Here is a 65,145-nt window from a genome sequence, read left to right as displayed (position 1 = left end):
TTAATTGAAGAACAGTTGATTTACAATGTTGTGAATATCCTTCCCTGGTGGCTCAGCAATAAAGAATCTGCCTGCAATGCAGGAGCTGCAGAAGATGTGGGTTCCATCCCTGGGTCGGGAAGTTCCCCTGGAGGAGGGCAGGGCAACCCACTCCAGTATCCTTACCTGCAGACTCCCATGGACAGAAGAGCTTGGCAGGCTACAGTCCATGGGGTCACTAAGAGTCAGACACTACTGAAGTGACTGAGTACATACACATATATCAGTTCAGTTCAGTTCAGTTGCTCAGTGGTGTCCGACTCTTTGTGACTCCATGGACTGCAGCACTCCAGGCTTCCCTGTCCATCACCAACTCTCGGAGCTTGCTCAAACTGATGTCCGTCGATTCGGTGATGCCATCCAACCATCTTATCCTCTGTCATCCCCTTCTCTTCCCACCTTCAATCTTTCCCAGCATCAGGGTCTTTTCCAGTGAGTCAGTTCTTTGCATCAGGTGGCCAAAGTATTGGAGTTTCAGCATCAGTCCTTTCAATGAATATTTAGGACTGATCTCCTTTAGGATGGACTGGTTGGATCTCCTTGCAAGGGACTCTCAAGAGTCTTCTCCAACATCACAGTTCAAAAGCATCAATTCTTCAGCGCTAAGATTTCTTTATCTGTGACTGTGACTGTGTGGATCACAATAAACTGTGGAAAATTCTGAAAGAGATGGGAATACCAGACCATCTGACCTGTCTCTTGAGAAACCTGTATGCCGATCAGGAAGCAGCAGTTAGAACTGGACATGGAACAACAGACTGGTTCCAAATAGGAAAAGGAGTACGTCAAGGCTGTGTATTGTCACCCTGCTTATTTAACTTATATGCAGAGTACATCATGAGAAACGCTGGGCTGGAAGAAACACAAGCTGGAATCAAGATTGCTGGGAGAAATATCGATAACCTCAGATATGCAGATGACACCACCCTTATGGCAGAAAGTGAAGAAGAACTAAAGAGCCTCTTGATGAAAGTGAAAGAGGAGAGTGAAAAAGTTGGCTTAAAGCTCAACGTTCAGAAAACTAAGATCATGGCATCTGGTCCCATCACTTCATGGGAAATAGATGGGGAAACAGTGGAAACAGTGTCAGACTTTATTTTTTTGGGCTCCAGAATCACTGCTGATGGTGATTGCAGCCATGAAATTAAAAGACGCTTACTTCTTGGAAGGAAGATTATGACCAACCTAGATAGCATATTTAAAAGCAGAGACATTACTTTGCCAACAAAAGTCCATCTAGTCAAGGCTATGGTTTTCCCAGTGGTCATGTATGGATGTGAGAGTTGGACGGTGAAGAAAGCTGAGCGCCACAGAATTGATGCTTTTGAACTGTGGTGTTGGAGAAGACTCTTGAGAGTCCCTTGGACAGCAAGGAGATCCAATCAATCCATCCTAAAAGAGATCGATCCTGGGTGTTCATTGGAAGGTCTGATGTTGAAGTTGAAACTCCAATACTTTGGCCACCTCATGCAAAGGGTTGACTCATTGGAAAAGACCCTAATGCTGGGTAGGATTGGGGGCGGGAGGAGAAGGGGATGACAGAGGATGAGATGGTTGGATGGCATCACCGACTCGATGGACATGGGTTTGGGTAGACTCTGGGAGTTGGTGATGGACAGAGAGGCCTGGCGTGCTGCAATTCATGGGGTCGCAAAGAGTCAGACACGGCTGAGCGACTGAACTGAACTGCAGATTTCTTTATAGTCAAACTCTCACATCCAACAGTTAGAACTGGACATGGAACAACAGACTGGTTCCAAATAGGAAAAGGAGTACATCAAGGCTGTATATTGTCACCCTGCTTATTTAACTTAGATGCAGAGTACATCATGAGAAATGCTGGGCTGGATGAAGCACAAGCTGGAATCAAGATTGCTGGGAGAAATACCAATAACCTCAGAGATGCAGATGACACCACCCTTATGGCAGAAAGCAAAGAAGAACTAAAGAGCCTCTTGATGAAGGTGAAAGAGGCGAGTGAAAAAGTTGGCTTAAAGCTCAACATTCAGAAAACCAAGATCATGGTACCCAGTCTCACCACTTCATGGCAAATAGATAGGGGAACAGTGGAAACTGTGAGAGACTTTATATTTTTGGTCTCCAAAATCACTGCAAATGGTGACTGCAGCCATGAAATTAAAAGATGCTTGCTCCTTGGAAGAAGAGCTATGACCAACCTAGACAGCATATTAAAAAGCAGAGACATTACTTTGTGAACAAAGGTCTGTCTAGTCAAAGCTATGGTGTTTCTAGTAGTCACGTTTGGATGTGAGTTCAGTTCAGTTCAGTTCAGTTGCTCAGTTGTGTCTGACTGTTTGTGACCACGTGGACTGCAGCACACTAGGCCTCCCTGTCCATCACCAACTCCTGGAGTTTACTCAAATTCATGTCCATTGAGTTGGTGATGCCATCCAACCATTTCATCCTCTGTCATCCCTTTCTCCTCCTGCCTTCAATCTTTCCCAGCATCAGGGTCTTTTCCAATGAGTCAGCTCTTCACATCAGGTGGCCAAAGTATTGAAGTTTCAGCTTCAGTATCAGTCCTGCCAATGAATATTCAGGACTGATTTCCTTTAGGATGGACTGGTTGGATCTCCTTGCATGAGACTCTCAAGAGTCTTCTCCAACATCACAGTTCAAAAGCATCAATTCTTCAGCACTCAGCTTTCTTTATAGTCCAACTCTCACATCCACACATGACTACTGGAAAAACCGTAACCTTAATAGATGGACTTTGTTGGCAAAGTAATGTCTCTGCTGTCTAGGTTGGTCATAACTTTTCTTTCAAGGGGCAAGTGTCTTTCAATTTCATGGCTGCAATCACCATCTGCATTGATTTTGAAGCTCCCCAAAATAAAGTCTGTCACTGTTTCCATTGTTTCCCCATCTATTTGCCATGAAGTGATGGGACCGGATGCCATGATCTTAGTTTTCTGAATGTTGAGCTTTAAGTCAACTTTTTCACAATACTGTTTTCCATTATAGTTTATTATAGAATATTGAATATAGTTCCCTGTGCTATATAGTGGGACCTTGCTTTTTATATCTACACTATATATAATAGTTTGGAATCTGCTAATCCCAAACTCCTCATTTATCCCTCCCACCCCTTCCCCCCTTCAGTAACCGTAAGCTTTTCTACCCAGAGATTAGTACTTTTTAAACTGAGGACAGGAGAGCTATCTTGGGGTGGCCATTGCCCCGGACGAGGTGTCTTACGAAAGCCATGGCCTAAGATTAAGAGTTCAGGGCGACTCTGGTCTGTTTGATGTGACACGTGGCTTTCAAGAATCCAGTTTGTTTGTTTTTTATCAGAAGCCAAAAGGGGTGTATATGTGGCTTGTCAAGAAAGGACTTCGATCTCCCACAGACCAAAAGGGCCAAATTCCACAGCTGACCTTAGACTGTATGAACACATGATGAAGTAACTAGAACGCTAATCAAAAGGTCTGAAGAACCAAAGGGGAGTTACAATAGGAAGCTTCTGGAAGGATCTTGTCCAATTAAGCAAGGAGAATAAAGCCGTTTATGTTACTTCTTAACTGTACACCTGCCAACTACCTTCCCGCCCTCCACCACCTGTCACTCCGTGTGCCATGGAGTTGACTGTGAACCCTGGACTACAGTGCTTTGGACAGGAGAAGGGAGAAACCTCTACAAAAAGAAAAGAATCACAAAATGTTAAGATTAAGAAATATGCCTGTGATGTAGACATTTTCCTTCTTTTAATAACTGGAGGAATAGAAAAAAAAAATAACCTGGAATCTGACAAATAACAGAGAAAAGAAGTCTATCTCTACCAGCAAGAGTCTTCAGTCTGTCTGGGTTCTGCCCTCACTGATTGGCCGAGATATTGGTGAAAATTTGCTTGTTGCTGCTGCCTCAGACAATAAGATGGATTGTTTTTCACATCATTAGCTGTATTATCAGATCATTTCCCTGGTGAGTGGCAGGGAAGGGTTCTAAGTGAGTCATCATCAGAGACTTTAGAGCTGGGAAGGGCTCCTTGCCAAGGCCTTAGGATGGGTAGAAAATTGTTCATTGTGGTTTGAATAAAAAAAATACAGCCTTGCAAGTCACTTGGGAACAACATTGTGCTTCATCTGAAACTCAAGAAAAGACAATTTTTCAAAAAGCTGGTGAACTGTCACATTTCTTTGGTCAGAAGAAAAAGGACTGGTGGGTCAGTGCCTCACACCTGGAAAAAAAGATGGTGGCCAGAGGCCAAGAGGACTCTCTGGGAAAGACTCTGGTTGAAACTGGATCAGAAGGAGCTGGTGGGATTTTGGGATTCTATAAATTGCTTTTACTTTGATTTCTATCAGAAAAATATTCTGTGAAAATGTGGCTTTTTAACTTTCTGCATATGCATTCGTGTTTTTTTTTTTTAGATTTAAAAATATGAGAAAACTTCTTTTCAGCTATTTTCAGTTGTAACTCACAAATAAATTGTAAGATAATTAAAGTGTACAAGGTGATGATTTGACCTGCATATATATTGTGAAAGGATATCTTCCATCCAGTTAATTCACCCACCTCTCACCTCTCACCTCACATGTGTGTATGTGTTACTTGCTCAGTTGTGTCTATTTCTTTGTGACCTCATGGACTATAGCCTGCCAGGCCCCTCTGTCCATGGGATTCTCCAGGCAAGAACACTGGAGTGGGTTGCCATTCCCTTCTCCAGGGGATCTTTCTGACCCAGGGATCAAATTTGCATCTTTTGCATTTCCTGCATTGGCGTGTTCTTTACTGTCTGAGCCACCAGAGAAGCCCTCACCTCACATATTTATCCTTAATTCTTTTTTTTTGTGGGAACATTGAAGTTCTACTCTCTTGGCAAATTTCAGTGATACAATATAGTGTTATCAATTATAGTCACCATGTTACACATTAGATCCTCAGACCTTATTTATCTTATAACTATAATTTATATCCTTGTACCGATCACTCTCTATTTCCCCTATGCCTCAACCCAGGGTGACAACTTTTTTACTTTCTCTTCCTATGAGTTTAACTTTTTCAAAAGATTTGACACATATGTGACATCATGCAGTATTGCCTTTCTCTGGTTTATTTCACTTAAAATAACCTCCTCCAGTTTCACCCATATTGTTGCAAATGACAGGATTTCCCTTTTTTTTTTTTAAGGCTGAATAATATTATATATATTGTGTATATACACACACACACACACACTCACACACTCTTTTTTCTTGATCCATCCATCTGTTGATTGACCTTTAGGTTATTTCCAAGTCTTGGCTATTGTGAATAATACTGCAATGAAAATGGAAATACAGATGTCTTTTTGGGATAATGGTTTCATTTCTTTTGGATAAACACCCAGAAATGGGATTGCTGGATCCCATGGTAGATCTATTTTTGATTTCTTGAGAAACCTTCATACTGTTTTAATAGCACCTGTATCAATTTACATTCTCAGAAACAACTACAAGGATTCCCTTTTCTCTATATCCTTGTCAGTATTTTATATCTCTTGTTTTTTTTGATAATAGCCATCCTAACAGATATGAAGTGATATCTCATTTTGTGTGTGTATACATTTTTTTTTTGGTGTGCTACGAGGCTTATGGGATCTTAGTTCTCTGACCAGGGATTGAACCCATGCCCTTGGCAGTGAAAGTGCAGAGTGCTAACCACTGGACCACCAAGGAGTTCCCTCACTGTGGCTTCAATTTGTATCTCCCTGATTATTAGTGATGCTGAGCATTTTTTCACGTACCCATTGGCCACTGCTGTACCGCTTCCTTGGGGAAGGTCTGTTCAGGTCCTTTGTTCATTTTTAAATTGGATTCTTTCCTCTTTTTTTTGGCTATTGAGTCATATGAGTTCCTTTTGTATTTTGGATATTGACCGATTGTCAGAGAGGCAGTTTCAGATTATTTTCTCCCATCATGTTGGTTGCCTTTTCATTTTGAAGATGTTTTCCTTCCTGAGCAGAAGCTTTTTAGTTTGATGTAGTCCCACTTGTTTATTTTTGCTTTTGTTGCCTAGTGGTCTTCTTTCCTGGGGGTGCAGCTTCTGTTTGAAAAGCCTCTTGTACTACAAAGAATACAAATGACATATAATACTAACAACAGCCAGCAAGGCACTGATTCTAATTTTAACCACTGTATTCTGTCTGACCTCCAAAAGGGTGTTTGCAATGTCTTCCTTTATGTTTAGCATGCAAGTAAATTATCTCTTTCGTTTTCTCTGCTTGGGACTGACTTTGATATATTTTTGGCACAGTATGCTTAGGTTTGTCTGGGTACTCTCTACTCATGGGTAAAATGAAAATGTTTCTTCATCTCTCATGCACAGGAAGCAAGAAGAACCTAAGGTTTCCAATGGGAAAAAAAGAGGTTGGTTAGAATAAAAATTCACAGAAGCCCGGGACAAAAGCAAAAAAAGTGCCTAAGTAAACAGTGGAGACAAACTCAGGATAAAAGAAATACAATTCTGGGATCACTGGAAGCAAAGAGAGAGAATCTGTTCTTTACATCGAACCAAGCAGAGGTATTGCAAGCAGAGGTATTCCAAGAGAATGGAAAAGAGCTGAACCCAAGAGGCTGGACAGAGGTATTCTGATCGAGATTTTGGAAAAATTAATCAACTGAGTTGGACCTGGGCTTCCCCGATGGCTCAGAGGTAAAATATCTGCCTGTAATGTGGGAGACGCAGGAAACACAGGTTCAGTCTCTGGGTTGGGAAGATCCCCTGGCAGAGGAAATGGCAACTACTCCATTATTCTTGCCTGAATGGACAAGAGGAGCCCCTGCATGGCTACAGTCTAAAGGGTTGCAAAGTGTTGGACACGACAGAGCAACTGAGCACACAGGTTGGACCTAGGTGAACTTTACATCTGCCTGGGCATGTGTGTGTGTGTGTGTGTGTGTGTGTGTATTAATACTTGTGACATAATTTAATGTAGAATTTCCCCCCAGAAATTTATGAAGGTGTCTCAGTGTGTCTTAGGTGGTCCTGACCCTTTCCAGTCTCCTTTCCTTGTACTTGGCTGCTTGCTTTGGCATCCTATGCTGTCCTCATTATCATCTTTTATCCTTCAGTATGAATAGATATGGTAACTCATCGTGATGAGCAGAGATGGAGAGATTACTTGAGAGTGGGGATGTAAATGCCTTCGGTTCAGTTCAGTCACTCAATTTGTGAGCGACTCTTTGTGACCCCATGGACTGCAGCACACCAGGCCTCCCTGTCCATAACCAACTCCCAGAACTTGCTCAAACTCATGTCCATCGAGTCGGTGATGCCATCCAACCATCTCATCCTGCATCATCCCTTCTCCTCCTGCCTTCAATCTTTCTCGGCATCAGGGTCTTTTTCAATGAGTCAATTCTTCCCATCAGGTGGCCAAAGTATTGGAGTTTCGGTTTCAACATCAGTTCTTCCAATGAATATTCAGGACTGATTTCCTTTAGAATGGACTGGTTGGACCTCCCTGCATCAAGAGTCTTCTCCAACATCACAGTTCAAAAGCATCAGTTCTTTGGTGCTCAGCTTTCTTTATGCTCCAACTCTCCAGAAATGCCTTTAATGATAGTAGTAATCTATGTTGCTTTCCACCAGACTGACTGAAAGGTGTGTTGCATTCCACCAGGCTGACTGAAAAAGTGTGATTCTAAGATTATAGTCACAAAGAAGGATCCTGCCTTCTGATTGTGTATATCAAGGCAGTAAGACACTATAGGACCCCTACACAGTACAGCTCACAGTGTGCCTGATGCTGCCTTAAGCCTGTCACTTGTATTATCTCATTTAACTCTTTAGCATTGATCAAAGAATTTATTGGCCTATGCTGTACAGCAAAGTGATTCAGTTATACATTTATATATTTTCTTTTTTCATATTCTTTTCCATTATAGTCTATCACAGGAGATTTAATATAGTTCCCTGTGATATATAGTAGGACCTTGTTGTTTACTGATCCTATATATATAATAGTTTGCATCTGCTAATCCCAAGCTCCCAGTCCTTCCCTCTCCTACATCCTGACCCCTTGGCAATCACAAGTCTGTTCTCTACAATTGTGAGTCTGTTTCTGTTTCGTCACTAAGTTCACTTGTGTCATATATTAGAGTCCACATATAAGTGATATCATGTGGTATTTGTCTTTTTCTGACTTATTTCACTGAGTATGACAATCTCTAAGTCCATTCATGTTGCTGCAAATGGCATTATTTCATTCTTTTTTATGCTTGTGATTCTTTAATGTTCATATGAGATTGCAAAAGATACTATTGTATAAGATTTGTATGAGTTACTTTTATTATTACCCCCATTTTATAGAAGAAACTTAGGCTCAGTTTGCCTTATGCCTGTGGAAAAACTTTAGCCAAAGAACAAGTTTAATCAGAGAAGTGAGAACATGCAGAAACAAAGGAAAACAGTTAAAGGAGGCCAAATAATAAGAGTTTAGACATTAAGCATGGTTAAAGGACCTCTAGTTCCTTCTCAAGGGCTGTGGATAATATTCTGAGCCACATCCTGTGAGCTGCCTTGTAGATACTGAAACTCCAGGTGGAGAAATTAACTACAGGATGACTAGACTGTAGCCATGATATAAACTGCCACAATTCAAAGAATTGGCCTTAAGGAAATGAAAACAAACCGACCCTGGAATTGAAAATTAAGTGTACTTAATCAAGGTGATGCTGCTCAGACCACCGATGACTAATTTCCAGATGACTGTCAGAGCTGACTGCTGTTTCTGCACGTTGCCCCCTCCCTCAGCCTGTAAAAGCTCTAGCCCACTGATTGCCAGTGAGGGGAGTTGACCTTTGGACAGGCCAACTCCTGTCCTTTGGACAATCCCCGCTGATTGTTCAGTCTCTAAGTCATGTCTGACTCTTTGCAACCGCATAGACTGCAGCACACCAGGCTTCCCTGTCCTTTAGCATCTCCCAGAGTTTGCTCAAACTCATGTCCATTGACTGGTGATGCCATCCAAGCATCTTATCCCCACTAGTTGCTGGTGTCCAAAATAAAGCAAACTTTCCTTTCCATCACCAACTTGGCCTCTTTATTGGCTTTTGAGCAGCCAGTTCCCTTTTTGGGTTACATTACCTACAAATACCATGATGTTAGAAGTTAAGATTTCAACATATAAATTTTGAGGGAGAGACACAGAGTCACTCCACAGCAGCTGCTATTTCTGAGCCTGCTTGGCTGATTTCTCCTATTCTCCCAGACTTTTGATGGTGTGTCTCAGGGCACACTCATTGATCTTGATCTTTTTCTCTTCTCTATCCACTTTCACTCCCTTGGTGGCCTCATCCACACTGTGGCTTTAAACACCCATCCATATACCTACCAATGACTCTGAAGTTTACATTTTTAGCTCAGACTTTTTGTGTCAACTCCAAATCTACACATCAGCCAACTTAACATCTCTCCTAGGGAGTCTCATAGACACGTTTGTAACTTTTTGACAGTTATAACCATATCATTAGAACAATCATTTTAATGGGTCTGCCAATTCTTACATCTGTACCAGTTCTGGCTTAGTTTTGGTGGATTTTTCTCCTTGTCATGGATCATACTTTCCTGCATTTTTGAATATTTCATATTCTTTGATTGGCTGTGAATTTTATCTTGTTGAGTGCTGGATATTTTTGTAATTCTATAAATACTTTTGAGCTTTGTTCTCGGACTCAGTTAAGTTACTTGGAAACATTTTGATCCTTTGAGTCTTGCTTTTAACATTTATTAGCTGGTACCAGAGCAGCATTTAATCTCTGGCCCATCGTTCCCCGCTACTGGGATAAGACCCTTCTACTAGAGGAAAACAACAGAATGGGAAAGACTAGAGGTCTCCTCAAGAAAATCAGAGATACCAAGGGAACATTTCATGCAAAGATGGGCACAATAAAGGACAGAAATGGCATGAACTTAACAGAAGCAGAAGACATTAAGAAGAGGTGGCAAGAATACACAGAAGAACTATACAAAAAAGATCTTCATGACCCAGATAACCACAATGGTGTGATCACTCACCTAGGGCCAGACATCCTGGAATGTGAAGTCAAGTGGGCCTTAGGAAGCATCACTATGAACAAAACTAGTGGAGGTAATGGAATTCCAGCTGAGCTCTTCCAAATCCTAAAAGATGATGCTGTGAAAGCGCTGAACTCAATATGCCAGCAAATTTGGAACTCAGCAGTGGCCACAAGACTGGAAAAAGTCAGTTTTCATTCCAATCCCAAAGAAAGGCAATGCCAAAGAATGCTCAAACTACTGCACACTTGCACTCATCTCACATGCTAGCAAAGTAATGCTCAAAATTCTCCAAACCAGGCTTCAACAGTATGTGAACCAAAAATGTCCAGATGTTCAAGCTGGATTTAAAAAAGGCAGAGGAACCAGAGATCAAATTGCTAACATCTGTTGGATCATCGAAAAAGCAAGAGAGTTCCAGAAAAACATCCAAATCTGCTTTATTGACTATGCCAAAGCCTTTGACTGTGTGGATCACAATAAACTGTGGAAAATTCTGAAAGAGATGAGAATACCAGACCACTTTACCTGTCTCCTGAGAAATCTGTAGGCAGGTCAAGAAGCAACAGTTAGAACTGGACATGGACTGGTTCCAAATTGGGAAAGGAGTATGTCAAGGCTGTATATTGTCACCCTGATTATTTAACTTATATGCAGAGTACATCATGAGAAACTCTGGGCTGGATGAAGCAAAAGCTGGAATCAAAATTGCTGGGAGAAATATCAGTAACCTCAGAGATGCAGATGACACCACCCTTATGGCAGAAAGCGAAGAGGAACTAAAGAGCCTGTTGATGAAAGTGAAGGAGAGGAGTGAAAAAGTTGGCTTAAAGCTCAACATTCAGAAAACTAAGATCATGGCATCTGGTCCCATCACGTCATGGCAAATAGATGGAGAAGCAATGGAAACAGTGTCAGACTTTATTTTTTTGGTCTCCAAAATCACTGCAGATGGTGACTGCAGCCATGAAATTAAAAGATGCTTGCTCCTTGGAAGAAAACCTATGACCAAACTAGACAGCATATTAAAAAGCAGAGCCATTACTTTGCTGACAAAGGTCCGTCTAGTCAAGGCTATGGTTTTCCCAGTAGTCAACTATGGATGTGAGAGTGGGACTATAAAGAAAACTGAGCACCAAAGAATTGATGCTTTTGAACTGTGGTGTTGGAAAAGACGCTTGAGAGTCCTTTGGACTGCAAGGAGATCAAACCAGTCAATCCTAAAGGAAATCAGTCCTGAATATTCATTGGAAGGACTGATACTGAAGCTGAAACTCCAATACTTTGGTCACCTGATGCGAAGAGCTGATTCATTAGAAAAGACCCTCCTGCTGGGAAAGATTGAAGGCAGGAGGAGAAGGGGATGACAGAGGATGAGATGGTTGGGTGGCATCACCGACTCAATGGGCATGAGTTTGAGCAAGCTCCAGGAGTTGGTGATGGACAGGGAAGCCTGGCATGGTGCAGTCCATGGGGTCGCAAAGAGTCGGACATGACTGAGTGACTGAACTGAACTGAACTGAACTGAGTACAGCTTTGTCTTTGCTTTTGGAACATCTTCCTGTTGTTGTTTAGCTACTAAGTCATGTCCAACTCTTTACAACCCCATGAACTGTAGCCTGCCAGGCTCTTTTGTCCATGGGATAAATACTGAAGTTGGTTGAATACTGGAGTTGGTTGCTAGGGGTTGGTTGGTTGGTTGGTTGGTTCCAGGGGATCTTCCTGACACAGGGATGCAACCCACACCTCCTGCATTGGCAGGTAGGTTCTTTACCACAGAGTCACTTGGGAAGCCTGGGTAAAACATCTACATGGCTCAAAATTGGGAAGATCGAAAGAGAATACAGTGGTAACTTTTCTTTTCACTCCTATCCTCCCCCAGAAACCACCACTGTTTCTTATTTAAACTTCTAGTGATATTTTATACATATAAAAGCAATATATAACTATTCGTTTTAAAATACAAGTGGTAGTATTTTATTACACTGTTCTGCTTCTTACTTTTTTCATTTATCTGTCTTAGAGATTAAATGACTATGTTCTATTCCATTATTTGGATATTCCATAATTTGCTTGAAACTTTGGTACTAGAACTTCCAGAATTAAGGATTCTAATGCTTTGCTATAACCAACAATGCTGGAGTGTCTACCCTTGTACATAGGTCATTTATCTCATATATGAGAATATCTGTGGGAAAATTCATGGAGGTGGAATTGTGGGGTCAAAGGAATGTGCCTTTGTAACTTTGATTACATGTTAGCAAATTGCTCTCTATAGAGTTTGTACCAATTTACATTCCAAACAAAACAAAACAAAACAAAAAAAACCCCCAAAAACCAAAACAATGCATGAGTGACTGTCTTCTCTATGTCTTCACCAATATAATATATTACTGGTAAATCTTATTGGTAAAAAACGTGGCATCTTAATTTAAATATATTCCTTTTTATGAGTTAGTTTAATCCCAAAAGTCCAAAAGTAATTTGTACTTTTTTCTGTTAATTGGCTATTCACAGAATATTGGTTTTGTCCTTATTTTTCTATTCAGTGCCCTTGAAGAATAAGATGCACATGACATTGGGGGAAGAGAGTGGGAACCAGGAAGGTCAGAGTAGTCATTGAATTCTCCTGAGGTCACATAAGATAATTACAATAAGGACCAGGGACTCAGAATCTTCAATTTGCCAGGAATCTTAGAAATAACATACAACTGAAATTTTTTAGATCTAGTTTTAGTTTTTACCATTTTCATCTCCACCCACTCCACTCCTCTCTCCATCAGAATCCTGAGAGTGTTTCACTTCTAAAAACATTTCTAAACATTAAAAAAACTGCAATCAGCATATACTCTTCAAACGTAGCCCATGCCACTTGTGTATGCTTTCACGTAGACTCCATGAGAAAATGTTTTCTTTTCATTTTCACCTATAGAAATCCACAATCCTGAAATCTAAAATGCTCTTAAAAACAGAAAGTGTTTTAATAAGTTTGACACCAAAACTTATTTAGTGGCAAAACCTGACAGTAACTGATGGGTAGCTATTCAGAGTGTTTATCTATCACACTTACTATGACTATTCAAATGTTTTTTCAGAAGAGTTGTTCTTCATCTTTTTAAAAAATTGGAGTATAGTTGTTTGCAACGTTGTGCTAATTTCTGCTGTATAGAAAGTGAATCTGCTATATGTATACATATATCCCCTCTTTTTTGAATTTCTTTCCCATTCAGATCACCACAGAGCATTGAGTAAAAGTCCCTGTGCTATACAATAGGTTCTCATTAGTTATCTATTTTATACATAATATTAATAGTGTACATGTCAATCCCAATCTCCCAATTCATCCCACACCCCCTTTCTCACCCTGCCATCTGCCGTATCCACGTGGCTATTCTCTACATCTGTGTTGCCTCTCCTGCCCGGGAGATAGGTTCATCAGTACCATTCTTCTAGATTCCACATGTATGTGAGAATATGTGATATCTGTTTTTCTGTTTCTGACTTACTTCACTTATCTGTGTTCATGCAGGGTGCTGCCCTGGACACTGAGGTAATATGATGGTGTTACATTACACAGATGGTATATTGCATTTCTGAAATCTGTAAAATGTTGAATATTGAAAGGCACTTGGACTTGAGGGTGTCAGATAAGGAATTGTGGACCTATATTTGGACTTACAAACTCATCATTACTCAGGAATGTTTTAACTCTGCCTTGATCTTCTTTAATTCAGGCCTGTGTGAGTCAGCTCAAGTAAGGTTGTTCAGACAAGTCCAGCAGTCAGTTGCGCAATAATCAGTTCAGTTCAGTTCAGTTGCTCAGTTGTGTCCGACTCTTTGCAACCCCATGGACTGCAGCACACCAGGCCTCCCTGTCCATCACCAACACCCAGAGTTTACTCAAACTCATGTCCATTGAGTTGGTGATGCCTTTCAACCACCTCATCCTCTGCCGTCCCCTTCTCCTCCTTCCTTCAATCTTTCCCAGCAGGAGGGTCTTTTCCTATGAGTCAGTTCTTCGCATCAGGTGGCCAAAGTATTGGAGTTTCAGCTTCAACATCTGTCCTTCCAATGAATATTCAGGACTGATTTTCTTTAGGATTGACTGGTTTGATCTCCTTGCAGTCCAAGGGACTCTCAAGAGTCTTCTTCAATACCACAGTTCAAAAGTATCAATTCTTTGGCGCTCAACTTTCTTTATAGTCCAACTCTCATATCCATTCATGACTACTGGAAAAACCATAGCCTTGACTAGATGGACCTTTGTTTGCAAAGTAATGTCTCTGCTTTTTAATATACTGTCTAGGTTGGTCATAGCTTTTCTTCCAAGGAGCAAGCATCTTTTAATTTCATGGCTGCAGTCACCATCTGCAGTGATTTTGGAGTCCCCAAAATAAAGTCTCTCACTGTTTCCGTTGTTTCTCCATTTATTTGCCATAAAGTGATGGGACAAGATGCCAGGTCTTAGTTTTCTGAATGTTGAGCTTTAAGTCAACTTTTTCACTTTCCTCTTTCACTCTCATCAAGAGGCTCTTTAGTTCTTCTTCGCTTTCTGCCATAAGGGTGGTGTCATCTGCGTATCAGAGGTTTATTGATACTTCTCCCGGCAATTTTGATTCCAGCTTTTGCTTCATCCAGCCCAGTGTTTCTCATGATGTACTCTGCATATAAGTTTAACAAGCAGGGTGACAATATACCTGCAATAATACCATGATAATATTCTGGAATAAATACTTATAATGTTTATCCCAAGTTTTCAGTCCTTCTCTGGCCTTTAAACATATCTTAAATAATATAAATTATTTGGAAATATTGTTAATGGGACTTCCCTGGTTGTCCAGCGGCTAAGACTCTGCACTTCCTCTACAGGGGTACAGTTTCCATTTCTGGTCCAGGAACTAAGGCCCCACATGCTCGAAGGTATGGCCAAAAAGTAAATACATACATATGTAAATAAATGATTCGAAAAAGTACTGTTAGTGACTCAATTTGGGAACAAAAATTTCATACCACTCTTCTCTTAAGGAATATTTAGAGATTGGAAACTGACCTGTTAAAAAAGATCTTGTATCTGCAACTGTTTATGTGGGAAAATAAGGATTTTCTTTGTAGTGTATAATCAAAACAAAAGACAGAGATAAAGTATCTACAAATCTAATGATAAATGTGTGCAGCAACTTAACTCTTCCCATTGCCTTCCTATGAAAATATTTTACATACGATTTCACTAAATATTTTTTAAAATCAATTAATTTTTTGGCTGTGCTAGGTCTTCATTGTTGCGTGGGCTTCTCCTATTGCCCAGCACAGACTCTAGAGTACACTGGCTTCAGTAGTTGCGGCTGGAAGGTTGTGGAGCCCAGGTGCACGGGCTCAATTGCTCTGAGGCATGTGGGATTTTCCCAGAGCAGGGATCGAAACTTTGTCTCCTGCACTGGCAGGCAGACTCTATCGCAGAGCCGCCAGGGAAGCCCTGATGTCACTAAATATATTTATATTTATTAAATACTGCTTTTAATTCATTTTACACAATGGGCTTTCCCATTAAACTTTATTTGGAAGACATTCTATATTCAGTTACACCATGGTATAAAAATGGAAGAGGACAATGATACCTACATATGGTGGAATATATCTTGTGTAATTCTTGGGAGAAATAAAAGTGACCTTTGGGTTGTTTCAGGTGAAGAACGTGCATGGGACTATAGAGAAGAGAATTTATTTCACATGGTGTCTTTCTGCATTAGTGATTTTAATATGGATTCTTAGCAGTTAACAACAACTGGTCAGATAAAAAAAATTTTTTTTAATACACTGCTCTCTGGATTCTGACCTAGGCAATCCTGGGCTCAGTCTTCCACTTCCATCTCTTTCTTGATCCAGTCCACGTAGTTGAAGAGATTGGTGTAGAACCCGTACCCTTCACCACATCCGATGCCCCAGGACACGATGCCCGTGGCCACCCAGCGATCATTTATCTTATCACTCACTGCAAAGACCCCTCCACTATCCCCTTGGCAGGAATCCTGCCTTTTGGATGGGTTCCCAGCACAGAACATGTTTTCAGAAAACACATCATTCCTGTTTTTTTGCCGGAGCCAGCGCTCGCAAATCTCTCGCTTAGCTACTGGCAGACGGACAAACCTGAGGTTGGGAGAAATTCTCTCCTCCATGATCCCAAAGCCACTGACATAGCCCATGAGACCCGGGTCATAGAGGGTCTCGTTGTCTGGGAGGCAGATGGGCAGGAGGTTGGGGCCCAGGGTGACGCTATTTTCCAGCTCCAGAAGGGCAATGTCCCCCTCAAAATTGTAGGACTCTTCCTGGCGGTAGTCTGGGTGGATTATGACCCTACGGACCGGGTGGTTGGACAGCTTGGTGATCTCTTCCACGTTGATATGGCCCAGGAACACGTCTATGTTGGGGCTGCCCTGTGCCTCGTGGTCCTTGGGGTAGATGGTGTGTGCGGCCGTGAGGATCCAGCGGTCCCCCAGCAGCGCGCCACCCCCGGGCCCATGGATGTTGGTGTAGGCCTGCCAGGGGAAGTTGCCCAGCTTGGCCTTCTGGCCTCCAATGATGCGTTGCCTCTGCTCCACAGGGTGGACTGGCTTCCCGCACACTGGGGAGGAGAAGATGGGGGGGAGAGAGAAGTCAGCATCTGGCCACCCGCCTCCCTCCATGGCCTGTCCCCTCTCCTTTGCCGCTCTTTTTGGTTCAGGGCCTTTTCCTCTCTCCCCATCCTCCCCCCACCACCCCTCTCCTCACCCCCCCCCCCATCTTTGGCATATTGCAGTCATCTCTCCTCGTTCTTGTTTATTCTTTCCTGGGGCTTTTCTTGCCCTTTTTACTTATTCTTGGTCTCCCATCTGCTCAGTGAAAAGTCCAGGACTATCAGGACATGGTCAGCTCTCTGGGTCCCTCTGCCCTTCTCCTGGGGCATCTCCTCTCCTTTTCTCAGATGCCCCATGTCAGTCTCCAGCTTCAGGCTGGACTGTCTCTCTCTTGTCTGTGCCACCCCTCCTCTGAGGCCCTGCATGGGTGCCAAGGCCACAGAGGACAGTGGAGGGCTTCCACTCACCTGGCAAACACCGAGGCATCTTCTCTCCTGCCAGCTCGTTCTTCCAGATGCCCTGAGCCGTGCAGGTGTACAGCCCTGAGAGGAGAGGGGCCTGAGCTCAGGCTGGGGGGTCATGGGCAGGGGCCAAGAGTACCAAAGCGAGAACACAGCGGAGGAGGAACAAAGGGAAAGGTTCGAATATCTGCAGGTGGGATACTGAAAGTGTGTGTTTTGAAAAGCTCCATGTGTATGTTTTTGTTTTGATGCTAAATGGAAAAATCAAAATACTTAATTCATATTTGTTGTGATCCCTATGGGTGAAAGTTGACACAAAAACTGGAAGGAACTTATGAAGAAGATCTTATCATTATTGCATCTCAGTGCTGGGTAGTGGATGATAATGGGAGTTATGTTTTATTGTTTTGTTTTTTGAGGGTGTTTGTTTGGCTCTGCTATGCAAACCTTAGTTCCCCAACCACGGATTGAACCCAAGCCCTCATCAGTGAAAGCTTGGAGTCCTAATTGCTGGACCATCAGGGAATTCCCCATAGCTATGTTTTCTGATTGTGGACAGTGTACCTTGCTTGACGCTCAGCATTTTATCTCATTGAAGCACCTTGGTAATGCTTTCAGATATGTATCATTACCCTCCTCCTAGAAACAAGGAGGGCTTCCCTTGCGGCTCATATGGTAAAGAGCCAGCCTGAAGTGCAGGAGACCAGGGTTTGAGCTCTGGGTCAGGAAGTAACCTGGAGAAGGGGAAGGCTACCCATTCCAGTATTCTTGCTTGGAGAATTCTATGGACAGAGGAACCAGGCAGGCTACAGTCCATGAGGACTCAGAGTTGGACACAACTGAGTGACTAACACTAGAGTTGAGGAAACTGGGTTTAAATAATTTACATAAGGTCATATAACTTCTAAGTGCCAGAACCAAGATGCAAATGGAGAGTTGTCTTACTTCAAAGTCCAGCTCTTAAATAATACCCCATACAGCCTGTAAACATGGAGAAGGAAATGGCAGCCCACTCCAGTATTCTTGCCTGGAGAATCCCATAGAAAGAGGAGCCTGGCAGGCTACAGTCCATAGGGTTACAAAGAGTCGGACATGACTGAATGACTAACAACAGCAACAACAATAGCCTATAAACAAGATATTTTTTTTCTTTTTTTGGCATGTTTTAAACCTACAAATCATGTGATTTCTTTCATTAAAAAGTTTTCAAGACACTCATTAACGAGTCTGAAAGTAATTTAGTAATGCAAAAAGTCACAACACAGCGACCTGAGAGGGGACGTGGGGAGAATGCTGAGGAAACTCCACTGATAAACCTGCAGTGGGGGTGCTGGTGAGGGTGGTGGTGGGGCTGGGGGTGGGGGTGAGAGAGAGCTGTTTATGAGATTCAAGTCTTTCATTCTATCAGCTCAAATGTTTCCTTTTTCAACCTTATTAGAAGCCTCTTGGCACCCCTGAAGCCAGTGCCCGGGATAAATATCTTAATATTCCCTCCTTGGAGACTCTGTTGAAAGAAATTGCAGAAGATGTTCCAACAAGAGGGAGAAGACGGCCATTTACACGTGTCCCTACCTCGCTCAGACTCGCTCCTGCCGTCTTTGGTGTGCATCTTGTAGAAGGGCTCTTGGCAGTAGTACTGGATACGGGCCTCGTAGGTGTTCACCCCCTCTCTGGTGGTGTAATTGAAGGCCCCGTTGGGCAGGCTTCGGGGCTGCCCGCAGTCCTTGACTTGGAGAGAACACAGGGTCATGTGAGAGCTGAGAAGGACTGTACCGGAACTTCAGTGGGAGGGGTGGGAACCCACAGAACATGCTGAGAGCCTTTGGGGAATATGGTCACTGGGGGCTCTCGTGATGCATGAGAATTGGATGGGATAAGACTCAGTTCTGGGCAGAGCCCCTCATCTGCAGAGATGAAGGCCGACTGCTTCCTGGTGGGCTGGAGCCTTCAAAGGACAAGCCAAGGAAATGGCTTTTGTGGGTAATGCTTAGGCCTGACCCTCTTCCCTTCTCCTGGGGGGAGTCACATGCTTGAGTTGCAACTTACTCCTGCACTTGGGCATGGCGCGATGCCATGTGCCATCATTCTGGCAGACAGCTGTGAAGGACAGGAGCACCTGGTTCCCCTGTTGGAGCAGAGGTGGAGCAGCCATTAGTACAAGGAGGCCCTGAGGCTCCCTCCTGCCCCTGCCCACAGGGGAGCAGTAAGGATGCAAAGTCAGCTTTCAGTCCTTGAGCCTCAACATCCGTGGATGTGTCTCCTGGCCCTTCTTCCTCTCAGACCAGACTGACAGATGGGTGCACTGAGCCACCCAGCAGGAAGTCAGAGCTGGGGACTTGCCTGGTGGTCTAGTAGTTAAGAATCTGTCCTCCAGTGTAGGGGACGTGGGTTTGATCCCTGGTTGGGGAACTAAGATCCCACATGCTGGGGAGCAACTAAGCTCAAATGCCACAACTACTGAGTCCACATGCTGACACAGCCAAATAAGTAAATAAATAAATAGTTTTTTTAAAAAAAATATCGGAGCTAGGGATAATTGTTATACCCAATAATCCCCTCTCTAGCCTCTTGAGGGGATTTCAAGAGTTTCCACTGAGGTCCAGTTGAACCCCATAATTTTATTTTTTAAAATATTTATTTATTTATTTATTTATTTATTATTATTTATTTTGGCTGCTTTGGGTCTTAGTTGTGGCACTCAGGATCTTCAATCTTCATTGTGGGATCTTTAGTTGAGATATGTGGGGTCAGGTTTCCCGACTAGGAATCGAACCCAGGCCCCCTGCATTGGGCGATCAGAATCTCAGACACTGGAATACCAGGAAAGTCCCTGAACTTCACAATTTTAAATTAAAAAGCAAACAAGTCACAAGCACAGTTGTATGTTCTCTGCATTGAAACAAAAGTCTCTGCCCTGAAGTAGGGCCATGTTTCTTCCCTCTGGGGCGCCCTGCCAGGTAAGCCCCGTATCACCCCATCGCCCCTAGACTGCAGTCTTCTCAAGGCTAAGGGCCTTTCCTAAAATGCTAGTGCAGCCCAGCCACTTTCAAGGGAGCTCAAGATGCTGACATGCTAAGTGCTGTCCTAGGCCAGCAGATGGCAGGGACAGGGCAGGAGACAGCACCCTCTGAAATGAAAAGTAATTGGGCAACATGAATGAGTTTTATTAACACCAACAATCATCTCAGATTGTTGGCCCTGGATCAGACTGCAAGAGAATGCGCATAAGAGCTAGGATATCTGAGCAAAATGTAAATTATCATGTAGTCGCTCAGTCACGTCCTGACTGTTTTGCAACCCCACTGACTGTAGACCGTCAGGTTCCTCTGTCCATGGACTTTTCCAGGCAAGAATACTGGGGTGGGTTGCCATATCCTTCTCCAGAGGAATCTTCCCCACCCAGGGATTGAACCCATGTCTCCTGCATTGCAGGTGGAGTCTTTACTGCTGAGTCAAATAAAAAGTAAATAATGTGAGATAAACTGTGTGACTAGGTTTAAAGTTGATGATGTGAATGATAAGTGACAAGGTAAGGGTTCTGGTGGCATAGATAGGGCAGGTTGTAACCTGAACGGAGAGGAGGGTTGCCCAGGACCCTCAGTCCTTCCTGAACTAACGAGCAGTGATCTGGCTGACTCATCTCGATTCGAAGGTAAGCTCCACGCAACCTGTGTGAACATGTATGTTTCTTTTTATTGTACCTTCCACATTCAGAACACTGCCTGTCACTGAATCAACACTTAAACTGTTTGCTGGGTGAATGCACCACAACAAACTGAAGGTCTCTTCTCTGATTCAGGGTGGGTCTTCCGAGGGGACCTGCTGGACAAAGATGGGATGTCCAGTCCCAGGTCCCTGGCCAGGATAACTCCAATTGTATGGTTTATAAAAATAGCATTTATTTATTTATTATTATTATTATTAATTGCCTTCACTGGTTCCTCACTGCTTTCTGTAGTTGTGGCGCATGGGCTTAGTTGCCCTGAGACATGTGGGATCTCAGTTCCCCTACCAGGGATCAAACCCATGCCTCCTGCACTGGAAGGTGGATTCTTAACCACTGGAGCACCAGGCAGTCCCAAGAGTAGCATTTTAGTTTCCCAGCTTTTGTGAGATTGACCAGTGGAGCAAACCACATTCCTTCCTGGGTCTACAAAGCTCTGGACAGGGTGGTGGATCTGGGGTAAGACCACTGGTGGACATAAATGGAGCCTCTTCTGGTTGTTCAATTTGGGAATGCTGCCCGATTCATGAATCATTGAGTAAAGCCAGGTAGGTCTTAAAAACAAAAACTGAGAGCCCTGGAGCAAGAGGCAGGGGATTTGGTGCCCGTCTCTGCTGTACACAATCCCAGTGATGTTGAGTGAGTGAGGCCTTGCACTTCAACTCCACCCCCACCTGTTTGGTTCCTCACTGCATAATGAGTTATATGGCGAGGTCCTGTAGTTCTTAGACTTGGTTGGACATTAGAATCACCGAGTAACTATAGGTAATCCTGATACCCATGCTCCCCTTCAGACCCATGGACTAGTCTCTAGCAGGGGACTGGACATCAGAATTTTGAAATCCTATTTTCAGTGTGCAGTCAAGTTGGAGCAGGCCGGTAACCCTTCCAGCTCAAATATGCTTATGTTTCCATGTGGGGCTGAGCCTCCATCTTCCGTGTAATTTATGCTGGACTCTGGGTCAGCTCCCTCCCCTCAGCCCTGGCTCTTACCTCCACGAGCTCGTAGCCTTTTTTACAGGTGGCGATGAAATAGTCCCGGTACTGGTATTGAGGCTGCAGGTCCTGAATGATGGTGAATGAGTCCAGGGTCTTGGGCTGGGGGCACTTGATGACTGTTAGGGAGACCAGAGGGCATGTTTATTTCCGAGCCACTGGCCTCCTTTCTACCTGCTTCATCCTGCCCCCTTTCTCGCCTGTGAGGGGCCCCGGGCAACCTTACCTTCACTAGTGTAGTACAGCTTCCAGCCCCGGCTGTCCCCTGACTCGTCCGTGAAGAAGAGCAGGTCCACTGAGTTGCTTTGGGCTTCAATGTGCTCGGGCCTTTGCTTTCCACAGAACTCACCAATGTTCCTCCCACTGACATAGATCTGCAGTGGTAGGGGGGGTGGACGGAAGAAGAGTCATGTCTCCAATTCAGACACAGGGCTAAGGCAATGGTGCTGGTAGTGTGGATCCTGCTTGGTGTATGTTTTCAGCTGGAGGGGAGAAAGCCTCCCTAGGACCCACTGGCCAGGAGTGTGCGCTAAATCGCTCAGTCCAGTCCAACTCTTTGCGACCTATGGACTATAGCCCATCAGGCTCCTCTGTCCATGGAATTCTCCAGGCAAGAATACTGGAGTGGGTTGCCATGACCTCCTCCAGGGGATTTTCGCGACCCAGGGATTGAACCTGAATCTCTTACATCTCCTGCATTAGCAGATGGGTTTTTTACCACTAGAACCACCTGGGAAGCCAGGTGTGTAGGACAACTCATGTGGGACATTGGGACATTTCTGCACCCATTGGCCAGACGGTCCAGTGGGGAGGAGGGATGAGAGGAGCCGTGTGGAGATGGGGATGAGAGGATTTTTCTCTGGGGTTGGTTGGCTGTACCTGCAGCTGGTCGTAGGGACAGTGTATTTGCTGGTGGTCATCGATTTCAAAAGGCTCCAGGAATTGGAGGTGGAGGGTGTGGCCCCGCTCTACTCGGATACTGTAGTTGCAGCGCAGGTAAGGGGGGTAGGGCCCGGGGTACTCCAAGCTGGAGATGTATCCTGAGGGCTCCGTGAACAGCTCGCTGCTGCACTCAGCTGGGAGAGCAGAGCGAGAGTGGGTCACCCAGCGAGCCCCACCTTGCTCAGTCCCTGCCTCCTCTGGGATCACCCAGACAGGACCTCACCCTGGCAGGAACGCCCATCCTGCTGGAGCTCATAGCCTGGACGGCAGGAGCAGAAATAGCCACCGACGTAGTTGTGGCACAGGTGCTGGCACTGGGATGAGGGGTCCTCCTTGACCGAGTTGAGCTGCAAGGCACATTCATCCACGTCTGGAAGAGATTCCGGAAGGAGGGATTCAATTCCACAGAAGCCAGGGTGGGGGGCGGGGGAGGGGCCTGTGGAGGCACTGGTCTCAGCAAGGTCACTCATCAGAGGCCTAAGGACAAGGTTATCTCAGGCCACCTGGGACTCTGGGCCCCTCTGACCCTTTCTGGGACGTGCCCAGTGGGGACAGGACCCTGGGGGATAGCCCTCTCCTAGAAAAAGCTCTCTTGGGAAAAAACATGAAGGCCTGGCTTCCCAGTTCTTTGGATTCAAGAACCCCCTTTTCCGGCCCCCATTCAGTATGAGCCCAGGAGCCCAGCACAGGCACCACTCACCCACGGCTTGGTAGTATGCCAGGAAGCCCTTGTAGAACATGACAGTGCCATTCTCCTCATTGGAGAAGTCGGAGTGGAAGGTCAGCAGCATCTTGTTCCCTTGGGACATGAATTCCTTCCTTCCCGGGGGGTTGCCCAGGGGAGAACCCAGCTGCCCACAGAACCTCCCCATGGTCTTCTTATCAGCAGAAATCTGTGGAGGAGGGACAGGTGGACAAGCTGGTGAGGGGACATGTCCCACATGAAAGGTTATGAAGGTCGTCCTTCTCTTGTCCCAGAGAGGGCATCCTGCCCCCTGGGTGGTCTCCAACTGCTCTCTACCTGCTGGGCTCTGGCTGTTTCAACTTCCCCTGAAGCCTTTCCTCTGTCCTGCATCCCCATCGACTGACCTTGCATGTTATCCCGTGCCTGGGACTCGGCCCTCCCTTTTTAAGACCCCCAGCTATGACAAACCTAGACAACATATTAAAAAGCAAAGATATCACTTTGCTGAGAAAGGTACATCTAGTCAAAGCTAAGATGTTTCCAGTAGTCATGTATGGATGTGAGAGTTGGACCATAAAGAAGGTTGAGAGCTGAAAAACTGATGCTTTCAAATTGTGGTGCTGGAGAAGACTCTTGAGAGTCCCTTGGACAGCAAATAGATCAAACCAGTCAATCGTAAAGGAAGTCAACTCTGATTATTCACTAGAAGGACTGATGCTGAAGCTGAAGCTCCAATACTTTGGCTACATGATATGAAGAGCTGACTCATGGAAATGACCCTAATGCTGGGAAAGATAGAAGGCAGGAGGAGAAGGGGATGACAGAAGATGAGACATTTGGATGGCATCACTGACTCAATGGATGAATTTAAGCAAACTCTGAGACATGCTGAAGGACAGGGAAGCCCGGTGTGCTGCAGTCCATGGGGTTGCAAAGAGTCTGACATGACTTAGTGACTGAACAACAACGTGTGTCAGACCTTTCTTTACCCCCACCTCCTCCCGTGTCCACCTCCCACTGGAATCCTGGTTACCTCTTCCTGGTTTCTATCATTCCTTCATCCCTAGAGTCTGGATGGTCTGCTTTACCCTCTGTCTTGTCCTTCCACCTTGTCTTGGTCAACGCACTCCTATCCAGCCATGACTCCTGATTTCAGCTGAATGTGAGCATCTGGGACCTGCCAGCTTAGCAAGCATCACTGAGCTCCCCTTACCTCTTCCTTCACAGAGTCCTTAACCCCTGCAAAGCAGAAGATGTCCCTCCTCCTATCTCATCCCCACTTTGCCTGCCACCAGGACCCTCCCTACCAGCACTGCTGACATCTCAAGTCCTCTGGGCTAGGAAGATATGGCATTTTCATGGTATTCTTTTATACCCTCCAGGGGATCTCCTGGAAATAGTATTTATGGGCTGTGTGTAAGCTCCATCTGAATCCTGAATCAAGAATCTCATTTTTTGTGTGTGTGCTGTGCAGTGCAGTAGGCGGGATCCTTGTTTCCTAACTAAGTTCCCCAGGAATCAAACCTGGGCTCCCTGCCTTGTGAGCACAGAGTCTTAGCTGCTGGACCACTGGGGAAGTGCCCAGGAATTTCATTTTTATTGGATGTAGAATGAGGGACTGGGACGATGCCCTTGGTCAGAGGAGAGGGGACTGAGCCCACTGTCGTGGCTGGAGACCACCCTTGAGCCACCACCACACACATGCAGCTTCCGCACGTCCCTGTGTTCCTGGTGAGGAGGCAGCCACGGTGACACTCTCCATGGCAACAGGGAAACCGAGGCATGGAAGTTTCCAAAATCCTCTGGGCAAGTAAACAGACAGGGAAGGTTTTTCTGACTCCTGTGGACAGTGCATTTCCCAAGGGCAGGGCCTGTCCCCTCCCTCTCTGTTTCTCCCCTCTGTGCTCCACAAGGGTCTCTCAGACCAGTGGTCACTCATCCTCGGTACCCCTGGACTTCCAGAACCCTATCTGGCCATCAGCTTTCACTGGCTTGGGGCTGTGTCCCCAGGAGGGGCGTCCTGTCCAGGCCGGTCAGAACTCGGGTCTCCAGCTTCCAGAGACACTCAGTTCTCCCTCTGCCCACCCCACCCCCCAGTCTGCACCCCTACCTTGACATAGTCATAGAAACAACCTTCCGAAGGCTCCAGGTCAAACTGCCAGAAGACAAGCTTCACCCTGTACCCCGTGGGTACCATGATCACAGTGGTCCTCTCAAAGTCATTGGGGTAAGGCTTGGGGAACAGAGGGGACGTCACCTCCCCGTAGAGCCTCTGAGGGGTGGGGATGGTGCCTCCAACCCCGTAGAACAGGACTGGCAGCAGGAGGTATAAGAGCCACCTGCCAAAAGAGAAAAGGTGTCTGTAGGGTGGGAGGGGTGCAGACCCTTGCTGTCCGGTAGGGGACAGGATTGCTGTACCCCTGGGCATTTTCCTCTAGATCCATTCTAGATCTCAGGGAGATGTTCTAGGGTGGGTGGGGAGGGTGAAGGGGGGAGGCTGGTCTCTGCAGCTGCAGCACTGGCTGCTCCTCCCCGGGGCAGTGTCCAGTCCAGAGGTCATCACACTCCCCCCACCTCTCTCCCCAGCCTCCTCCCTGCCCTGTTGCATCACTCTGCTCCCCTTCCAGGAATTGGGCTGGCTTGGGCCAGTAAACTGAGGTTGAGAGTTTCCAGTCATGGTCTCTGAAAGGGCTCCCACATGCTCAGCAAGGCCTCTGGGAGAGACCGCCTATGGGAGAGGGTCTCAGGCACAGAGGCTGACCCTCAAGGCTGAGGGACTCCTCCCCACCTCGCTGCTCCCTATGAGCTGGAGGAGGAAGGCAGTGTGGCCTCACCTCCTGGGTCTGAGTCTCCTTTCTCCTGGGGAGGAGAGTCGGGGCATGTGTTTGCGAGTGTGCATGCGTGTGCACACTGGAGGGATAAGGTGTATGGGGAGGGGCAGGGTGCTCCCACCTCCCTGAGTAAGTCTGGGTACAGGGGGCCACCCGTGCCCAGGATCGTCCCCTCTGGTGTCTCCTTCCTTGGTCCCCACCAGGCTTACTTACATTTCTCAAGGCCTGTTGTTGGATCCCTGACTCTCGTGACAGCGTCTTCATGCACTCTGGGTGCAGAGAGTAGGGTCATGCAGAGGAGGGAAGGGGGAGGGAGGGACTGTGGAGGGGGAAGGGGTGACCATTCTGGGAGGAAGGTTGTAGGGAATGAACTATTTGCATAAACAAAACAAACCAAAAAAGAAAAAAAAACAATTCTGTTTCAGTTTAGTTGTGGTTGTGAAATGCCTGATCGTGCTGCCACCTGCTGGCCTTCAGGGTAAGGGCTAGAGAAGGTTCTGCATTTTTAGGGACAGAAAAGCCTTGGGTTGGAGGCCCAGATGTCCCTTTCGAAATCTGATGGGAATCCCCCCCTTCCTCAGGACACTATCTGGTGACTGCTGCTGCTGTCGTTCAGGGTTCGTACCCAAAGAGCACTGGAAATCACAGTGGAGGGGTTTCTTTTGTGACCCTCTCTTCTCCTTTAACTCTGTTCTCCCTGTCCTTAGTTAGCCAGCAGCTCTGGTACAGGAATGACTAGGGTTCAATGCCTAGGATAATGGGACAGGAGCAAGGATTAGGGATGGGGAGTGCAGGAAGGTGCAGAGGAGAGAGAAGCTTGCTTGCCCTGGGGCCCCGCCCTGCTTCCCTCAGCAATGACACGTAGAGGGAACTTACCTGAAGCTCTAGTGGTTAAAACTCCATGTTTCCAATCCCTGGTCAGGGAACTAAGATCCCACATGCCATGCAGTGCAGCTATAAAGAAATTTTAAAAAACGACAAGTAGAACAAGGACTGCTGTGACCCCAAAGCACCACTAGGGTCTGTTTCAAGACCCTCGCAGGACTTCCCTGGTGGTCCAGGGGTTAGGACTCCCAGCTTCCAATGTAGGGGGCATGGGTTTGATCCCTGGTCAGGGTACTAAGATCCCAGTAAAAAAAAAAGAAAAAGAAAAAGAAGCTTCCTCCCCCGTCAATGGACTCAGGCCTGCCAATGAGTTTGTTTCATATGGAAACACGGGCAGCTGAAGACAGAATGGAGACATTCTCTTATCCTCAGCATCTGGTCCAGAGTGTGAGCCCCTGAGGGTCATGGCACCTGGGGCTGTGCAAACAGGGTGGCTGTGGACCGCCAGTGACTTGATCTTTTCTGAGCAGAAGCAAGGTCCCTGGGAGGAGAAAGGGCTCCTGTCTCTCCTATCCTCCAGGTTGTTGTGTTTTGTATTGAAAGTCTGCTCTTTGTGGAAGCCTCCCTTCAGTCTCCAGGGCTCAGAGACTCTTTGGCATGTGTTCTTCCGGGAGGCTCAGATCCGGAACAGCCTCTATCGTCTATCCTGCTTGTTTCCCCTATTAGACGAGTCCCTCTATCTCTCCACCTCCCCACTTCCTTATTCATTTGGAGGCTACATATTTAATGTGCCAGAAACTTTCCCAGGCAGTTGGACAGCTCCCTGTTAGGCAGTGACATGGTCATCAATCACAGAAAACTAATCAAACTGATTACATGGACCACAACCTTGTCTAACTCAATGAAACTATGAGCCATGCCATGTAGGGCCACTCAAGATGGATGGGTCATGGTGGAGAGTTTTGACAAAACATGGTCCACTAGAGAAGGGAATGGCAAACCACTTCAGTATTCTTGCCTTGAGAACCCCATGAACAGTATGAAAAGGCAAAAAGGTATGACACTGAAAATGAACTCCTGAGGTCAGTAGGTGCCCAATATGCTACTGGAGAAGAATGGAGAAATAACTCTAGAAAGAGTGAAGAGATGGATTCAAAGTGAAAATAACACCCCCTCAATGGACTCAGGCCTGCCAATGGGCTTGTCCCTTAGGGAAACAAGGGCAGCTGAGGATGGGATGGAGACATCCTCTTATCCTCAGCATCTGGTCCAAAGTGTGAGGCACTGAGGGTCACGGCACCAGGGGCTGGGCAAACAAGGTGGCTGTGGACCACCAGTTGTGGATGTGACTAGTAATGGAAGTTAAGTCTGATGCTGTAAAGAACAATATTGCATAGGAACCTGGAACGTTAGGTCCAGAATCAAGGTAAATTGAAACTGGTCAAACAGGAGATGGCAAGAGTGAACACTGACATTTTAGGAATCAGTGAACTAAAATGGACTGGAATGGGAGAGTAGGAGTAGGAGTAGGTCAGATGACTATTATATCTACAACTGTGGGCAAGATTCCCTTAGAAGAACTGGAGTAGCGCTCATAGTCAACAAAAGAGCCCAAAATGCAGTACTTGGGTGCAATCTCAAAAAATGACAGAATGCAAAGAAATAGAGGAAAACAATAGAATGGGAAAGACTAGAGATCTCTTCAAGAAAATTAGAGATACCAAGGGAACATTTCACAGAAAAATGGGTACAATAAATAATAGAAATGGTATGGACCTAACAGAAGCAGAAGATATTAAGAAGAGGTGGCAAGAATACACAGAATGGTACAAAAAAGATCTTCATGACCCAGATAACCATGATAGTGTGATCACTCACCTAGAGCCAGACAACATGGAATTCAAAGTCAAGTGGGCCTTAGGAAGCATTACTGTGAACAAAGCTAATGGAGGTGATGGAATTCCAGCTGAGCTCTTTCAAATCCTAAAAGATGATGCTGTGAAAGTGCTGCACTCAATATGCTAGCAAATTTGGAAAACTCAACAGTGGCCACAGGACTGGAAAAGGTCAGTTTTCATTCCAATCCCGAAGAAAGGCAATGCCAAAGAATGTTCAAACTACTGTACACTTGCATTCATCTCACACGCTAGCAAAGTAATTCTGAAAATTCTCCAAGCTCGGCTGCATAGTATGTGAACTGAAAAATTCCAGATGTTCAAGCTGGATTCAGAAAAGGCAGAGGAACCAGAGATCAAATTGCCAACATCTGTTGGATCATAGAAAAAGCAAGAGAGTTCCAGAAAAACATCCAAATCTGCTTTATTGACTATGCCAAAGCCTTTGACTGTGTGGATCACCACAAACTGTGGAAAATTCTGAAAGAGATGGGAATACCAGACCACCTGACCTGCCTCCTGAGAAATCTGTAGGCAGGTCAAGAAGCAACAGTTAGAACTGGACATGAAATAACAGACTGGTTCCAAATTGGGAAAGGAGTATGTCAAGGCTGTATATTGTCACCCTGCTTATTTAACTTATATGCAGAGTACATCATGTGAAATGAAGTACATTTCATTTCAGGCTGGATGAAGCACAAGGTGGAATCAAGATTGCTGGGAGAAATATCAGTAACCTCAGATATGCAGATGACACCACCCTTAGGGCAGAAAGCAAAGAGGAACTGAAGAGCCTCTTGATGAAAGTAAAAGAGGAGAGTGAAAATGCTGGCTTAAAACTCAACATTCAAAAAACTAAAGTCATGGCATCCGGTCCCATCACTTCATGGGAAATAGATGGGGAAACAATAAAAACAATGACAGACTTTATTTTCTTGGGCTCCAAAATCACTGCAGATGGTGACTGCAGCCATGAAATTAAAAGACGCTTCTCCTTTGAAGAAAAGCTATGGTCAATCTAGATAACATATTAAAAAGCAAAGACATTACTTTGGCAACAAAGGTCCGTCTTGTCAAGTGAAAATCTCTCAGTCGTTTTCCACTCTTTGCGAATCCATGGAATTCTCCAGGCCAGAATACTGGAGTGGGTAGCCTTTCCCTTCTCCAGAGGATCTTCCCACCCCAGGGATTGAACCCAGGTCTTCCAAATTGCAGGTTGATTCTTTACCAACTGAGCTACCATGGGAGCCCATCTAGTCAAAGCTACAGTTTTTCCAGTAGTCATGTATGGATGTGAGAATTGTCCATGTAGTCCATGGGGTCACTTAGAGTCACAAAGAGTCAGACATGACTGAACGACTGAACTGAACTGAAGGTCATCACTGAAAGTAGTCTAAGAGCAGGCACACAGAAGAGGCCAGGTGGATCCTGGCCTGGTTGGAGGTTTTCTCCAGCAGGCTAGTTTGCTGGAGCCGAGGAGTGGATCTGCTGGCAGGGCTGATCCATGACATGACCCACACATGATCTGTGCCCTGTCAGGTGAGGAAGGACAAAAGATAGGGGAGAGGGTGAGGGCCAGATCAGGAGGCAAGAAAGAGGGGGCATCTAGGGACTTACCTGGCAGTCCAGTGGTTAAGACTTCGCCTTCCATTGCAGGCGGTGAGGGTTTGATCCCTGTTTGTGGAGCAGGATCTCACATGCCTTGTGGTGAAAAAAAAACCAAAACATAAAACAGAACCAATATTGTAATAAAGTCAATAAAGACTTTAAAAATGGTCCACAAAAAATAATCTTTAAAAAGAAAGAATTGGCATCTTGTCTAGCAAATGCAAATTAGTATCTGGACGGCAGTGTGTATGTGTTGTGGGTTCACCGTGAGGGTAGGATGGCAGATGTGCAGGTAGAAGAGGTGGTTCAAGAAGTTAAGTCTTGGCAGAAGCTCTCCCATCTGTCTTAGGGGTTCTGAGTTCTGTCCTGGTATCGTGTAACATGACTGGGCCTCATTAACTTAGCTCCAGCCTGACCTGCACTCTGCCCAACCACACACAACAACCTTGACTTATAGATAGTGTTGGGCTTTCCTGGTGGATCAGCTGGTAAAGAATCTGCCCCTTGTAGGAGACCTGAGTTCAATACCTGGTTTGGGAAGATCTCCTAGAGGAGGCAATGGCAACCCACTCCAGTTTTCCTGTCTGGAGAATTATTTGGACAGAGGAGCCCGGTGGGCTACAGTTCATAGTGTTGCAAACAGCTGGACGTGACTGAATGACTTAACATTTTCAGTTCCTTCATATGTTGTGTTATACCCTTGACTTATACCCTGGGCAGAAAGAAGAAATGGCCATGTGACGATTGCTCTGCACTTGTTTTGAAACCAGTATTGAAGACATTGTTATATTGATCATGCCTTTTATGATTTGGCTCTGGGGAGAAAAAAGTTTCTTAAGGTAATGTAAGTTTTTCCTCTGAGGATATATTTATATCTATATAAGTATATCAGTTCAGTTCAGTCACTCAGTCGCGTCTGACTCTTTGCAACCCCATGGACTGAAGCATGCCAGGTCTCCCTGGCCATCACTAACTCATGGAGCTTGCTCAAACTCAAGTCCATCGAATCGATGATGCCATCCAACCATCCCTTCCTCTGTCGTCCCCTTTACCTCCTGCCTTCAATTTTTCCCAGCATCAGGGTCTTTTCCAATGAGTCAGTTCTTCACATCAGGTGGTCAAAGTATTGAAGTTTCAGTTTCAGGACCAGTCCTTCCAATGAATATTCAGGACTGATTTCCTTAGGATTGACTGGTTTGATCTCCTTGAAGTCCAAGGGACTCTCAAGAGTTTTCTCCAACACCACAGTTCAAAAGCATCAATTCTTCAGCACTCAGTTTTCTTTGTAGTCCAATTCTCACATCCATACATGACTACTGGAAAAACCATAGCTTTGACTAGACGGACGTTTGTCGGCAAAGTAGTGTCTCTGTTTTTTAATATGCTCTGCTTTTTAATCTTTTAATATGCTGTTTAGATTTAACTATATATCTGTACCTATATCTGTATCTTGGAGAAGGCAATGGCACCCCACTCCAGTACTCTTGCCTGGAAAATCCTATAGATGGAGGAGCCTGGTACGCTGCAGTCCATGGGCTCGAGAAGAGTCGGACACGATTGAGTGACTTCACTTTCACTTTTCACTTTCATGCATTGGAGAAGGAAATGGCAACCCACTCCAGTGTTTTTGCTTGGAGAATCCCAGGAATGGCGGAGCCTCCTGGGCTGCCATCTATGGGGTCACACAGAGTCGGACACGACTGAGGTGACTTAGCAGTAGCAGTAGCAGCAGGATATCTATATCTACCTTTATCTATATCTGGATATGTCTAGATCAAAATACACAGACATACAGTTTCCACTGTTTGCTAAATTTTATTAAGAGTATATATTAGTTTTATTTATCTATTTTGATGATTGAAAAAATGATACAGGTTTCTCCCTGCCAAGGCAAAAATATATATACCTAGATATAAAAATAAATAAGGTGAATAAAATTAATATATGCTCATTAAATACAATTTAGCGAATAGTGGAGAATTGAGGAAAACAAAACAGACAAAATAACACTTAAGGTAACTCAGTTTAATATTTTGAGCATTTGGTACCATGTATAGGTTTCAGCTCTCTGTGGCTCTGGAGTAAAACCTGAGAAATGACTAAGACTAGGTTAGAAAGGCCATGTTTGACCAAAAAAACTGGGTTTCAAAAATGGTGGACCTGAGGGAATTCGCTGGTGGTCCACTGGTTAGGACTCTGGGCCTTCACTGCCATGGACCTGGGTTCAATCCCTGGTTGGGGAGCTAAGATCCCGAACTTCATGACTCAGCCAAAAAACTGAAAAGGCAAAACAACCAAAAATCCCAAATGGTGGACCTGAACCCTCGTCTGTTGCTGGTGGGAGTGCAAAACGGTGCAATCACTGTGGGAAATAGCATGGCAGTGTCTCAAAGAGTTACACAGAGTTAGGACGTGTGTGTGTGTGCGTGTGTGTGTGTGTGTGTGCGTGCTCAGTCATGTCTGACTCTTTGCAACCCCATGGACTGTAGTGCCCCAGGCTCCTCTGTCCATGCAATTCTCCAGGCAAGAATACTGGAGTGAGTTGCCATTTCCTCCTTCAGGGGATCTCCCCGTCTCATAGATCGAATCCTTGTTTCCTGTGTGTCTGGCATTGCAGATGGATTCTTTACTGCTGAGCTACCAGGGATGTGAACTAGCAATTCGAGTAGAGAACTGAAGACTCTTCAAACAGAAATCTGTACAGGAACGCTCACTGCAGCAATATCCATAAAAAGCAAATAGTGAAAATGACCCAAATATCAACCCATCGCTGAATGCGTAAACAAAATTTATTTTACCCACAGTGGAATTCTATTCAGACATGAAAAGAACTGAAAGACTGACACATGCTACAGCGTGGGTGAACCTGGAAAAGATTACACTGAATGAAAGAAGCCAGACAAAAAAGCTATTATATGATTCCCTTGAGATGCCATGTCCAGAACAGGCAGGTCCATAGAGATAGAAAGTGGTTAGTGGTTGCCAGAGGACTGGGAGAAGGTAGAGTTGGAGTCTCTTTTGGGGATGATAGAAATGTTCTAGAATAAGTGCCAGTGGTTTCACAAATCATGAACATGCTAAAATGACTGAATTGTGCACTTTATGATTCTTATGTTATGTGAATTTTACATCACACACACACAAAATGCTTTAGAACAACGCTAGGCTTTCAGGCACCATAGTATCAAGGTAGGGAGATATTTGGGGGAAGAGAGTCTTTCTATGTATCCTTAAAGCAGACCATGTCAATAGTGGGTTTTCTTTTATTTCAGCTCATCTGTTCCTCTTCCTCTTTCATTTTCCATTTGGTTAACCTCCTTCTGGCTTTTCCTTTCCAGGTTATCCCTTGACCCTCAAGAAGAAGGGGTGAGCTCCTTGCTTCTCCTTTTCTGGGCCTTCTTGGTTCCCCTTTCCTTCCTCACTTTCTCCCTCTCCTTCCCCCTTTCTATTCTAAGGCCGTCCGGCACCCACAGGCCCATACGCAGCTGAGGCCCTTCTGGTCAGGAAACTAAGATCCCGCAAGCTACATGTTGTGGCCAATATATATATATATAATTTATGTATTTTTAATTGAATGAAAAATGTCAAATTTAAAACATTGTGACTATTATGCAACACACACCACCCCCACAGTATATATATTCTTGTGGCCTTGAATGTCTTTGGAAGAATACCCAGGAACTAGAGAACAGGGAAGGATGTGAGACCCTCAGAGAGGTTAAATAACTTTCCAAAAGTCACACAGCTAGAAGCAGCTACTAAATGCTCTGAACTCACTGGTGGACTCGTGTAGTCATTCATTCCTCATATACTCACAGAATTTACTTCTTTTATCTAAAAAGTATTATTTTATTGATGCATAATTGATTTACAATGTTATGTTAATTTCTGCTGTACAGTACAGTAATTCAGTTTTGTATATATATTCTTTTTCATATTCTTTTCCGTTACAGTATGACAGGATATTGAATATAGTTCCCTGTGCTACACAGTAGAATCTTGTTGTTTATCCACTGAGCATTGTACTTAATTGCAAAAAGTAGAAACCAACTCTGATAGATTTTAGCAGAAGAGGAATTTATTAAAGCGGTCCTGGAATGCTTTCAGAAGTGCTGGGAAAGCTGGGGAACTGGGTGTGGACATGTCACAGCAGGAACAGTGGACACAATATGGCTGCCACTACCCCTGCCATGTCCTAGTCACTTCACCTTGCGAGGCTCACCCACTGGGTCAGGCTTCTGGGTGCTGCTTGCAAGCCCCAGCTCCTCCTCCATCTTAGGGTGGCTACCGCTGTCCCCAGAGGTTCTGTAGTGCCTGCTTCTTGGCATTACTGCTTCTGAATTCAAAGTCTAGACAGTGCCTCTGATGAACGGCACATGAGTGTATGCCTTGCTCCAGAGGTGACAGACTGCTGAGGGACATGCTTCCTGCATTTGCATCTTCTTTCCTGGGAGATAGGCTCTGTTCCCAAGGCTCACAATGAGGAGCTCCCCAAATGTGGTAAAGATGTTCCAATGCTGGGCAGCCAGAGGAACACCTACAGGTCCTTTTTACATCGACTGCACGAATGATGCAGCTAGACATGGAGCATGCAAAGGTGAGTCACACCTCGAACCTGCCTGCAGACACCTCATAGACTCAGAATTCCTTTCCTTTCAACTTGTAGTTATTTGCCACCACAGTTTGCAAAGCTCTCTCACTCTTTGTTTCCTTAGATAGTTCTGGCAGACAAGCCATGTAAGGTAGACAGAACTGATATTCTTTCTATTTCATCCTTGAAGAAGCCAAGAAGTTAAATGATGAGCCCAAGGTCCCTCTGCTGGTGAGTGGCAGAGCGGAGACTTGGCCTGGCCTCTGATTCCAGGCCCAGTGTCAGCCCGAAGCCAGACGTGATCACAAATATCATGCTTCATTGGTTCCTGGGTGTGTGGCTTTCCCCTGCATTTTTTTTTTTTACGTGAACAGAACCAGCCTTCTTTATTTATTTTTAACTTTTCATCACACACATTTTCAAACATACACTGAAGAAAATAATATAATAAACTCCCACTACCCACCATTTCAATAATGATAACTGAAAGGTTGCTGCTACCAGACGTGAATGACGCTGGAATTCTTGGCCTCTGGAGGAGAGGAATTCAATCCGGGGCTAGTGATGAGGCTTGATCACTCAGAACTTTTTGTGTAATAAAGTTTTATTAAAGTATAAAAGAGACAAAGCTTCTGACATAGACATCAGAAGGGGACGGAAAGAGTGTCCCCTTGCTTGTTTTTAGCAAGGAGTTATATACCTATTAGCAAGCTGCTAATTAGAGAAAGGAAATGCCTCAGAACTTAGAGAGTCACACCAGGCCCTTCACCCACAACATGCATTTTGAGATAGCGCTGGCACAAGGTGAGTTATCCCCGGGCTATAAAACATTTGACATGAATCGTGAAGAAAGGCAGATTTCCAAGCAAATACCTGGTTCATTAACATAGCTTAAGAAAACATATCCATAAGAAAAATGCAGTGGTTAGCTCAAGGTTTGAGATAAAGTTAAGTTCCAGAGGAACCAGGTGTTGCCATGACAACACAGGATTAGAAGAAAAAAAAAAAAGTCTGCCACTTGGAGTTTTATTTCCGCCTGCCACTTGGGGACCTCTGGCCTCCCTACCAAGGATATTAACGCTCTCATTTTCCCATTTTCTCTTAGGAGAATTATGTTGCCAAGGGAAAGGGGCGGTGTTCTCATTCCATAACTTCTTCTGAGCTGGTAAGGGGTGTTGTCCCTAAATTATTGAGGCAACATATTCTCCTATGGGGCTTCCCTCATAGCTCAGTTGGTAAAGAATCTGCCTGCAATGCAGCAGACCTGGGTTCGACTCCTGGGTCGGGAAGATCCCCTGGAGAAGGAAATGGTAACCCACTCCAGTATTGTTGCCTGGAGAATCCCATGGACAGAGGAGCCTGGCAGGCTACAGTCCACGGGGTTGCAAGAGTCAGACACGACTTAGCAACTAAAGAGATACTCCTAAGCCTCTTATTGAGGGTCTCTGATTCAGGGACCCCAAGTAATAGTTGGAGGAGGCTGTGGCACTTGGAGGAGACTGAATAACCATAACTTCATGCAGCTAGAAACAAATCCAGCTACATAGTTACAGGTGTAGGGAGCAAACAGCAAAAACAGAACAATCAGCAAAGTTAAAAGTCACATTATGTCCGTAAAGGTACAAAGTGTTACATCAGTCCACTTTAGGACTGTTAGATGTCATTAGATTAAGAAGAGACATCACATATGATTGTTGTTGGCAAAGGTAGTCATGGACTTGGAAAAAGTCCTTTCCCTGAAGTGGAGATGTCTACCATGGGAAGCCTTCCATTGATGAGGAGGGGAGCACCCTGCAGACCCAGCAATTGGACAGGTGTAGGAATGAGCCTGTTAGGGGAAACACACTGATTGGAGCTGCCCACCCTGGCCAGGCATCATAGTAACCATTCGCATGAGTTGTTTTATGACAGGAGATCCTGTTAAGGAATACGGAAGTAATAAGCCACCACCAACCAGAAGAGTTCGGAAAAGGTCAAAAGGAGACACCGCGTGTCCCTCTTGCTAGCATCCATCTTGGCTGAGCGATGCATGCGCCACCAGGAAAGACTCTGAATTAGAATGATTGGCCAAAGACAACCCGGAAACTAATCCCATCACCATAAAACCCGAGACTGTGAGCCACGCGGCAGAGCTGTTCTCCTGGGTTCCCTTACCCTACTGCTCTCCACCCGGGTGCCCTTTCCCAATAAAATCTCTTGCTTTGTCAGCACATGTGTCTCCTCGGACAATTCATTTCCGAGTGTTAGACAAGAGCCCAGTTTTCGGTCCTGGAAGGGGTCCCCCCTCCTGCAACAAGCCCAGGACAAGAAGGCGTTGTCTTGAGGGTCAAACAGCAAACTCAGGATTTTTGGAATCAGCAAAAGCAGGCCCACATAGATTACGAGGCCTATCTGGTAAGGGCCTTCCCAGAAGGGTTTGAGAGATTGCCCCCCAGGTCCCAATGTCTTTATTATCAGAATCTTGGTTCCTGGCCCAAACAGCATTGTTTGACTCAGAGGCTGGGCCAGGAGTCACCTCCCAGAGTTTCTGTAATGTCTGTTAAAAAACTAAAAGTTGAGTTACACAGTTAGTTAATGCCAAGGCTCTAGGAAAACTCTGGGTGTAAGCCTTTAAGAATTTTTCATTGAGCATTTTCAGGAATTATTAATCTTCCATCCTCAGACTATATCCATCCTTTTTCAGTAATCTTTGCTCCTCTTTTCTTTATCTTTTTAATTCTTCCTGTGTATATTGAGATTCTTCCTGTTCAACTGGACCTGTCCAGAACAAGGGTATCTTTTAGTGAAAGGGGTTCCTTCGTAAAGGAGTTCAAAAGGGATTCAGCAGTCAGCCAGCTGATTACCCTGGGCTACCTTACTCCCATCCCATTTGTGCCCTTTGCAGTGCATAACAGCTACTTTCTTAGGGAAATACACAGCCATCAAAAGTCTTTCAATCTCTTTGAAGTGTTTAATACGTTCTCCTGTTGCTTTTTTTCCATATTGCAGAATGAGCATGTAAAGTCAAATAAGCAAAAAGAGTCAGTGTAGATATTTACTCGCTAACCTTTGCTTAACTCTAGAGCTCCAGTCAGAGCCACAAGCTCTGCTAACTGAACATTCATCCCTTGGGGGGAGAGACTTTGCTTCTAAAACCTGTTCAACTATCACCACGGCATAACCTGTTTTCCATTTCCCATCCCAAACAAAGGAACTGTCATCCAAACATTAAATTTAGAGTTTGAGATTTCACTCACATCAGAAGTCAGTACAGTGAGATTTCGCCTATTAATAAACTTAAGAGCTTTAGGCATTAGCAAAACAATAGTAGCAATTACCCTTAAGCAATGTGGCCATAGCCTTTTTTTTTTCCAGTAAATAACTTAACTCTGATCCTATGGGAAAGCTCAAAGCGGGAGCCTACAGGAGAGCAGCTTGAAGAGACTTAAAAGCCTTTTGAGTCTCTGGAGACCAAACCAGCTTGTCGGTTTGGACCTGCTGAGTTTCAGTTATAAGTTTATATAAAGGGCGGACAAGTTCCCCATGACTCAGAATCCAAATGTGGCAACAGCCTGTGATGCCCCTAAATACTCTAAATTGTCTTAAAGTCATAGGTAGTTGATGATTTAGTATAGGCTTAATTCTCTTGGGGTCTATGGCCCTCGTCCCTTTTAGAAAAGAAAGCATCTTTCAAATCAATGACTGAAGAATATTTGGCTCATTTAGGAATTTCAGACAATGCAGTATAAGGATTAGGCACCTCCAGGTGTAAAGGAACATCAGCCTCATTTGTTATTGTGAATCTTGAAGTAATCTCCATTTATCATTTAACATTTTTATAGATGTCAGGCGAGTCTATGCTCCTCGGTTCTGTCTCATCACAACAAAGATTTGAAGTGACGGACATTAAAGCCCTTGGCACGTCACAGCTCTCGGGTCTTGGACAGACCGTGTTATAGCTCTCAGGTCTTGAACAGACTGTGTTATAGCTCTTAGACAAATCAGTGTTACAGCTCTGTGTTACAGCTCTATTTTATTTAGAAACTAGCAGGAGAATCCATCCTCCAGGCATGAGGGCATGCCGAACCAAAGATGTGAACCAGAGCAGGAGAAAGACAGAGGGAGAGAGCCCTTTGGTTCCTCTTTTTACATGTTTTTTTTCCTCCCCCTAGGCCTGCCCTATGCAAATTGGGCTAGCCAGGAGTGCTGTTTGTTCTACCTGAGGTCCTCACTCAGGTCCTCGGACCTTCCTTTGACCTTCCTTTGTTCTATTTTCACAGGCTTTTCCCTTCTTTGTCTTTTAGCTACCTCCATTTTGGACTCCTGTTTCCTATTTTAACTACCTAACATTCCCCCCTCAAGAGATGGGAGGCCCAATTCTTTGGGAATAGGGGCATCGAGGTCTTTCTGGCTACTTCCTGCTGAACTGGGATGGAGAGGGATATTGGGCCTTCTGCTCTTGCTAGTCTCAGGCCTCAGAGTCCTTATGGCAGTGTCCATCTAAGGGTCAGTGATATTTTTCGTGGTTGGCTGTAGTTTTCTATCTTTGTTGAACCCAAGATAAAAGTGTGGCATGGACTGTTACAAGGAATTAATTGCCCCTACTCCTTTAAATTCTCAATGGTGGGTTCTAACCCTTTCTTCATCTTGGGTTTCAGTGAATATTGCTTTTGATGTGGAAATAGGTGAGGGTCTTTGGGCTTGACAATGACAGAAATAGCAGTCTGTGCTTGACCCAGTTTTTCCATCAACCCATACTCTAGGATTTACATTTTGTCCAATTAATAGGAGAGAAAGAGAGGGCTCCATATTCATGAAAACAGAGGCATGGAGCTTGCTCAGTATATCCTTCTCCAAAGAGGAGAGGGACACTCTGGCACAATCAGAAATTCGTGTGGAAACAGCAGAGTTCCAGTTGCAGCTTAGAGGACAACTGAAGTAATAATGTTTGGCTCTTCCAGACAGCCCCATTACAGTAGTGGATCAGGGAGAAAGTGGGCCAGGGGCTTCAGTAAGCATGGAGTAAGTTGCCTCAGTGTCTAAAAGGAAATCGACTGATTTGTGCCTCCCTCCCTCTCCCCCCACCCCCAGTTATTAATACCCGGGGTTCCTCAGGTGTAATTAGGACAGGAGCTTGTGTGGGGACCCCCGGGCACCTTCAGTCCTGATTGTCTTGTGAGTCCGACTCCTGGGGCCCATGCCTCAGAGGGCAGTCTCCTCTCTAGTGTGGTCCTTTGAAGACCTGACATGGAGCTGGGGGCGACTTAGACACCTGAGAGCAACCTCACTTGAGACGCCCCTCCTTTCCACAGTAATAGCAAGTCCATCATTTTTCATCTGGGTCCCTCTGGGCATTTTCTTCTGGCTGTTTTAGAGCAGATATGAGAGCCAATGCTGAGGCTTCAGTCTTTCCTGGTCTTTTCCTGCCTCTTCTCCTCCTCCTACCTGCCATAATAAACTGTCTGAGCCACTTGCAACAGGTTATCAAAGACTGATTTGGTCCATACGCCTGTTTTGGTAGCTTAGTGGATATCTGGAGCCAACTGAGTGAGAAGTCTCTCTTTTAAGATCATTCCTCCCTCTGCAATTTAGGGATCAATCTCAATGAATCTGTGAAAGGCTTCCTGCAGTCTGTCTAGGAATTTACCAGGATCATTCCTCCCTCTGCAATTTAGGGATCAATCTCAGTGAATCTGCGAAAGGCTTCCTGCAGTCTATCTAGGAATTTACCAGGAGCTTCCTTCGCTCCCTGTTCTGTCTTAGACAATTTGGCAAAAAGTCTTAGCATGCACCCACATGAGTCCTGATAAGAACACATCTGACAAAGCGACTCTGGTCCCCATCTTTCTTTAGTCATGTTATAATCCCAGTCTGACTCTGTTCTGTTGTGGGGACTGTCTGATTCCCAGTAGAGAAGGTGGCTGTCTTGCCCTCTCCCTTTTCTGCTGATTCATTACCAAGCCATTTATCTCCATAGGCAACAGCTTTTCCCCAAAACTCGAGTTTTGGAGTTGGGAGTTAGTGTCTGTACCAAGACATATATTATGTCTCTCCAAGTAAGGTCATAAAGTAAAGTTAGTATATAGAAACCGTAAGGGTTTCTATATACTTTTTAGATCCTCTAAATAGTCTCGACTGTAATTGAAACTGATTGAATTTCTACTGAGACAGAGGCAACCCCTCCTGGAAGGGTGTCCTGACTCTCAACTTGCTTAGTTAGGAGCCCCAGAAATGGGCAAAGTAAGAGGACAGGAAGGAGCTGAAGATTTCACACCCAAATCTTCACCCTTAAGACACAAGTCTGGCATGTCTTGCAGAGAGAAAGAGCAATACATATGGCACTTCTGCCCATTTTTCTTGTTTTTAACAGAGCCAGTCTAACTGTAAAACAGTTATTATAATTAAGAGACCCTTCAACTGGCCAGCAGTCCCCATCTTCCAAAGGATACTGTGACCATTCAGTATCACAGAAGATCAGGCATGTCTTTTTTAAACTCTGGAGATCTAATTTGTTCCAGTTTTTTAAAAATACATTTTAAAGGGGGTGGTTCTGGAACTGCTAGCTCCCATCGGTAAGAGAAAAAAGTGGCGTCTACAGCCTTGGCTTTTTTTTTTTTACTGGAGGCGTTCCTCCCTGCTCTAGATGGGGGTGGAGACAGACTTTCCACCGAAGCTTTCCTTCCTTGAAGATTTAGTCTGTCCCTTACCGACACGGGCTCCTTCCTCATCCTGGTTCTACCACCAAGGTGGGGTGGAGATGCACCAGGGGTAGACCTGATGGCATCCAAGATTGAAGTCCAGTTCCTCACCATTAAAACCTTTGCCTGATTTTTTTTTCTTTCTCTGATGCCACCTGGTGTGCAACAGAGTAGTCTTCCAGAATGCCTCTCAAGCTAGGACTACTAGGGGGAAACATCCATCCTCCGTGTGACTGTGCACATTCCTGAGCACAATCCTGACTGCAGTAGAAGTGGTGAGTCATAAGGGGATGAACGACAACCAAGATGTCCCTCCTGAGTGTCACCACATCGGTATATGTGATAGCAAAAGAGGTGGTGATGGGGCAGCCAGCGAGAAAAAAGTGATTTTTGTCCTCGAGCTATTAAGGCCAACACTTCCAGCTCATTCCACAGATTCCACAGAAAGAATACTTAAGGAGTTGAGACAAAAGCCACCAGAGAGCCTCCGCTGGTCCACTAAGAGCTAGCGCTATCAAAGGAAGAAGCCCATTGCACTTCCAATCTGACCAGACCCTGGAATTCCTGATCTGTGTCTTCAAAACCTCATGATCACCAGCAGCGATTCTATTCACATAGATTGGAAGGACAGTCATGGCAAAGATTCACTTTTAGGTCACTGGCCCCTGAGGCAGGCAGCCAAAAGAGTGACCTCTAGCCTGAGAGATGTTCCTGGAGCTAGAATTCTGCCTCGTTCCTTAATATGTTCTTGTAACTTACGGTTCTTAGCAAGGTTAGGCGCTTCCAAACTTGGGATCTAAGTAAAAGCAAATAGTACACGTGGATCACAAGTCCCTTAAAAGCCTATAATCTGACAGATCAGGTTAACAGTTCTAACTCCCAGGCAGTTATGAAATGGTCAAAGAGACCAGAAAATTTGACCAAGAAAGGAGAGTTCCATCCACACGCTTCGTTCATCTCTGGCTTCTCCCCCAGAGGAGTCATTGGGTGCCTCTTGACATCAGCAGGTCAGTGTCATCCCCCAGTGATTTCTGCCATAAACCGTGTGAGGTTGCCACAGAACCGCAGAGTAGGACACAACTCTTGCTTCACATTTGTTTGTGCATTTCTTTCAATCAATCATATACACAGGCACACTGTACAGTTAGCAAAGTAAAGCAGAAAACGTGTTTACTAGGAGAACAAAGAACTAGAGCTCTGAATGTCTTTACCTTGTCCTGATCCCAGACGAGACCCCAAGATGAAAGGTTGCTGCTATGAGCCGTGAACAATGCCGGGATTCTTGGCCTCTGGAAGAGAGCAATTTGATCCGGGGCTATTTCCTCCTGGTGCTTGGGGACCTCTGGCCTCCCTACAAAGGCTGTTAGCACTCTCATAACCTATGGTCAATTTTGTTTCATCGATAATTCCCACTCACCCCCACCTCCATCCCTAGTATTTTATTTTAATTTAATTTAATTTTCCAGAACATCCTTGGCCAGGGATTGAACTCATGCCCTCTGAAGTGGAAGCAATGAATCTTAACCACTGGGCCACTGAGGAAGTCCCGTGTACGTCCCCAGTGTTTTGAAGCAAATAGGATTCCCTAAAAAATGGGACTCTAAACTTAGTGATAACACACATCACATATTGTTCCTCTTTCATGACCTCACCAAGACACTAGATACCGTATGGCACCATTTTATGTAAGTTTGAAGTAGCACAGCAAATGCATCAACAAAGTCTCAGTTTAGATGCTAACTTCAAATTATTTTTAAATACCAAGAATTGTGTCATTATTAAAAATTGAATAATTTCAGAGATGGTAAGGAAGTAAGTCTCTTTATGCTTTTGTCACCACAGCTACTCAACAGAAATGCCTACCCACCTTCATGATCATTCCACTTGTATGGTTTGGAATGGAATAATTTTCATGACTATTTTTCAGATTTAAACTTGCCATTATTTTAATGTAAAACTGTTTTAATAACTCATACTCTCTCCCAGGGACTTCCCAGGCAGTCCAGTGGTTAAGACTTCGTCTTCCAGGGCAGGAGTATGGGTTCAGTCCCTGGTTGAGAAGCTAAGATTCCAGATGCCTTGTGGCTAAAAAACCAAAACATAAAACAGAAGCAACATTGTAACAAATTCAATAAAGACTTAAAAAGTGGTCCACATCAAAACAAACAAACAAAAACAAATGAACGAAAAAACACAGCTCTCTGCTATATCAATAACTCTGGAATAGACGTTAATGTGATAAATTGTTCTGAAGGCCAGGCCCGACAACATACAGCATTGTTTGTTTAGAACACTTCTGAATTTGAATGCATCTTGGAATCAATGATATGGAACAGTTTATTCGGCAACTTAAAAAATTCCTCAAGGTATGTCAAATAAGGGGGCATTTTCACTTGATGAAGTTGTAGATTCATTGGAATGCAGTCCCTAAGAGGTGGGTAGAAAGTGACCAAGGACAGGAGGAGAGCTGGGGGCGTCAGGGAGGGCTCTGATGAGGAGATGTACAGGTCCACCACCCCTTGTTCCCTTTTCTGAAGCTCTAAATTCCAAAAGACTCTGGAATCAAAGTGTTTTGTTTTTGTTTTTGTTTTTCCCACGTTTGGCACCAAAACCTAACCTAAGCTGACTTAAAGTAATTTATAAATAGAATATATAATGATAACTAATTGGTAACTTAATTCTACTTATTGTGAGGATCAATCTGTTTAGCTGCAGAGTTACTAATGTTTGATGATGGAGCATTATTCCAGCCCCTTGGGAGGACGTGCAGGAGGAGATGTTAGCTACTGGGTCTCTATATCTGGGAATCTTTTTTTGGGGGGGGGGCATGTTTTGAGGCCTGGGGAATCTTAGTTCCCACACCAGGGATTGAACCTGAGTTCTCAGCAATGAGACCTCGGGTCCCTACAATGAACTGCCAAGGAACTCCCTGCACTGGTTTTTCCAAAAGCCACAAAATCTTGAGTTTTGAAGCATATCTGGACCCAAGGGTTATGGGTAAAGGACACTGGATTGTATCTGAACCTTGCCTTGGTGGGTGGTTATAATTTAGACGTGTAGCGACGTGGAGGGGATTTCAGGAAGAGGAAAAAGCATCATTTCACACAGTCTGGGTCTCGGTGTAAGTCAGTATCCAAACACTACATTTGCTTTAAAGGTGGAGATGGCCTGCATTTCTTTCTTTCTTTTTTTTTTTTCATTTTTCTTTTTGTATTTATAATTCTGTGTACTTTTATTTTTGGGAAAAGTATTTATTTTATTTATTATTTATTTACCTGACTGCTCGGGGTCTTGACTGTGGCATGCAGAATCTTCCATTTTCATTGAGGCATGCAGGATATTTTAGGTGTGGCTTGCGAACTCTTAGTTGTGGCATGTGGGATCTAGTTCCCTGACCAGGTGTGGAACCCGGGCCCCCTGAATTGGGATCAAGATCTCAGGGAGATGTTCTGGGGGGGGTGTGTGGTGGGTGGAAGGGGAGGTTGCTCTATGCAGCTGCTGCACTGGCTGCTCCTCCCCGGGGCAGTGTCCAGTCCAGAGGTCATCACACTCGCGGTCATCATACTCACCCCACCTCTCTCCCCAGCCTCCTCCCTGCCCTGTTCCCTCACTCCGTCCCCTTCTGGGATTGGGCTGGCTTGGGACCGGTTAACTGAGGGTGACGGTCTCCAGTCATGGTCTCTGAAAGGGCTCCCACATGCTCAGGAAGGCCTCTGGGAGAGACCGCCTATGGAAGAGGGTCTCAGGCACAGAGGCTGACCCTCCAGGCTGAGGGACCCCCCGCCTCCACCTTGCTGCTCCCTATGAGCTGGAGGAAGAAGGCGGTGTGGCCTCACCTCCTGAGCCTGAGTCTTCTTTCTCCCTGGGAAAAGGGATGGGGCAAGTGTTTGTGAGTGTGCATGCGTATGCACACTGGAGGGATAAGGTGTATGGGGAGGGGCAGGTGCTCCCACCTCCCTGAGTAAGCCTGGGCACAGGGGTCCTTCTGTGCCCAGGATTGTCCCCTCTGGCATCTCCCTTCCTCCTTGGTCCCCATCAGGCTTACTCACATTTCTCAAGGCCTGTTGTTGGATCCCTGACTCTCGTGACAAAGCATCCAGGGAGAGCAGGGTCAGGCAGAGGAGGGAAGGTTGTAGGGAATGAACTATTTGCATACAGAAAACCAAAAAAAAAAAGTTTCCAGTTTAATTTAGTTTTGAAATCCCTGATTGTGCTGCCACCTGCTGGCCCACAGAGGGAAGGGCTAGAGATGCTTCTGCATTTTTAGGGACAGAAAAGCTTTGGGTTGGAGGTCCAGATGTCCTTTTCTAAATCTAATGGGAATCCCCCCCTTCCTCAAGGCCCTTTCTGGTGACTGCAGCTGTGTTCAGGGTTCAGGTTATGTTCAGGTTCCTACCCAAAGAGCAGTGGAAATGACAGTCTCTTCTCCCTTAATCCCATTCTCCCTGTCCTTAGTCAGCTAGCAGCTCTGGTCCAGGAATGACCAGGGTTCAATGCCCAGGATAATGGGACAGGAACAAGTGCTAGAGACGGGGAGTGTGGGGAGTGTAGGAGGGCGCAGAGGAGAGAGAAGCTTGGTTGACCTGGGGCCCTGCTCTTCTTCCCTCAGCAATGACACGTTGAGGAAACTTACCTGGTGGTATAGTAGCTAAAATTCCATGTTTCTGATGCAGGGGGAACAGGTTTGATCCCTAGTCAGGGAACTAAGACCCCACATGTCATGTGGTGCTGCTAATAAAGAAATTTTAAAAAATGACATGTAGACAGGGACTACCATGATCCCAAAACACCACTAGAGTCTATCTTAAAACAAGATTTCCCTGGTGGTCCAGTAGGAAAAGGCAAAAAGACATGACATTGAAAGATGAACTTCCCAGGTCAGTAAGTGCCCAATATGCTACTGGAGAAGAGCGAATGAACAGCTCCAGAAGGAATAAGAGGAAGAGCCAAAGTGGAAACAATGCCCAATTGTGGATGTGACTGGTGGTGAAAGTAAAGTTCAGTGCTGTAAAGAACAATATTGCACAGGAACCTGGACTGTTAGTTCCATGAATCAAGGTAAATTGGAAGTGGTCAAACAGGAGATGGCAAGAGTGAACATTGATATTTAGGAATCAGTGAGCTAAAATGAACCAGAAAGGGCGAATTTAATACAGAATACCATTATAGTCACTACTGCGAGCAAGAATCCCTAAGAAGAAAAGGAGTAGCCCTCATAGTCAACAAAAGAGTACAAAATGCAGTCCTTGGGTGCAATCTCAAAAACAACAGAATGATCTCTGTTCGTTTCCAAGGCAAACCATTCTGTATCACAGTAATCCCAGTCTTTGTCCCAACCACTGATGCCAAGGAAGCTGAAAGTGAATGGTTCTATGATGATCTACAAGACCTTCTAGAATTAACACCAAAAAAAGATGGTCCTTTTCATTGTAGAGTACTGGAATGCAAAAGTAGGAAGTCAAGAGATACCTGGAGTAAGATGCAAGTTTGGCCGTGGCGTACAAAATGAAGCAGGGCAAAGGTTAACAGAGTTTTGCCAAGAGAAAGCACTGGTCATAGTAAACACCCTCTTCCAACAGCAAAAAAGACGACTCTTGAACATCACCAGATGGTCAATAGTGAAATCAGATTGACTATATTCTTTGCAGCCAAAGATGGAGAAGTTCTATACAATTAGCAAATCAAGACAAGGAGCTGAGTGTGGCTAAGATCAAGAACACCTTATTCCAAAATTCAGACTTAAATTGAAGAAAGTAGGGAAAACCACTAGGCCTTTCAGGTATGACCAAAATAAAATCTCTTATGATTGATTATACAGTGAAAGTGATAAATAGATTCAAGGGATGAGATCCGATGGAGTGCCTGAAGAACTATGGACGGAGGTTCATGACATTGTACAGGAGGTGGTGATCAAATCCATCTCCAAGAAAAAGAAATGTGAGAGGCAAAATGTTTGCCTGAGGAGGCCTTACAAATAGCTGAGAAAAGAAGAGAAGTGAAAGGCAAAGAAGAAAAGGAAAGATATACCCATCTGAATGCAGAATTCCAAAGAATAGCAAGGAGAGATAAGAAAGCCTTTCTCAGTGATCAATGCGAAGAAATAGAGGAAAGCAATAGAATGGGAAAGACTAGAAAGCTCTTCAAGAAAATTAGAGATACCATGGGAGCATTCCATGCAAAGATGGACACAATAAAGGACAGAAATAGTATGGACCTAACAGAAGCAGAATATATTAAGAAGAAGTGGCAAGAATATACAGAAGAACTGTACAAAAAAGATCTTCACGACCCAGATAACCACAATGGTGTGATTACTCACCTAGAGCCAGACATCCTGGAATGCAAAGTCAAATGGGCCTTAGGAAGCATTGCTACGAACAAAGCTAACGGAGGTGATGGAAATCCAGCTGAGCTTTTTCAAGTCCTAAAAGATGATGCTGTGAAAGTGCTGCACTCAATATGCCAGCAAATTTGGAAAACTCAACAGTGGCCATAGAACTGGTAAAGGTCAGTTTTCATTCCAATCCCTAAGAGAGACAGTGCCAAAGAATATTCAAACTAACACACAATTGCATTCAATTCACATGCTAACAAAGTAATGCTCAAAATTCTCCAAGCTAGGCTTCAACAGTATGAGAACCAAGAACTTCCAGATGTTCAAGCTGTATTGAGAAAAGGCAGAGGAATCAGAGATCAAATTGCCAGCACCTGCTGGATCATAGAAAAAGCAAGAGTTCCAGAAAAACATGTACTTCTGCTTTATTGACCACGCTAAAGCTTTTGACTGTATGGATCACAACAAACTAAGCGATGGGAATACCAGACCACCTTACCTGCCTCCTGAAAAACCTGTATGCAGGTCAAGAAGCAACAGTAAAAACTGGACATGGAACAACAGACTGGTCTCAAACTGGGAAAGATGTATGACAAGGCTGTATATTGTCACCCTGCTTATTTAATTTATATGCAGAGTATATCATGTGAAATGCTGGGCTGGATGAAGCACAAGCTGGAATCAAGATTGTCAGGAGAAATAACCTCAGATATGCAGATGAAACCACCCTTATGGCAGAAAGCAAAGAGGAACTGAAGAGCCTCTTAATGAAAGTGAAAGAGGAGAGTGAAAATGCTGGCTTAACTCAACACTGAGAAAACTAAAATCATGGCATCTGGTCCCATCACTTCACGGCAAATAGATGGGGAAACAGTGACAAACTTTATTTTCTTGGGCTCCCAAATCACTGCAGATGGTGACTGAAGCCATGAAATTAAAAGATGCTTGTTCCTCGGAAGAAAAGCTATGACCAATCTAGACAGCATATTAAAAAGCAGAGACATTACTTTGCCGACAAAGATCCATTTAATCAAAGCTATGGTTTTTCCAGTAGTCATGTATGGGTGTGGATTGGACCATAAAGAAAGCCGAGCACCAAAAATTGATGCTTTTGAACTGTGGTGCTGGGGAAGACTCTTGAGAGTCTCTTGGACTTCAAGGAGATCAAACCAGTCAATCCTAGAGGAAATGACTCCTGAATATTCTTTGGAAGGACTGATGCTGAACCTGAAGCTCCAATACTTTGGCCACCTGATACAAAGAGACAACTCATTAGAAACGACCCTCATGCTGGCAAAGATTAAAGGCAGGAGAAAAGGGGACAATAGAGGATGAGATGATTGGATAGCATCAGCGACTCAATGTACATGAGTTTTAGCAAGATGGTGAGATGGTGAAGCACAAGGAAGCCTGGCTTGCTGCAGTCCATGGGGCTGTGAAGACTCAGACACGACTGAGTGGCTGAACAAAAACCAGTGGTTAAGACTCTGAGGTTCCAGTGCAAGGGGTATGGGTTTGATCCCTGGTCGGGAAGTAAAATCCCACATGCAGTGCAACTGAAAAAAAAGAAAGAAAACTTTCCTCCTCCTCTCAATGGACTCAGGCCTGCCAATGAACTTGTCCCTTAGGGAAACAAGGGCAGCTGAGGATGGGATGGAGACATCCTCTTATCCTCAGCTTCTGGTCCAGAGTGTGAGCCCCTGAGGGTCATGGCACCTGGGGCTGTGCAAACAGTGTGACTGTGGACCACCAATGACTTGGTCTTTTCCGAGCGGAAACCAGGCCCTGGGAGGAGAAAGGGCTCTTGTCTCACCTGTCCTCCAGGCCATCGTGTTCTGTATTAAATGTCTGCTCTTTGGGGAAGCCTTCCTTCAACTATCCAGGCCTCTGGGAGAGACCACCTATGGAAGAGGGTCTCAGGCACAGAGGCTGACCCTACAGACTGAGGGACTCCTCCCCACCTCGCTGCTCCCTATGAGCTGGAGGAGGAAGGCAGTGTGGCCTCACCTCCTGGGTCTGAGTCTCCTTTCTCCTCGGGAGAAGAGTTGGGTCATGCGTTTGCGAGCGTGCATGCGTGTGCACACTGGAGGGATAAGGTGTATGGGGAGGGGCAGGTGCTCCCACCTCCCTGAGTAAGTCTGGGCACAGGGGGCCCCCCATGCCCAGAACCATCTCCTCTGGTGTCTCCCTCCTTCCTTGGTCCCCACCAGGCTTACTCACATTTTTCAAGGCCTGTTGTTGGATCTCTGACTCTCATGACAGTGTCTTCATCTACTCTGTGTCCAGGGAGAGCAGGGTCATGCAGAAGAGGGAAGGGGGAGGGAGGGACTGTGGAGGCAGGATGGGTGAACCATTCTGTGAGGATGATTGTATGGAATGAAATATTTACATAAAGAAACCAGACAAAAAAATTCGGTTTCAAGTTTAATTTAGTTTTGAAATTCCTGATGGTGCTGCCACCTGCTGGCCTGGATGGGGAAGGGCTGTGCTGTGCTTAGTCACTCAATTGTGTCTTTGCAACCCCATGGACTGTAGCACACCGGGCTCCTCTGTCCATGGGGATTCTGCAGGCAAGAATACTGGAGTGGATTGCCATGCTCTCCTCCAGGGGGTCTTCCCAAACCCGGGATAGAACCCCGGTCTCCCGCATTGCCTGCGGATTCTTTACCTTCTGAGCCACCCTGGTAGCCTGGGAAGGCCTGCTGCTAAGTCGCTTCAGTTGTGTCCGACTCTGTGCGACCCCATAGACGGCAGCCCACCAGGCTCCCCCGTCCCTGGGATTCTCCAGGCAAGAACACTGGAGTGGGTTGCCATTTCCTTCTCCAAGGCAGGAAAGTGAAAAGTGAAAGTGAAGTCGCTCAGTCGTGTCTGATTCTTCGAGACCCCATGGACTGCAGCCTACCAGGCTCCTCCATCCATGGGATTTTCCAGGCAAGAGTACTGGAGTGGGGTGCCATTGCCTTCTCTCTGGGAAGGGCTAGAGATGGGCTTTTAGGGACAGAAAAGCCTTGGGTTGGAGGCCCAGATGTCCCTTTCTAAATCTGATGGGAATCCCCCCTTCCTCAGGGCCCTTCCTGGGGACTGCAGCTGTGTGTTCAGGGTTCCTACCCAAAGGGCAGTGGAAATCGCAGTTGAGGGGGGTGTGTTTCGTGGCACTCTCTTCTCCATTAACCCTGTTCTCCCTGTCCTTAGTCAGTCAGCAGCTCTGATCCAGGAACAGAGTTCAAGGCCCAGAATAATGGAATAGGAGCAAGGATTAGAGACAGGAAGTGCAGGAGGGTACAGAGGAGAGAGAAGCTTGGTTGCCCTGGGGCCCGGCCCTGCTTCTCTCAGCAATGACATGTTGAGGGAACTTACCTGAAGGTCCAGTGGTTGAAACACCATGTATCCAATGCAGGGTGTGTGGGTTCGATCTCTGGCCAGGGAACTAAGATCCCACATGCCATGCAGTGCAGCTAATAAAGAAATTTACAAAAATGACACATAGAGCAGGGGCTTCTGCAACCACAAAGGACCACTAGGGTCTGTTTCAAGACCCTCCCAGGACTTCCCTGGTGGTCCAGGGGTTAGGACTCCCAGCTTCCCATGTAGGGGACATGGGTTTGATCCCTGATCAGGGAACTAAGATCTCAGCTAAAAAAACCCAAAAACCAAAATCCCTTCCTCCCCCCTCAATGGACTCAGGTCTGCCGATGAACTGGTCCCTTAGGGAAACAAGGGCAGCTGAGGACGGGTTGGACACATCCTCTTATCCTCAGCATCTGGTCCAGAGTGTGAGCCCCTGAGGGTCACAGTGCCAGGGACTGGGCAAACAGGGTGGCTGTGGACCACCAGTGACTTGATCTTTTCCGAGCAGAAGCCAGGGCCCTGGAAGGAGAAAGGGCTCTTGTCTCTCCCATCCTCCAGGCCGTGGTGTTCTGTATGGAACGTATGCTCTTTAGGGAAGCCTTCTCTCTAGGGCTCAGAGACCCCAAGACAATGTGTTCCCCTGGGAGGCTCAGATCCAGAATGGCCTCTGAGTTCTCAGGCCTCTGTCATCTACCCTGCTTGTTTCCTTTATCAGATGAGTCCCTCCATCTCTCGACCTGCCTGCTCACTTATCCATTTGGAAGCTACCTATTTAATGTGCCAGGCACATTCCCAGGCCCTGGGGCAGCTCCCTGTGAGGCAGTGAGCAGGTCATCACTGAAAGTAGTCTGAGAGCAGATGCACGGAAGAGGCCAGGTGGATCCAGGTTGGAGGGTTTCTCCAGCAGGCTTGTATGTCGGAGCTGAGGAGTGAACCTGCTGGCAGGGCTGATCCATGGCATGACCCATGACATGATCTGTGCCCTGTCAGGTGAGAAAGGACAAAAGATAAGGAAGCTGGTGAGGGCCAGATTAGGAGGAAAAAAAGAAGGGGCATCTAGGGACTTCCCTGGGTGTCCAGTGGTTAAGACTTCGCCTTCCAATGCATGGGGTGAGGATTTGATCCCTGTTTGTGGAGCAGGATCTCACATGCCTTGTGGCCAAAGATCAAAACATAAAACAGAAGCAATATTGAAAGAAATTCAATAGACTTTAAAAAATGGTCTACATAAAAAAAGAAAAACAACTTTAAAATAAAGAAGGTGCATCTGGTCTAGCAAATTACACATTAGTATCTGGGCAGCAGTGTGTGTGTGTGTGTGTGTGTGGTATGTGTTTGTGTATTGTGCATTTACCATGAAGGTAGGATGGCAGATGTACAGGTAGAAGAGGTGGTCCAAGAAGGTAAGTCTTGGCAGGAGCTCGTCCATCTATCCTAGGGGTTCTGAGTTCTGTCCTGGTAGCATATAGCATGACTAGACCTCATTAGCTCTGCCCCAGCCTGACCTGCACCCTGCCCAACCACATACAACAACCTTGACTTTTACAGTGTGTTATACCCTTGACTTATACCCCAGACAGAAAGAGGAAATGGCCATGTGAAGATTGCTCAGGTACTTGTTTTGAAACAAGTATCGAAGACATTGTTATATTGATCATACCTTTTCAGATTTCATTCTGGGGAGAAAAAAATTTCTCTCTTAAGGTAATGGAAGTTTTCCCTCTGTGGATATATTTATATCCATGTGTCTATATACCTGCGCCTGTATCTGTATCTATCTCTATCTATATCTAGATATGTCTAGATAGAGATGTATTGATACAGACATATAGATTCCACTATTTGTTTTATTTTTATTTGATGAGTGAATGTTAGTTTCATTTATCTCATTTATTTTTGTTATTGAAAACATGACATGAGTTTCTCCCTGCCAGGGCAAAAAGTATATACCTAGACCTACGTTTAGAGATAAAAATAAATAAGATAAAATTAATATATACTCCTTAAATAAAATTTGCAAACAGTGGAGAATAGGGGAAAACAAAACAGCCAAAATGCCACTAAAAGTAACTCAGATTAATAATTTGAGTATTTTGTACTACACATAGGTTTAAAAATAAAAGTAACCACATGTGTGTATAACTTTGAATTCTGCTATTTTTCAAAGATAAATTCAACTTTTAACCATATAGTTAACTTGACCTTGAAGGCTAACAAGTTTGCTCTCTTCTGTTTTATAGTATTCACTTTCTGTTTCCATGTGAACATAGTTTATTTGCCTGTTTTTCTGTGCATCAGCTCAAGTCTTTATAAAAATTAAAGAGTTGGTTTTTTCAGGTGGATCAGTGCTTGATGGTGGGTACAGGGCCTGGGGAGTCCAGCAGAGCTGGGGGCGCCTATAGGAATGTTCACCCAGGGCTGGGCTCACCGAGGAGTCTGCAGTAGTGGGGTCAGCAGGAAAGTGTGAGCACCTGTTGTCATCTTCATCAAGGCAGGAATTCCAAGGAGGGAGCATCTGTAAGGATGTGGGGACTGAGGAGTGGGCGATACAGCACGTCTTCAGGACACCTAGAGGTGTTGAGGTGTGCTGAAAAGCACACGTTTTCGCTGTCCTGTATCAGCTGTGGGGTTTGCAAAAGTCCCTTATCTCCCTGAGCTTCAGTTTCTTCCTTGATAAAAGGGTGGATAACAACTCAATCTTTGCAAAGTTGGTGTGAGGAGTCAGTGAAGTAACACGGGAAGCGCCTTGTTGTTATTTTTTTTTTAAACAACAAAAAAGAGCTAAGACTGTAAATGCAGGCACAGGTTGTGCTTGGTGAAGCCAAGAGTTTGAGTATTTGAAGGTGGACTACAGGGGCTTTGGAATGTTCCAGAGGTGAAATGAATTGAGACTACTCCTTCTCGGCACTTGAACAGGGGGATGAGAAGGTGACTGTCTCCTAAGAGATTACAGAAGAAGCTGTGTCTGCAGGAGATGGAGTTCAGAGCAGAGATGTATGGGACTTCCGGGGTGTGGCACAAGCCCCCTAGGCAGATGGAGGGTGAGGAGGAGGAGCTGTGGGAGGCGAGGATTTCTCTGGCTCTGTGGCCTAATTAGGTCTCCCTGCCTCCACCCGCCTACGCCCAGGGCTCAGTCCTGAACCCAGCCCTCTCCCGTCTGGGCTCCACAAGGGGTGCCCAGCCCAGCCCCTTGGGGTCAGTCTTTCCCGCCCATCACTCCCCACATATATTCACCACAATGACTGCGGCAGGTCACAAGTTCCAATTACTCCAGTCCATACCCAGAGAGCTCAAGGTGTGACTGTAGATCCGGTTGGAGGAGGGGTTCCAAGTGGTGGTGACCATGCAGGGGGAAGACTCTGATGTGGAACCGGCTGACTCCGAGGGCCAGTATCCTGACAGTTTACTTGTGCGTGATGGATGGTCAGTTTTCTCCCAAATCACCCAGAGAGAGTTCTCCTTGAAGACACATTATATAGCTTTCTGTACCTTCTTTTTTTCTTTCCCTCCTTCTTATTTGACTTTTATCCCTTCTGTGTTACTTTTTCCTTTTAGCTCTTTCTCTCTTCTGATTTCCCCATTTTGTTTCTCTTCAGTTTGTGGCAGGAGACCAGCAATTGGTCCTTACTGTGGGAATGGCTTTCCTGGGCCTCTAACTATTGAAACCCAGAGCAGTGCTCTCAATATCATCTTCTAAACTGATGGATTAGAACAAAGAAAGGGATGGAAATTTCATTACCACGGAGATCGTGAGTAACCTAGAAGCTGCCCTCTGGTTGGTGGGACCAGAGTCCTTGCCCAAGGTAAAATCAAAACAGTAGATTGTTGTACCAATGGGTGTCCTGAGGACACAGCAGCTCCTCAGCACCATGTAAACCTGTCAGTGGTTGTGAGAAACCTTCAACTTGTAGGAATCCTTCAACTGGATTTTCAAGTGCAGACAGCCTGGGGGTTGTTAGTTAGTAATGACATTATTTCATTTTATTTTGTTTCGTTTCACTGTGAGACTTGTGGGATCTTAATTCCTTGACTAGGGATCAAACCTGTGCCCTCAGCAGTGAGAGCACTGAGTCCTAAGCACCGGACTGCCAGGGAATTCCCTGCCATATTATTTTAACCACCTCCATATTGGAATGCTGGGTGTCAGGACTGAGGATGACTCAACAACTGTAGAAAATATGTTGTTGTTGTTTAGTCGGTGAGTAGTGTCCAACTCTTTTTGTTGTTTAGTTGGTAAGTCATGTCAGACTCTTTTTCAACTCCATGGACAGTAGCCCGCCAGGCTCCTCTGTTCATGGGATTTCCCAGGCAAGAATACTGGAGTGGGTTGCCATTTCCTTCTCCAGGGGATCTTCCTGACCCAAGGATCAAACATGGATCTCTTGCATTGGCAGGGGGATTCTTTACCACTGAACCATCAGGGAAGTCCAACAAATGTGAGAATGATGTATATATAATAGAGATTCTCGAGCAACTTGGTAAATTTCTTTTCTTATCCTTTTCAAGCAATTCGTTGTCCTAAAGAAGTCACTGCCAATTCCTTCTGGGATCCTGAAAGCAAAATATATGTTCAGAGAGTGGTGAAGATAACCTGTGTGGATGGATTTGAAGTTGTACAGGTGAAGCACTGTCTGGGCTCCTCTCTAGTCCCTAGGTCAGGATGAGCATACTGGAACTGTCTAATCGTTTACTGATGTTCTCGTTCAAGTGAGGTCTTGCACCTTCTCCATAAAGAGACTCACTCAGGCTCTAGTTGTCCTTGTCAGTCATGAAGTTCCTTGGACAGTTTCACATTCTCCTTTTGGTTTCAGTCTTGGAGAAGGGGCTGGTATGCTGGGACAAAGTTGTCTTTTAGCCCCAATTCCCGAATGCTTTGGGTCATTCTGCTAAGATGGCCCCAAGTTTCTTGTGGTAAAGCCTCCTTATTGATCCAAGGCCAGAGATCAATTCCATTTTTGGCTTTTGATTCCCTGTATCTCTCTTTATAAATTAATGTTGATGTTTATTATTGTCCAGGGTGTGCTGCATTTCATGGGGTCGCAAAGAGTCGGACACAACTGAGCAACTGAACTGAACTGAACTGAGGGAAGTGTTGGCTCCACATCTTTCTCTTCCACTTGCCAAAGCAATAGAAAGTGATATAATTCTGAGCTTCGGTGTCAACATATGTATCTCTTTAAAGCGGGACTCTTTTTGTCAAAAAGTGGATGGTAGCTCAACCCAGAATACTTTGAATAATCCTACTCATAGTGTTAGTTACTCAGTCTTGTCTGACCCTTTGTGACCCATGGACTATAGCCCAACAGGCTTGTTTGTCCATGGGATTTTTCAGGCAAGAATACTGGACTGGGTTGCCATTTCCTCCTCCAGGGGATCTTCCCAACCCAGGGATTGAATCCACCTCTCCTGTGTCTCCTACATTGCAGGCAGATTCTTTACCTGCTGAGCCATCGGGGACACAAATAAGCTCTCAATAAATATTGGTTGAATATAAAGATGTCTCTGGAATTAGCTGGCAGCCCACAAGGGCAGGGACTGGGGTGACCCTAGCACTGCACATGGGAGCCCAGCTCAGTCCCTCTAAGGTTGTTGCTGAATAAGTGAAAAAGGAGCTGAAACCAAAGAGCAGTAGAATGCCAGTGGTGGAGCTGTGCTGAACTATCGTGAGCATTTTTAGGAAGGAAAGTGGTTGAAGGTGAAGTTTAGCAGAAAGGGCACTGTGTCTGGTCTTCTGAGTCCGCACGCCACCTGCTGGCCCCACAGCTCACTGAGTATGGAATCTGGGGCATGCTGATTAAAATCCCAGAGGCTCACTGCAGAAAAGGGGTTGCAGTGCCTATTTGGAAAGATGAAGAGAGGGTGGAAATGAAGACTGCTGGCACAGAGCCTGGCACATGGTGGGTTCTTAGTGTTTCACTTTTCTCTGTCCCTCTGTGATTTCCTGCAGAGTCTCAAGTGGAACTGTCCCAGGAGAATGAGTATGTACCTAAGTCAGGTTCTAGGGTAGAACATGGGGGACCTGGCCCCCTCCCTCAGTGACTGAGTATATTCCTTAGAAAGAATACATGGTAGACCACTCAAGTTAGGAGCTGGGGCCCTCAGCAATGCTCATTTCCCTCTCTTGTTCCCTCTTATGCCAGATCTTTGGTCTGCTGGAGAAGAACTGGGTTCAGAGTACCCCATCACCCACACCAAAGGCCATGGAGCTTGGCAGCTCACCTCCCCTCTCTGGGCTTTAACTCCCCCTCTCTGTATAGTGGGTTCAATGACCATCATCCGCTCCTGTCCTGGGGCTGCTCTGCTGATTAAACAAGAGGGCAGAAATAAACATATATGGGTGTTCCCAGCATGAAACAGAGGCTTGTTCGAAACAGGTGCCCACTGAATGGTTGATGGATGGATGGAAGAATGAATCAATAGGACTGCCACCCAGAAAGCCAGATAGGATGTCAACCAGCACAAAGAAGAGGTTTGGTGCTGGTAATCCTTGCTGCCATTCAGATCTAGGCCCCCTGGAGCTCCAGCCTGACCCACCCCAGTTGCTTCTTCCTGTGATGGAGTGGCAGAGATAGGAGAATATGGAGAGGAGGGGGGAGTAGAGACCAAGAGGCTTAGGGAAGGCAGTGGGGATACAGAAGGGGAAAGGGAGAGTCTGGGGACACAGGGTCAGGATGGAAATTGGGATGGGGGCAAAGAAAAAGGGTAGGGCTGGAGGAAGAGCCCAGGACACAAAAGTGGGAGAGAGAAATAGAAGAGGGTGTACTCTGGGGGATACAGTGGAACATCCTGTAAGAACCCAGCAGGCTCTCAATAAGCATTTGTTGAATGTCTGTAGTTACCCAGTCCTGTGAAAACTGACAACCCTGGTGCCTCATCTTCTGAGATGGCTCACACTCTGCCTATGGAGTATGTATCTTCCTGAATAAACCTTCTTTCACTAAAAGAAAAGGGGGGAACATTTTTCCCTCTACCAAAGGTAATGGAAAGATTAAGGCATTGAGATACAAATGCATGGTTTCTTCTTAGGATAGTGAGACAGCGGATTGGTCTTTTGAAGGGAAGTCAGTCTTAGAATCCTAGTTCTGATCTGAGCCCAGGCTGGCCAGACTAGCAGGTTTCTTACAAAGAAAGGGGCTATGATATTGCTAGAGTTAATAGCATCGTGTAGATCCATTCCTGCAGAGGCCTCACCAACCACTGGGATCCAAGTTCATTCTTGCAGCTTTCTAGGGGCCATCTGAAGTGGCAGGACTCAGTAGGCTGGGGAGATGAGCATGGCCACAGAGAGGCTGATGTGGGGGATTCACCCCAGATGTGCTTATGGGTGGAGGAGTCAGGGAAGGAGTGAGGAACACAGCTGGGAAGATGGACTGGCCCAGGGACTCTTCCTGGGAAGAAGTGTTTATCCTGATCATCTCTCTCCTGCCTTCCTCCTGTAGCTGTGGACTGTGGCGCTCCTGAACCCATTCAGCGTGGTAGAGCTGAAGATCCAGAAAGTACTCTATTTGGCTCCATCACTCGCTACTTTTGTGAGGGGCCGTATTACAACAGGGAATATGAAGGGAGCGGTAAGGTTTCTTTGACTAAGAAAAGGGAAAGAAAGAGTGAGTGTTGGAGGGTGAATAGTACAGTCTTTCTGACCAGCCAGAGACTGAGAGTGGGGATTTAAAATTGTCTTGGGACCCTGAAAATACCTTTGATGATAGTAGTAATTTATGTTGCATTCCACGAGACTGACTGATAAAGGGTAAAAAGTGTGATTCTAAGATCATAGTCACAAGAAGGATCTTGCCCTCCGATGGTGGATGTCAAGGCAGTGAGACACCAGAGGACCCCTCCCCAGTACAGCTCACAGTGTGCCTGATGCCACCTTAAGCCTGTCACTTGTATTATCTCATTTAACTCTTTTTTTTTTTTTTTTAGCTGGGTTATAAAATGTGCACACCTTTAAGGTTTTTTATTGTGGTTTTCCTTATGTTTTAACCTTATTGGGATAAAGTTCATGCATTTCTATACTACTTTTAACTATGTCTCAAGACACAATAAAAATACATAGAAATAGTTTCTATTTTAAGGAAAACTCAAAATAATCAAGTACTCTTGAGTACTTTCTTCTATTCTCCTATACAAATTTCAAGGCCTCTGAAACCAAAAACATGAATGAAAATAATGATTTTTGAGACCCAAATTTGTTATAATTTTTTTGGAAGTCTTCCTTTTCTCAGCCTAAACCTACATATTAAAATTAATCTGAATGAAGCTTTTCAAACTAAACATCTGCAAGACAATTAATTCTCAGATGCCTTAAAAGAATTCTTTGATACACACTAAAAATTTAGACAGGCTGTGAATAAAATCCCAAATAAAGATTAAAAAATAAAGTCATTTTAGAAATAACTCTGGTTACTCCCATACCACATCTTATGATGATTTAAACTGCAATCATGGATTTTGAAAAAAATATACATATATATATAACCTATAAAAACACTAGCATACAAACTTCAAACTAAAAGGTTATCCAAAGTGACACAAATGTTTTTAATCTAAAGAAAATTTCAAAATGCCTATTTGTAATATAAAAGCAGAATAAAACTGATCTGATTGCATTATTAGGAAATATGTTCTGGAAGCTTGTTAACAAATTATTGGTAGAAATTTTTTATATCCATCATGCTGTTACCTGAAATAGACTTCAGTCAAGATGACTTGACTACAGTCAAGAAGATCTTCAGTACATGAATAAGTAAACTAATAAACTACAAGTTAGTCCTCATATACTATAACCAAAAATGACTCTGTGGTAGTAACAGCAGTGATTTATACAGTGCCTCAAATTCAGTCATGTCCTGAATTTCTCTCTGAAGGTATTAGGCCAACCTACCTTTGGGACAATTTTATCAGTAGACACAGACAATTGGTGTCTTTTTATCCTGTTTTCTTAAAGTCTGTATCACTAGTCTATAACAGAAAGCAGTGAGATAGCTCTAGCAGTAGATGAAGCAAGAAGGTAACTTTTCCAGAAGAAAAATTTATCTGTCTTTTGATCCAAGCTTCTCAATTAATTCCTGAAGAGGTGCCAATTCACGCCTATCAATCAGATTAAACTCCTGAACGAAGAAAATAAAGTGCTTAAAGGAGGTGTTGAGGTGGGCTTCCTCCTGCAGCTGCATCACAGAATCAAAGTGCAATTTTAGAAGGAAAAAGAGTTTCATCATCAAGTTGATCCTGAACCCAAGTCATCAAATAGTCAATGTATTTTGGTGCAGAACATTTGATTGGCTTTTTAATATTAGTACCATCTGCCCAATGATATTCATATCTTGGACCTGCAGACATGACTGGACAGCTTGCCTCAGTGCAGAATTCTGTGATAGTTCCATATAACATGTTGATCTGGTTGAAGAAATCCACAGTGTTAACAGCAATCCATTCATTGAGGTCCTCTCCCTCTGGCAACATAACAGCTTGTCTCAAATTCCCACTTCCTAGAGTTGCTTCTGCATGTTTTAAGAGTTCATACTGATGAGATCCTTCGGGGATATTCTTCTTTGGTTTGAATGTTTTAGAAGAGCGGCTACTAAAGAGGAAGCTCATCTTCTGTCCTCGGAGGGGAGGGGCCGCTGGCCCCCGCCGCGGTCAGGACTCGGAGTCCGCGCGGAACTGGGAAGGGGCGGAAGGTCCGAAGCCGGCGGACAGCCGAAGCCGGAGCCGCCACAGCTCCAAGCCCGAGTGGAACCGATGCAGAGCTGGTGCAAACGGGTGTGAGCAACTCTCATTTAACTCTTTAATATTGGTTAAAAAATTTATTGACGTATGCTGTACAGCAAAGTGATTCAGCTTTATACATGTATATATATATATATATTCTTTTTTCATATTCTTTTCCATTATAGTCTATCACAGGATATTTAATATGGTTCCCTGTGATATACAGTAGGACCTTGTTGTTTACCCATCCTATATATTTAATAGTTTGCATCTGCTAATCCCAAGCTCCCAGTCCTTCCCTCTCCCACACTCTGACCCCTTGGCAACCACAAGTCTGTTCTCTACAACTGTGAGTCTGTTTCTGTTTCGTCACTAAGTTCACTTGTGTCATATATTAGAGTCCACATATAAGTGATATCATGTGGTATTTGTCTTTCTCTTTCTTACTTCACTGAATATGACAATCTCTAAGTCCATTCATGTTGCTGCAAATGGCATTATTTTATTCTTTTTTATGGCTGTAATTCTTTAATATTTATATGAGACTTAGGCAGGAGATAGACCAGTTCCAGGTTGGACATTTACAATCAGCCAGCCTCCTCTTGGCATTTCCTGAGGCAAGAGATAGGTGGTCTCCAGGTGAGGAGACCCCATCACTTCATGGCAAAGAGATGGGGAAACAGTGGAAACAGTGGCTGACTTTATTTTTGGGCTCCAAAATCATTGCAGATGGTGGTTGCAGCCATGAAATTAAAAGACGCTTACTCCTTGGAAGGAAAGTTATGACCAACCTAGACAGCATATCAAAAAGCAGAGACATTATTTTGTCAACAAAGGTCCATCTAGTCAAGGCTATGGTTTTTCCAGTAGTCATGTATGGATGTGAGAGTTGGACTATAAAGAATGCTGAGTGCCGAAGAATTGATGCTTTTGAACTGTGGTGTTGGAGAAGATTCTTGAGAGTCCTTTGGACTGCAAGGAGATCAAACCAGTCCATCCTGAAGGAAATCAGTCCTGAACATTCATTGGAAGGACTGATGCTGAAGCTGAAACTCCAATATTTTGGCCACCTGATGCGAAGAGCTGACTCATTTGAAAAGACCCTGATGTTGGGAAAGATCGAAGGCAGGAGGAGAAGGGGACGACAGAGGATGAGATGGTTGGTTGGCATCACCGACTCAATGGATATGAGTTTGGGTAAACTTTGGGAGTTGGTGATGGACAGGGAGGCCTGGTGTGCTGCGGTTCATGGGGTCACAAAGAGTTGGACACGACTGAACGACCGAGCTGAGCTGAGCTGAGGAATTTACAACCAGCCCCCTGTTTGCTCTCAGAAATGGAAGTAACAACAGAAACAGGGTAAATAGCCAGTCTTTGTCCCCTGTAAATATCTCAAGAGAATAATCAAGGCAAGGACAAAGAGGCAAAAACCTTGTCTGAGTAAAGGATAAGGGAGACACTGCACACGTGTAGAAAGGCCCCTTGGAGTCAAAAGTCAGGGGATAACTCCAGGCCATAATGAATCTTGCTCCTCCCAGAAGCCTTCATTTCAAGATCCATCTTGGCTGAGGGGTGCGTATGCATTCCAGAGGAGGGCCCCAGGGTAGTTAAGGTGTGGAAAAAGAAATCAGATAATTGGCCGGAAGGAAGACAAAGACCTGAAGGAACTGACCTGTATGAATGACCTCACCGCCTCTTTGGTGCACTCCTCCTCACTAGGGGGGACGCCCATGCCCCTTTTCGCTGGGTGTGCATCTTTGCCTTGCTTTTATTGCAACTAAACAAACAGCTTTTCTATGTGCTCTCCTACTTGTTGCGCTGTCTCTAATAATAATCTTTATACTTGCATTTGCAGTTTCTGCCTCTGTGATAAATGCATTTTTCACTGGGGACAAAGCTCCAGGGAAAAACACCTCCTAGCCTCTAACCCTTGCTGGTTTGGTGGCTAGGATTCCTGGTTTTCATTCAGGCTATCCAGGTTCAGTTCCTGGGCAGAGAATTAAGATCTTGCTTCTTGACACTGCTTGCTGCTGCCTCATCGAGATCAAAATTGCATAAGATACTGTTGTGTAAGATTTGTATGAGTTACTTTTACTAACCCCATTTTATAGAAAAAGAAGTTGAGGCTCAGTTTGCCTTCTGTCTGTGGAAAAACTTTAGCCGAAGAATAAATTTATTCAGAGAAGTGAGAACATGTAGAAACAATGGAAAACAGTCAAAGGAGACCAAATAATAAGAGTTTAGATATTAAGCATGGTCAAAGGACCTCTAGTTCCTTCTCAAGGGCTATAGATAATATTTTGAACCATATCCTGTGAGCTGCCTTATAGATACTGAAACCCCAGGTGGAGAATTTAACTACAGGATGACAAGACTGTAGCCGTGACATAAGCTGCCACAATTCCAAGAACTGGCCTCAAGGAAATGGGAACAAACTGACCCTGGAACTGAAAACTAAGTGTGCTTAAAACAGTCAAGGTGATGCTGGTCAAACCACCGATGACCAATGTCAAGATAACTGTCAGAGCTGACTGTGCTGTTTCTGAATGTGGCCCCTTCCCTCAACCTACAAAAGCTTTATCTAACCCACTGATGGTCAGTGGGGGGAGTCACCCTTTGGCTAGGTGTCTGCCCTCTCCCACTGGTTGCCAGAATACAAATAAAGTAAACGGTCCTTTCCACCAACCTGGTCTCTTTATTGGCTTTTGAGCAGCTGGTCCCCATTGTGGGTTTCGTCACCTCCAAAAATCATGATGTTGGAAGTTAAGGCTTCAACATATACATTTTTATAAATAGCAGCCGCTATTTCTGAGCCTGCTTGACTGATTTCTCCTGTTCTCCCAGACTTTTGATCCTGGTGTGTCTCAGGGCATACTCATTGATCTTTTTTCTCTTCTCTATCCACTTTCGCTTCCTTGGTGGCCTTGTTCAAGCTGTGGCTTTAAACACCCATCCATATACCTACCAATGAGTCTGAAATTTACATTTTTAGCTCAGACCTTTTGTGTCAACTCCAAATTTACACATCAACCTATTCAACATCTCTCCTAGGGTCTCGTAGACACATTTGTAACTTTTTGAACACAGAATATACAGTTATAACTGTATTGTTATAACAATCGGTTTAATGTTCTGTTCTGCTAATTCTTACATCTGTATCAGTTCTGGCTTGGTTTTGGTGGATTTTTCTCCTCATTATGGATCATATTTTCCTGCTTCTTTGTACATCTCATATTCTTTTCTTGGTTGTCAGATTGTGAATTTTATCTTGCTGAATGCTGGATAGTTTTGTAATTCTATAAATATTTTTGAGCTTTGTTCTGGGACTTGGTTAAGTTACTTGGAAACATTTTGATCCTTTTGGGTCTTGCTTTCAATATCTGTTAGCTGGGACCAGAGCAACATTTAATCTAGGGCCCATTGTCACCTGCTAATGAGGTAAGACCCTTCTACCCACCCTACCTAATGCCCCATGCATTTGGAGGTTTCCCAGTCTTGTTGGGCTTCCTGGGTAGCTCTAGTGGTAAAGAACCTGCCTGCCAATGCAGGAGACGTAAAGTGGTGTGGATTCGATCCCTAGGTTGGGAAGATCCCCTGGAGGAGGGCATGGCAACCCACTCCAGTATTCTTGCCAGGAAGACCCCTTGGATAGAGAAGCCTGGCAGTCACAGAGTTGGAAATGATGAAGCGACTTAGCACCCCTAGTACCCTTGGTCTCTGAATATCTGACTTCTTTCAATCTTTGCTAAATATCAGCTTTCTCAGTGAGGTTATTTCCTTAAAACTTTTAAAAATTAAAAATATCTTAATACAGCTCTGTGTCTTTGTTTTTGGAACAGATAAAAAC

At 44.9% G+C, this 65,145-nt stretch overlaps 1 protein-coding gene and 1 pseudogene across 3 annotated transcripts; both read right to left on the bottom strand.

Annotated features, from left to right (window-relative positions):
• Positions 1-15,790: 15,790 nt before the first annotated feature.
• On the bottom strand, positions 15,791-26,580 carry C1R (complement C1r). Of its 2 annotated transcripts, none has more exons than XM_081588035.1 (11): positions 26,523-26,580; positions 25,589-25,817; positions 23,494-23,686; positions 23,017-23,163; positions 22,731-22,927; positions 22,078-22,225; positions 21,849-21,970; positions 19,178-19,256; positions 18,704-18,859; positions 17,138-17,212; positions 15,791-16,678 (listed from the first exon to the last, which is right to left on the bottom strand). In XM_081588035.1, coding segments are annotated over exons 1-11 (2,118 nt in total). In that variant the 5' UTR covers positions 26,525-26,580; the 3' UTR covers positions 15,791-15,908. The 2 variants fall into 2 exon arrangements, with proteins under 2 accessions (XP_081444161.1, XP_081444162.1); XM_081588036.1 differs by lacking the exon at positions 26,523-26,580 and adding an exon at positions 25,897-25,934.
• A 32,916-nt stretch (positions 26,581-59,496) lies between these two features.
• LOC145546661 (MOB kinase activator 1A pseudogene) lies at positions 59,497-61,335 on the bottom strand (annotated as a pseudogene). Its single transcript, XR_014083131.1, has one exon. The product of XR_014083131.1 is annotated as an MOB kinase activator 1A pseudogene (transcript).
• Between the last annotated feature and the right edge of the window lie 3,810 nt (positions 61,336-65,145).

Source organism: Giraffa tippelskirchi, chromosome 4 (assembly GCF_054371585.1).
Source record: "Giraffa tippelskirchi isolate mGirTip1 chromosome 4, T2T-mGirTip1v1.2.pri, whole genome shotgun sequence".
Taxonomy (NCBI): domain Eukaryota; kingdom Metazoa; phylum Chordata; class Mammalia; order Artiodactyla; family Giraffidae; genus Giraffa; species Giraffa tippelskirchi.
Note: the sequence above shows the minus strand (reverse complement) of the source record. Positions and strands in the feature narration are given on the sequence as shown.

Excerpts from the sequence above, each read along its gene's own strand:
- C1R (XM_081588036.1), bottom strand. The coding sequence starts at position 25,922 with ATGGATCTAGAGGAAAATGCCCAGGG. Across the intron at positions 25,818-25,896 it reads CTAGAGGAAAATGCCCAGGG|GTGGCTCTTATACCTCCTGC; the intron begins GTACAGCAATCC and ends CTCTTTTGGCAG. Across the intron at positions 18,860-19,177 it reads CGCCATGCCCAAGTGCAGGA|TCAAGGACTGCGGGCAGCCC; the intron begins GTAAGTTGCAAC and ends GTTCTCTCCAAG.